Here is a 72,089-nt window from a genome sequence, read left to right on the forward strand (position 1 = left end):
GATTCTGGGTCTTGATGGAAATGAATCCTGTGGTAATTTACCTAAACTTCCACTGAGATATTGGAAGAGATTCCCTCATGTGAAGGACAAATGAAGCGGTTCATTGTTCACCAGAAACTTGTGCTGCCACTCTGTTTGGTGCCGGCATGTAATTTTGCCCAGAGCTCATTTTCAGCTAATCTGTTAACTACCCATTTTTGTCTCCTCAGCTGCACCTTTTGCTTTCTTAGCAGTGCTAGTTGGGTTTTGTCGGTTGAGTTATATCAGAGGTGTCTCAATGTGCAATGAATTGAGTTTTTAAATGCTTAATTTCCTTTTTGTCAGTTTCTGACATGTGCTTCATACTGTTGTGTATCTGTGGGACCATTGGTCGGAATAAAGTGGCATAAGCTGCCATTTCTGTGGCAAAATTGTCCCATTTCTCAATTTCGCTTGATCCAACCTGTGACTCAAAACAAAGTAGGATGCGGTCCGTTGCTTGTGTGAACTGAATTCTTCTAAATTTAATTGTAAGCTCTGATCCTTTAAGGGTCAGAGACCAATCGAACATAGACATGTTTGTTCTGAGCATGATTTCTTGAGGGCGATGGTCGCTATCAGCTTTGTGTCCCAGCTGAAATGAAGAGATTTGATGAAATAGAATTAGAGAGATGAAAGTGTAGTCTAGTATTTTGTTTACTGTTGACGAGCAGTGAATGATTGCAGGAGGGGTTGTCACCAGCAGATCTGCCATTGATTGGTCTGAGGATGAGTTGTTCAAGGTCCTCAAGTAGCCACTTTCCGGTTTTCGGTGATTGGGCCAGTGGAAGTTTCCCTTGCGGTGGAGTGTTCCAGATTGAATTTTGAAGGGACACTCTGTTGTTTATTGAGGCACCCATTAGGTTGAGGTTAAGATCCCCAGCGAGAATAAGGTCTGCTGTTGCTTCTTCGCTTATACATGCCTCCAGAAAGTCACACAATTCCTTTGCTGCCTTCGTTTTCCTTTTTGGGCGAACATAAGCACTGATTATCATAATGTTGGTCCCCCTTTTTTCTGGTCGTGAAGATGGAGTTAGAAGGTTTTTTGCCAAAGTTGCTGAAGAAGCTGGGCCGATTGCATAGGCTGTAAATATACTTGTGTTGGAGACATAAGTTGCAAGTCCACCCTGAAGATGATTGTATTTTGCCTCCCTGAGGGCTGGGGTGAAAAAAACGCAAATATCCCTGAAGGTGCGGAAGATCTATCAGCTAGTTTCTTGTTTTGCAACAATGACAAATGACCTTAAGTGGGTGACAAAATCTTGTCTGTCATTTTATTGGCTAGATATTCGTAGGAGTCCGTTTGCGCCAGTTGTTCATGGTTGACTGGTGTATTGTCAGTTTTTTTGATTGTTTATTGTCCTTGCAATCCATCTAAGATCTGTTTGCCAGGTTGGTGGCGTTCTGAGATTCTGACGGCTACTGCAATTTTCTTGAGAAATCTATTTGTTTGTTCGAAAGTGCCCCACTGCTCCTGTGAGCACTGATGTTGTGGTTTTTTTTTATTTGCTTGTGCAAGAATTGTATTTTCTGGGATTAGCAGATCATGCTCTCTGGGCTTGGTGTACGGAGTAATGATTATCCCCACCTTCAAAAGGTGCAGCTTTCTAAAAGTGTTTTTTGTGCAGTTGATGACAATCCCCATGTTGGGTTTGGGTTTTCATTTCCTTCCAAGTAGTCCTTGCGTTGGATAAATTCTAGTGAGACCAAATCTGACGTTGTCACCTCTGTCAGAGTTGGTATTTGAGACAATAGGCAATGAATGTTTCCTCTATTCAAGATGTCATGTGTACCTTTAGATCTCAGGTGTGAACCCAAAGGTATTGATTTCTCTGCTGGAGATCTCAGGCGGGAAGGTTTTGTGATTTTTTGGGGGGCTGGATGATGGTCTTGGTACCTAATGCTGTTGGTGAGGCGGAGTGCCTGTGGATCACCGTACTTCCTTCGCTGTTTTGAGTTTTTGGGTTGTGTACAGTTCCAGACGGTTGTCCTATGTTTCCCTGCCAGAAAATTTCCAAGCTATTCCGATTTTGCTTTGGGGATACCTGAACTTCCGGCCTCCCTTGAAAGCATGATTGTGCGGTGGAGTCAATTTGTGTTCTACTTATGCTTTTAGGATAGATTTTGCTTGTCATTGTGCAATTTGGCTCCCTGGAGTCTGAGTGTTGGTCATTGTAATTTTTCAGACTTACCATGGTTGCCTGAACACCCTTATCGGCCCGGTAATCTGTGAATGTTGTTAATAGATTGCTGGTTTGCGAGTGCGCTGGATTTGTTAGACCTGACATCCTTAGTGGGATATTCCCCTAAACGTTTTGCCTTCACTCCTCCTGTTTTGTTGAATTGGTATTTGTTGATATATGGAATCTTTGAATACTACCACTACTAACCAGTGCTAAAGTGCTGTGCTCTCTCTCTTAAACATGGTACCATTGGGCTACACCTAATTGGCACATTTATTGTACTTGTAAGTCCCTAGTAAATAGCACTACACATTGCCAGGGCGTGTAAAGTAAATGGTATAAGTGATCCTGAAGTACTCATTGTGTCACCCAGTAAAGTAGTCTTTTAAAAACTTTCCTGCGCCTGCCAATGCAGCCTATAGTGCAGTTTTGAACTGCCAGATAGACCTGGCAAAATAAACCATTTGCCATGCCTAAACTTTCCTTTTCAATACATATGAGCCTCTCCAAAGGTAGGCTCGAAAGCTTCATAGGGCAAGGTGCAGTGTATTTAAAAAGTAGGCTATATATAATTAAGTTTTGCAGCTTACAAGTGAAAAACTTCTAAAGTTGTTTTTCACTGTTGTAAGGCCTATTGCTCCTATAGACTCACACTATGTTATCTTATTACATTAGATTTAATAAGTCACAACTTGGGATAGGGAGCTGATAGGAATATGCTGTTTGTACTCAAATGAATGGTAATCTAAAATTCCCTTTATTTGCCCTAATAATGGCTCTGCCCTGTGTCACATGACTGTGAAAGACTCTGTTCTTGGGGTTTGTGTATTGCTTCCATAGTGTAACACAAAGGTGGCTTAGTGTGGACAGGATGAGCCATCCTGGCAGAAACTCTGTGAGGGGCTGTACCCAGCCCCACTTAATGAAATGCGTCCTAGCGCTCCGGACAGGCATGCATATGAACAGCTGGTTGTTAGTCTGATTTATTAAAGAGCAGGGTTTTTAGCTGTTTGCGGAAGGAAAGGAGGTTGGGCTCTATTCGCAGATGGAGGGGAAGAGAGTTCCAAAGTCTGGCCGAGTTGAAGGAGAACGAGCGGCCCCACATCTGGCTCTTCATATCCTAGGAACTCCAACAAGATAAGAAGTGGAAAATCTGAGCTGTCTGTTCGGGAAGTAGTGGGTGATCAGTGAATAGTTGATGCTGGCGCCAGTTTTTCAGAAGCCTCGATGAGCGATGCACATTCTTTTAAACTGGATTCTTTCCCTGACGGGATGCTAGTGAATATTCTTTAGACCTGTTTTGACAGGGAGTTGACGGGGATCTGGAGCAAGTTTTGTGCTGCACTATTTTGGATTACCAGGAGCTTACTCAGGGTGGTCTGTGGGGACCCTAGGTAGAGGGTGTTTCCAAAGTCCAGACGCAATAGAATTAGACCCTGGATCATGATCTGCCTGGCATGAAAGGGTAATGGGGGAGAATTTTCCGGGTGAGCCTGAGTCGACCGAAACAGATGGCTGAAAGTTTGGTTGCTTGGCAGTTAAAGTTGAGGGCCTTGTCCAACTGGATGCCTTGGCTCTTGATTGAGTCTTTGGGTTGGGGGGCGGGTCCTAGGCAGGAAGGCCAGAGGGAATTGATGTTGGGAGAGAGGGTATTGCCTAAGAGCATCACGTCTGTCTTGTCTCCGTTCATTTTGAGACAGGAGAAAATCATCCATGCGTTAAATGCTTCCAAGCAGTCTCTCAGATGGCTGGGCATGATGTGAGATTGGTTGAGGGCTACCAATAGTTGAGTATCATCCGCATAAGTAACGATTTTTAGCCCCAAGGGGCGAACGATCTCAGCTAGGGGGCGCATGTATATATTAAAGAGCGTCGGGCTCAGAGAGGACCCCTGCGCAACCAAGAGGCTTACTGGGGGGAGGTGGTTTCACCCTCGAAGACCTGGAAAGAGCGGTCTGATAGAAAGGACTACAACCACACCAAAGCATTTCCTGAGACTCCTAGGCCGGCCAATCGATGCAGTAAAATGTTGTGGTTGACCGTATCGAAGGTGGCGCAAAAAGGATGATAGCTGCCGAGCCTCCTTGATCCGTGATTTTCCTTGCCTCCTGTGTTACTTCAACAAGGGCAGTTTCGGTCCCGTGCATAGGGCGGAATCCTGCCTGGGAGGAGTTCAACAGGTGATTAGTCTCTAGGACCTCAGTCAGTACTTTATTAACGTGTTTTTCAAGAGTTTTGCTTAACCAGGCCAGCAAGGAGATTGGTCGATAGTTTCCCGGGTTCGCTGGATCTAAATTGGGCTTTTTAAGGAGGGCTTTGACCATGGCCTGCTTCCACGGGTAAGGGACAATCCCTGTGAATAGAGGTGCATTAAGCAGGTCGAGAATGATGGGTAGAATGTCCCTGGTGACTGTCAACATACAACGCGGGGGCCGGGTCATTGGGGGAACCGGAATTCACCTGGGTCATGATGGTTTGTAGCATGATAGGGTCAAGAAGTGGGAGGTTCCCGAGTGCTACTGGCAGCTGAGGCCCTGGTGTATATGGTTCAGTGGCTAGGGTGGGGCCTGAGTCGGGGGGAAGGAGGTGTAGATGGTTTGTATCTTTTGGAAGAAATACCCTGCCAGGTTATTACAACGGATTATTGCATTAGAGTGGTTTTGTGGTTTTTCTGGGAGCTTGGGGAGGGTTTTTGTTTGCTATTTGCTATATTTCCTTGGGCCTAGAGGCAGCTGCATTGATCTTATTTAGAAAGAAAGTTGCCTGTGTGGTGCGGATTTAATTTTTATAGGCTGTTATCGCTGTTCTGTATGCGATTTTATCAACAGGAGAGTAGTCCATTCACCACTTCCTCTCCAGTTTCTTGCAAAGATGTTTCTTATCCCCTAAGCCAGGGGAGTACCAAGGGGCACTCTTGGTGCTGCGCTTGGGTTCACTGTGTCTTAGGGGAAGTACATGGTCCAGAGAATCTGATATCCATTTGTTAAAGTTTTCGTTGGCTAGTGTGGGGTCAGCACTGTTGGAAGGTCTGGTGGTATCAAGCCTTGCTGCCCATTTGACTTGGGGTAGTTTTGACCAGTCACGTTTCCTCAGTGTGACAGTGATAGTGGGAGTGATTCCGCAAGGGGACCCAGGAGAGGGGAATAAGGAAGTGGTCCGAACAAGGAAGAGGGGATGGATTTCCCACTGCAGTTACTGAAGATGGGGTCAAGAAGATGGCCTTTGGAGTGAGTGGATTTTTGAACTAGCTGTTTGAGCTGTAGTGCAGAGATGCTGGCGGACATTTCTAGGGCGCTTCGGTCCGTGATATCGTCAAAATGGATGTTTAAGTCCCCTAGGAGGGTGAAGTTTGATGGGCTGCAAGCTTGGTCGGCTGTCACGGAGGACAGGCAGTTGAGGAACTGAATGAAAATAGATAAACGGTGGCCACTGGCACTCCTTGTTTATTACTTCATAAACTTCTTTTATTGGATCTTTATTCTGATTTTTCTGCTTTTGCGTGCTGTTCGGTGTCGTAGGGCTGCCTGTCCATAGGTGCGTAATAATCTTTTGGCTGGTGGTTAGTGATAAGATATCACAACCAAACCGAGCGCTCCCCTGAAGAAGGGACAATGGTCCTAAAATGCATCAGGCTAACCAACTCAGCAATCGCCGCAAATTTCAAATGATATTTGTATAAATTGAAATACAATACATTATCAAATCTAAAATAAAGTGAAGATGAGAAGAGACTCTAATGCACAAATTAAATAAACAATAAATCAATGTTTAACTAAACTCTAGTGTTGGAGTAATTGCATATTGAAACTAGAACAGTAGTAAATCAATCTTATCGCTGTGCGCTCGGTTTGGTTGTGATATCTTATCACTAACCACCTGCCATAAGAAAAAAGTTGAGGAACTGACCCAAGTTCCCTGGAGGATGATATAGAAGCATCCCCGTAAACGTGCGAACGGGGAACATTTTATTGAGAAAGAGAGACTTTTGCAGTTCGGAATGGAGGTGGAAGAGGTGCGGCACTCGTAGCAATCTTTATAAATGACCGCTAAGTCACCTCATCTACCCCTAAGGCAATCTTTGTGCAGGATTTGGTATCCCTGTGGTAGAGCCTGCATGAGATCATGTTCTGACTCAGAATGGAGCCAGGTCTCTGTAAAGAATAGAATATCAGGTTTTAAGTCCTCTAGGAGTAGAGAGATCTCTGTGGAGTGCTTTGGAAGTGATCTGCAGTTTAGGAGGAAGATGTTGTGCTGTGGGTTTATGGGTGGAACGTCAGGGAGAGGCTGAAAGTGAAACCAACAATGAGGACAAGATGTGTATTTGTCTGCTGGGTCCCAGGTTGAGAGGCAAGAGGCAGGGACCTTTCCCCTAAATTGAAGTAAGGAAGTAGAGCTATAGGACCTGATGTGGCCAGGGACACGGGCAGGGGTCGTGACCCCAGGCCCCGGCCGCCCGCGGACGGCGCAGATGGGCTTGCCTTTGGCGTGCCTTTAAAATACTTTGCCTCCTTCCATAGTGAAACACAAAGGGGGCTTAGTGTGGACAGGATGAGCCATCCTGTCAGAAACTCTGGGAGGGGCTGTACCCAGCCCAACTTACACTTTAAAGAGTTTTGCCTCCTGAAAACACAAAGGAATCTACAACAAGGCATGCCCTGTCTTTTGTCTTCCCAGACAGTTTGGAGACTTGACAGGGGAAGAGCAAGAGCTTTCAACAATGAAATGGGAGACTAGGGCAGGGGGTCTCCCCACTGAAAGGCTGGCAACAGGTATAAATATTGGACCTCAAGAGTCACTCTTCACGATATTCCTGGACCTGTGGAAGTTAACTTGCTGCTTGGAGCATTGCCTTGCAGTGTGTGAAGGAAGGCTGAACCTGCTTACCTTCATCTCAAGCAAACCAAATAAACTCCACATGTCAGTTTGCTGACCTCCTGTGTGAGCAAAAGGGATAAAACGAGTTTCAGACCCCTTCCTGCAACTGGCCCTGGCTGAGCCCTGTTGGCCTCTGCTGGAGTGAGCCCCTGATCCCAAAGTGATGCCTCCCAGGTCCTGGGCACCTCACGAATGGCCCCATTCACAAGAAAACTGTGCCACCCATTATGACTGTCAAAGCCAAGTTCTAGTGAGGCCTGTTCTTTAATCAACAGCAGCTGCCAGAGATGACCGGCAAAGCATGAGCCGCACTTTGTCCTAAACAGCATTGACAGTTGGCAGTGGCTGCCAACTTGAAGTTACATCAATGCCTGTCTGGGACACCTAACCAGCTGCTCATGCTACTGTGGTATTGGGTTCTCCAGGCCTACATACTCCACAGAATACCCTTTTCACCATAAGAACTGTTGGCACGGAAACTAGAAAATGCAAAAGACAAGTTTATTAAGACCCCATGGGGTGGTGGTACATTCCTACAGCACCCTTCGGCAATGCAAGAAGTATCACACCGAACATCGGTGCAAGTTCTTCTTTTATACAGTTTTACAGACAGTAAAAGGTAGGCGGTACACAGTTACAGAGTTTTAAGTACATATATGGTCATTTTTGGAGCACAGCCAGCTCATGGGAGGGGCTACAACACCACTGGTCAGTTTGGCAGAACATTCCTAAGTGATGACTGGTCAGTCTAAACTGCGCATGTGCGGGCTTGACCGTTACTAAAAATAGCCTGTTGCTGGGCAAACTCGAGTGGTCAGTGGTACAGAGGAAGGACCAAAGGGCATGCTGACCACGAGGCAACGCATTCTCTAAAATGGCCGCCGTTACATACAAAATGGCGTTTGACAACTATAGTCAAGATAAGGGAGTAATGTGTAGCAAAGCTCAACGCTAACCTGATCATTGTCAAATTACGACAGACGACCCTTTTAGCGTTTAGCTGAAGCTACCTCATAGTGGACATAATCGGGATACTCATCTTCTATATCGATAGACATGATCTGTGCCACTTCTTTATGAATCATTTGCTCATGTTTTGCAAAAGCTCGTTTGGATGGAATACAAGCAGAGAGGCACATAGAACATAATACAGGGCCACACTGAATACAAAGGTATAAGAAGAATAATATCCCAATTATTATGCATAGAATCGTCAGTAACTTCCAACCTCAGGTACTAAGCATTGACCAAAACCACCCCGAAAAGGTCCATGTACCATTATCAGGATGTATCTCAGCAGCAATTTTATCTAATTTGGATATAGCATCATACACAGAAGGAAAATTATCTGGCGCGTAAACACAGCAACTACTTCCGATAATGCGGCATGCCCCTCCCCGATCAGTTAGTACTACATCTAGCACCATCCGGTTCTGGAGCATTACAATTCTAGATATCTGAAGCTCCTCAGTTAAATTTCCTAATGCAAAAGCAGTATCATTGGCAACAGCTTCTACAACACGAGTTAACCTTCGTATTTTCCGGCTATTTAAAGCAGCTCCAACAAAAGAAAACAAGCCTAAATTAAAATCGACATATTGTTGTAGCGTAGTGTCCGTTTGGTCTATATCATCAAGAACTACTGCTCTCTTCACTCTATTAAATATAAAATCATGGTAAAGAATATAATCGTTATGGTACATAGGCGGGGCGATAAACACAGGGCGTAATACAAAAGATATATAGCATGTTCCTAACCATCCTATAGGGAGACGATGATAGCCTTTATTACCACATATGAAATACGTATTTCGGGAGGCCACAAATGAAATGCCATTTGGGGTATCAAAGGTGAGAGTAGTATTACATTCACTTCTGCCAACTGGGATTGTACCTTTATGACGAACACATAAGTCAGCTTTCGTATCAATGACATTAATGACATGAGAATTGGACATATTAACACTCCGTTGGTTGTTGTAAACTCGCGGTGCTGACATGTTATCTGGACGGTACTCCTCCCATTCGAACTTAGTTCCTTCAGCTTGCGGATAGCCGCCTCGATCATTAAAACATACTTTATTTAGACGAAAGAGCAACCCCCCTTTTGTTGGCCATCGCAGAGTGAATAGGAGGGTGTACCAGGCATTGCAAGAACCATTATGAGAAAACGGGAGTGGGATAAGCGGTGTACCTCCTTTCTTCTGATGCCCAGTCAACATCCCGCATACCCAACAGTTCGAAGTGTTCGTCATATTATGGGTGTGATGCAGAATCTGAATGAAACTATTGTTCAAATATGTTTGTCGGTGTAGCTCTTCATGATAAGGCAGAGTGAAATGGAAATGTTCAGGTGGTGCCGGGGTAGTTGGTAACAAATGTTCTCGCACTGGTACCACAAGTTCTACTACCCAGGCTATCACAGCTATCACAACAATTGTCAATACAAATAATACAGCACCAAGAATTCTTTTATCTCGTACTGCGGAAGACGCCATAGTTCAAAGTTCAAAGTGTCTCAAAAACACAACTAAAAAATAAAAATGTGAGTGCTGAGCTCCGAGGTAGCCGTTGGTTTTTTCTCTGAGATTCAAGACGGGTGTCGCTACACTTGTCAGAACAGATCCCCCCCTCTTGATATTCCTGGCTTCCGTTTCACAAACCCCAGAGCGGTAACTCAACCAGTCTCGCACCAAAAAAAAACACAGCTTATCGTGGTCGCAGATTGTATCTTTCTCGCCCAGAAACAGTAGGGTCCGGGAAGGCTCCCTCCGATTTGGCAGACGTCACAGCTGGGCTCTTCTCTTCGTCCAAGATATCTCGATAGTCAGATAACACAGTTGGGCTCACCAGATCCGGAGAGACACGGCGGCAGTGAGTAGAGTGCACCCACCGCTTCCTGTTAGTGACTCGCACAGCCGTTCGAGTCGCCAGCAATACTTGTTCAGGACCACGCCACCTCGGTTCCAGGCTGCTTCTTCTCTCAAACGAGCGGATCATGACATGATCCCCAGGACGAAGATTGTGAGCCTCTCCAATGGAATTGCCGGGGAGCGCTTCTCGAACTCTCTCGACCATCGTCGTCCGATTCCACGTCCGGAGCCGTAGGCAAAACGTACGGAGGCGGGCATCGATCTAATAATGAAAAATCATCAACTTCATTAGTAAGGACAGGATAAAGCGGACGTCGAATAGGAAATTGACCGCTCGTTTGCAGATTCCCGTGCCTCCCTCTCTTTCTTTTCCTGCAACTCCTTCTCCTCCAGCTGTAAAGCCTTATCTCGAGCAGCCTTGCGCTGCTCTTTTTCCACCAAGGCAATCTCACGCTTCATTCGTTCACGCACCGCTTTCTCCCACATTCGTACACAATCAAACATATTTTGTCTAGACCTGCACTGAAACAAACATTGCTCCACAAACTGAACCTTTCGTAAATCAAACGACCCCCTCTCCATGACCAGGCAAGTCAACAGCGTCTCCTCGGCGTGCTTCAACATCCTACGCATGCTACGGAAGATCTTCTGGTGGATCCCCTCAGAGACCAGGAAGACCGTCACCCAGGCCCTCGTCACCAGCCGACTGGACTACGGCAACGCCCTCTACGCCGGGACCACCGCCAAGCTCCAGAAGAGACTCCAGCGGATCCAAAACGCCTCAGCCAGACTCATCCTCGACATCCCACGATCCAGCCACATCTCCGGACATCTGAGAGACCTTCACTGGCTCCCCATCAACAAGAGAATAACCTTCCGCCTCCTCACCCACGCACACAAAGCCCTACACGACCAAGGCCCGAGCTACCTCAACAGCCGAGTCAACTTCTACGCGCCCAAACGCCACCTCCGATCAGCCAACCACGCCCTCGCCGCCGTCCCCCGCATCCGAAGAGCGACTACAGGAGGAAGGTCCTTCTCCTACCTGGCCGCCAAGACCTGGAACTCCCTCCCGTCCGACCTGCGCCTGACCCAAGACCACCTCTCCTTCAGGAAGAAGCTGAAGACCTGGCTGTTCGAGCAGTAGCGGCACCCCCCCTCCCCAGCGCCTTGAGACCCTACGGGTATGTAGCGCGCTTTATAAGTGTCACTGATTGATGTAGTGGCCATTGCAACTCGGGATCAGACTTGGTATATTTATTCCATAATTTACTATACAATATAGGGGGAAGACCAAATTTGATATACATTTCACGATTGGGTGTCCCCTCTGGGGGAGCCGGCTGAGATTCGTTTAGTCGGTAAGTGGTACCATTCCCAAGACTGCACATTCCTCGGAGTGTGCTTAAAACAGGCATGTTTTCGAAAAGTACCACAAAAACGTGATACCGCAAAATTGGCCCTTACTATACTTCACACAAAATGTGCCGCTCAAAAACACAAACAAAGTTAGAGAAACATCTCTACATGCCTGCCTATGTGAAGTGCACTGCACATATGGTTTAAATCATAGATCCAAACGTTAGCTAACTCAAAACATATTCATAGAACCACAGTAAGCATCCGCAGACTACCTTACCAATCACAAGCTTACCAAAATCTCAAATATCCAGGTTCCAACTGCCAAGGTCTCTAATCGAATCAGCCAAACCTGCACTGTACGACAACTCAGACGAGCAGGATCTCAGTCGGGGACCGGCACCACCTGGAAGGTCAGATCAGAAGGAAAGGAAGAAAACACCGTGGGTGCCAAGACTCGGGTCACTCAGAGGCAGCGTACGCGTCCATGGCGAGTTTCCAATCCTTCGTCACGACCTCTCCTTCGGGCATCCGAGTCGCTGATGAGTCCCGTCGTGGTCGCCAATTTGTGGTATTGGGTTCTCCAGGCCTACATACTCCGCAGAATACCCTTTCACCATAAGAACTGTTGGCACGGAAACTAGAAAATGCAAAAGACAAGTTTATTAAGACCCCATGGGGTGGTGGTACATTCCTACAGCACCGTTCGGCAATGCAAGAAGTATCACACCGAACATTGGTGCAAGTCCTTCTTTTATACAGTTTTACAGACATTAAAAGGTAGGCGGTACACAGTTACAGAGTTTTAAGTACATATATGGTCATTTTTGGAGCACAGCCAACTCATGGGAGGGGCTACAACACCTCTGGTCAGTTTGGCAGAACATTCCTAAGTGATGACTGGTCAGTCTAAACTGCGCATGTGCGGGCTTGACCGTTACTAAAAATAGCCTGTTGCTGGGCAAACTCGAGTGGTCAGTGGTACAGAGGAAGGACAAAAGGGCATGCTGACCACAAGACAACGCATTCTCTAAAATGGCCGCCGTTACATACAAAATGGCGTTTGACAACTATAGTAAAGATAAGGGAGTAATGTGTAGCAAAGCTCAACGCTAACCTGATCATTGTCAAATTACGACACTACAACGTTGACAGTAGGCGAAACCTGGCATGCTCTTTGCACTACAGCTCTACCTATTCTTTGTGACATCCTCCACCATGCACAGAAATCTTCATGCTGGACTTAGCAGGGCTAATCTGGTCTCTGTATCTGACACATGCTTCATTGCGGTTAGCTTGAAATTGTGAATGTTCCCTGATTTAGTAAAACCTAATGACCGTGAGTGGCACTTTGTGCTTTTAGATGCTATTTTCACTAAAAACATCAAAAACAAATATCTCCAGTTCTGCTGATTAGATTCTTGTAGGTCTGGTATCATTTTTATTTATTAAAATGTACTTTATTTCTCTAAATTGGTTTGGGATTTTTGTTTTGTTCTGTTTTCATTTTATTGGTGTTTGTGTGCTGCATGAATACTTTACACATTGCCTCAAAGTTAAGCCTGCTGCTTTAGTGCCAAGGTAACAGAGAGTTGTTGTTGGTAAATTCTGAATGTGCCCATACATTTGCATTTCACCCAATTTTACAACTATTCTGGAAAGCCATTTATTTTTAGTATTTCTGCAATAATGCATACCAGTGTCATCACTGAAGATACACTAATTATCCTTGAGATCAATTCAAAACTACATAGCAACTTTATATTAATCATAGTCTTAATTGCACACTTTCAGTTAGTGCACAAATGGTGGGATGTTAGACAGCCAAGCATATCCTCATTGAATTAAGATGCACACAAAAGCTTTCGACTTGAAGCAAGGATGAATGTAATCAACTAAAGTCAATCAATTTTTACAATGAATTAGTATTATTAATCCAGATTAGTTTGATAAATCTATAATAAACTTAAAGTCTACTTAACATTGAGAGTTTTTTCGTCTTTGGCTATCATTTTAATAAAAGTTGATTTGTTTGCTGTCATGAACTTTGTATCACTTATTAATGAAAGGAATGATACAGGTTAACCCAGTTCTGCTCAATAAAAAGAATAGGTTATAGATGTTGGAAATTTCTGCTTCCAGCAGGATCATCCTAGATTGTTGCCTGCTGTGCTCGTTTTTGTTGACCATCGGACTCCTGCTAAGCAGTGGAAAATTGTGTTTGCTCAACATTTAAACTTGGTAAAAGTGTAATGTTCCCAATTGGAACTTTTTAAGTCCATAGTATATTGTACTATAGGTACCCATGACCCGATAATTGGATGCTACTGGTGCGCCACCCACTAAAGTAGCACTAGAAAAGCCTGCCTCCAGACCTTCTCTTTTAGCCTGGACATGCAGTTCTAAGCTGCCATTTCAGCCCCCAAAATAATCCTCCTGCTAGTCCTAAACTTTCTGTTTACTTCCTGTAAGTCACACCTAAGATAGGCCCTAGTTTGCCCATAATGCAGCGTGCATGGTTATTAAAAAATAAAATATATATTTAATGATTCACATCTCCTGGCAGTGAAAACGCTTCAAAATCCTTTTTCACTGTATGAAGTCTGGCTCTCCGATAGAGAAATATTGGGCTACACAATAACAATTTACAATGCTTGATTTCAGTTTGGGAGCTGCTAGGAAAATGGTGTAAGGGATCATTTTAATAGTATTTAAATCCAATTTAACCGTCAAGTTGGATTTTTATAATATTAAGTTAGAAATAATGTTTTTAGAAAGTTGTCATTTCCATGTCTACATTAATGGGCCTTTCTGCCAGAGTCTATACTCACCTGACTTCTGTTGCCCCCTCCTGTGGTGGGATACGGATTGCTCCCAGACAGTGGACAGAGGGCTTGGGTGTGGAGATGTGTTTTTCTTCACTGAGCAGGATGGCTTGGGGGTCTGTGCCCAGACCCTTCATAAACTTCACAGGATTCTTACCCTGCCACTGGCAGATATACCTCACAACTAGGCCCACCTCCCTTTTGTCTTGCTGGCCAGTTTGGCTCAAACCTAAGTAGGGGAGAAAGCGGCCCAGAACTGGTTTGTAGTGACCACAAGGGAGGATTTGCCCAATTCCATAGCCACACCTAAGGCTGGGGACAGTGAGCTCTGAACTGAGGAAGAAGGGCTCTGCCACATTGGGTTTAGGGAAAAAGGGGTACTGTAGTATAGCGTATAGTAAAACACAAAGGGAGTGCTGCAGATCTGGTTATTGTCATCCTTGCAAACATTTACTCTATTGGTTTGGGAATGGCCAGGAGTTTATCTGTTACAGGCTGCACTGGCCATAAATGAGGCACCTTCAGGACCTCTCTGGGAACACTCCTGGACCTGTGAATAGCAGAAGAAGGGCTTCCCTGTTTTCTGAGACCTGAAGAAAGACTGGACCAACTTGTTTTGAACCCAGGGCCCCAGACGTTGCTCCACAGTACATTTGACTGATCTCATGTTGGAGCGGCGGGGACATTACAAGCTTCCAGAGGTCTTTATCCCCTGTAATTGCCCAGCTGACCAGTAAGAAATGGATCTGCCCTGGACTCTGCTGCTGGCCTTTGTTGGAGTGAGTCCTCCAGGCCCTGGACTCTTGACTAGTGTTAGAGTCTATGACCCCTGTCCCCAGTCCGCAAGAAGTGGGACTTAAGAACTTTTCTAATCCTTTATTCCTGAAGAACCATTGAAGAGCAGGACCTTCGATGAAACTGAAGCTGTCAATGTGAAATTGCCTTTGGTCTCAGCTTGCTGGTTACCCCGCTGATGGAGATCCGACTTCTAGAAAGTTTCTAATTGTAAAGTAGAGGTCTTCATGGGAACTTGATTGAAAGAAGGTGAATTCATTTTGCAAGCCACGCTCATTTCCTCTGACAGGCACCTTTCCACCCGTTTTAAAGCTCATGGGGCATTATCTCCTTAGGGAACAAATACGTAGACAACCTCATTACCAATTTTACTTGTCTCTCATGGCACAACACCCATTTATATAATACTATTTGTTTCTAAGGCTCCACTAAACATCATTTGGACTCGCTAATACCGCTCCTTTGATATAGAGTGTGTGTTTTTTGTTCAATGTATGTTTGTCTTTATTTTGTCACTTTTTCTACCAGCAGGACACAGCACCAGCTTTGGCATCACTATTACGGATAAGGAAAATATATCACCACAAATCACCTTCCTTACAGCTCACAACAGATTATGATGGATGATGGTTATGTCTTGCTTTTTAATACTGTGCTTTTCTTCCAGATTACAAAGTAGTATACTTATTTAGGTATTGTTTACTGTGCATGGTTATTTGGCATGCTCTAAAGGTATGTGTGTAACCTGCACACCATCTATTTTGGAAACCTATGTTTAGTTTAATATCGGATCAATTGGTGCAAACCTGCTTTTCCCTGACTAACCCCTGTCGGGTTTCTGAAATAACTGCAATTACAGACACAACTGTGTCATATGCAGGAATGCACTGTTCAAACTTGCTCAGGTGCAACACTTTTTTTTTAACTTTCATTCAAAAATAATCGAAAAGAGTATATACATGTGCAATTGTGTTCTCTCGAATTACACTTCCTCAAATGTCTTTATATCAACAAAACTGCAACTGAAATCGCTTTGCAAATCATTTTTTACTTCAATTTGTAAAATACATCATTATTCTGAGACACACGTATTTCAAACTTGTTAGCAATTTGTTCTCATTGCCAATGTGATTCGAATGCTCCCGACGAGTTTCCAATTAATACATAGAGAAAAAAGCACTTTCATCTGTACTTGTGTTGGTTCCCAATGCATTTCGATGCATCTGCATCTTCGTCAGGGGAATAACTGTATAAATAAATAATAATGATATCAACCATGATTACCATTTATCCTAGCACAATCACATGCAAGCAATTAATCATGAAACAAAAGTACATTATTTCTTCAAAAGTACTAATAAATCCAAACATGCCAGCTATCCAAGCAATAAAATTGTTTCTACTGTGGTATTCCCTATACATGCCATTGAGTCCAACCAAGTGTAATCAACGTTTATAATATGAGTACTCAAAATCCTGCACTGCAAAAAATAAAATGAAGAAAGGGACATACCCTCAAATCGGGCACGAATACTTCTTTCCAATGTTGTGACTTGAACGGCTTGTCCTATAAACCCAAACCAAAACTAACGTAAGTGCACACTATCTCCAGCCATCTTCCGTTATCATGTTTTTAATGGCGTTTCACTTACTTCTAGCTTTCCTGGTATTTATTTGTTACTCCCTAGCACACGTATGGTATTTTAAACAGTTAAATACAGGTGTTTTCACATTTCACTTCATACAGCAATCAAAATAAATTTCTAGATCCTTTTGTTCAGGGTTTTGTCGTTGTTTAATGAAGGAGACGTCACAGCCAACACGTGTTTCGTCGTACTGGGGAATGTAACCCCCGACTTTTTCAAGGCTATTCTTCGTTGCTGTAGTTCGTTGTTGATTGAGGTGATACTTCCAACCCTCAATGGGGTTCTGGTATGGCTATCGTTGAAAAAGTCGGGGGTTACATTCCCCAGTACGACGAAACACGTGTTGGCTGTGACGTCTCCTTCATTAAACAACGACAAAACCCTGAACAAAAGGATCTAGAAATTTATTTTGATTGCTGTATGAAGTGAAATGTGAAAACACCTGTATTTAACTGTTTAAAATACCATACGTGTGCTAGGGAGTAACAAACGTTTGTGGCATAGCCTAACCAGAAGAGGGAAGTGGTTCTCTTCTCCATTTAGCACCGTTAAAATCATTACCCAATTACTTACATACAAGAAAAGTGTAACTCTCCCAGTGGCGCCGTTAACCTAGTACAATCTACCACTATTCTAGAATTAAAACGTTTCCTGGTATTTAACTTGAGCCTCTTGTTTACACTGTTCTGATTTCTGAAAACACAAACGGAAACCCGCTGTTAGAAAAAAATGTCTGCTACTCTCTACAACCTTAACATCGTAAGTGCTCAATAGTCCGGTGTGTTGTAACACTTACCGTCTACCTTCCTTCAGCTCCACACACCCTGGTCACCTCGCTCACTCCAACAACACTAGCCCAGGGCCCAGCGGCAATGCCTGCATGCATATACAGTGTCTTATAATAGTATGTGGTGGAGTTCTGTGCAAGGCGGACATCAGTAGTGTAACATGCGGGGCAGTGTGCCGGGGTAGAAGAAGTGAATTGTGTATGCGTCAGTAGGCAGAGTTCCTTATCTCTAAGTGTTGTCAGTTTATCTGATCGCTAACATGTACTCCCTCCGGAACATTGCTATCATCTGCCTGGGCCAGCAGATAGCCGACCAGCGGGCCCCAAATATCCTTTGGTCGGTTAGGGATCGGTAACAATTCAGTAAATGTGATGTGTTGCTCCTGACAGTAAGTCATGTCTGCCAACCAGTCCTTAAATTTAGGTGCTCTGCCTCGACCCCAACGACACGCCACTTGACGCTTTGCCAAGAGCAGCGCAGTATCTATGAATTTTCTGCAGGATTTTGAGATGTGTGGAGTGTGCCCGAGTAATGTAAGGAGCGGTTCCACAGCGATGGTTTCCTTGGTCATCGCTGTAGGAGCGTCGGTCACTTGCTGCCAGTATAGATGAACAGGAGGGCACTCCCAGGCTAAGTGCAGAAAGCCCGCGTGCTCAGCATGGCAGCGCTTGCACCTGTCGCTGTCAGCTAGACGAAATCTGTGTTTTTTCACTGGTGTATAATACAGCTGTTGCAAGAATTTGTAGTGTATTATCTTAAGTCTACTACTGGCTGATATTCGAGCCGTAAGGGCGCAACAGTATTGCAATTGTTCGTCGGTGAGCTCGGTGGCCAGGTCAGCACTCCAATGCGCCCAAGCTCCCCCCTCAGGCAGCTTGGCAACCGATCTGAGTTGACGATACAGGCCAGAGACCAAGTGTGTCCCTTCTTGTGAGCATAACAAGAAATGAAGTGGGAGAAGGAGTTCGGGTTCTTCTGGGAACTCAGGTAGGATGTCCTTCATCCCCTGGCGTAGGCGTAGGTAGTAAAATACATCAATCGGGGTGCCATCCTGGGAGGCAAAGAACAACTCTGCGGATTTGAATTTCCCGTTCGCGAATAGATCGCCCCAGGAGGTGATCTGCAGTCGTTCGCAAAGCACACGAAAGCCTTGTTGCTGTAATAGAGCAAGGTTAGGATGAAACGTCAGGGGCAGTTTAGGAGAGTATGGGAGACAGCAGGAAAGCCTCTTGGCTATGCGGCGCCACGCATCCAAAGTGCAGGAAACTGAAGTATTCGGCGTTTGAATTAATGATTCTGGGCAATGGAGTAGGCCTTTAGGCGGAACGGGGTGCACGATCCAGTCTTCCACCTCAAGCTGAGGCATGAAGGGCGTGGGGACCAGCCAGTGATATGCATAATGCGCCTGTGCACATAGGTAATAAGCCTCGAGGTCAGGTACATCGAAGCCTCCAGAATCATAAGGCTGGGTCAGCGTGGACCATTTCAACCGTGGACTTTTGCCTCCCCAGAATAGCCGACAAAGTTCTGATTTTAAGGTTTTGAAGAAGAAAGCACCCAGGTAGTATGGGATATTGAAAAAGAGGTACAGGAATCGGGGCAGAACCACCATTTTAATAAGGGACGCTCTACCAGCCATGGAAAGCAGCAGGGTGATCCAGCGATCCACTGCAGCCATGAGTTTTGTGATTGCCACCCCATAATTGGAGCGGAGCGTTTCATCTCTATCGCACGAGATCTGTATGCCGAGGTATCGGAGATCCGTCCGACACCACTCAAGTGGGTAGTCGAGGGGGAAGTCAGTATCCGCATCGGTAAGAGGGAAGAACTGCGATTTGGACCAATTTATGTGTATCCCCGACATCCTGCCAAATACTACGAATTCTCTTAATAGGGGGTTAAGGTGCAGGTCAGGCTGTTTGACATAAAGCGTAATGTCATCGGCGTATAGTGACACATCAATTTGACGCTGGAGGCATTGCACCGCGCCCTCCCGATGCAGCTGACGAAGCCTTCAGGCTAGTGGTTCAACCGCAATCGCGAACAGAAGGAGGGATAGAGGGCACCCCTGACGTGTACCCCTGGTGATGGCAATGGAGTGTGATAAGCGACCGTTGATGAGGACCTTCGCCGTGGGTTGTGTGTAGAAGAGCTGAACCCAGGAGATGAAAAGTCTTGGGAATCCCATGCTCGCCAGAACTGAAAACAAGTAGGGCCACTCAACCGAGTCAAATGCCTTAGTGGCGTCTAAGAAAACAGCTGTAACTGGAAGGTCAGGGTAAATCGTGTGAAGCAGAGAGAACAAGGTGCAGAGGTTATGAGAGGTGGACTGACCCGAGACAAACCCAGATTGATCAGGCAATACAATTCTGGTCATGAGTAGGGAAAGTCTAGTGGCCCGGACCTTCGTGAGGATCTTAATGTCACAATTTAAGAGGTAAAGTGGGCGATATGAACTACATGAGCTAGGATCCTTGCCAGGTTTTAAGAGCGAGGTAATGACTACCTCCCGCATGGAGCTAGGGAGGATGCCATCAGCGAGCGACTCCTCGTAGACCTCTCGGAGGACCGGGGCCATGATGTCTATGTAGGTTTTATAGAATTCGGCGGGAATGCCATCTAATCCAGGCGCCTTGCCATTCTTGAGTGACATGATGGCCTCGCGGATTTCGTCCAACTCAAAGGAGGCCGCTAGGAAGGCTCTATATCCATCGCTAAGCCAGCAGAGTGCCACATCACCCAGGAAGTCTGCATAAGGTATATCAGCTGTTGTATCAGTGGTGTAGAGTGTATGGTTGTGAGAAGTAAAGGCATCGAGCAGTGCATCTGAGTCCCTGATCATGTGCCCTTGGTAGTCAGTGAGCTCCAGGATGGTGTTGTAGTCACGTGGGGCTCGCGTTAATATTGCTAATGACCTCCCCGGCCTATCTCCCTCGCAATATCTTCTGGCTTGCCAGTGTTTCCCCTAAATTTCGCTTCCCTGTTAGCCTCCTCCTCATATTTTGACAATGTGTCCCGGAACTCTGCATGTATATCAGGACTATCATCCTCCACCATTCGAAGCTCCAATGCCCTCAGTTCCCTGTGCAGTGTGCGAATAGTGGTCTGTATGTCTTGCAGGACCCCAAAACTTTTAGATATGCAATATCCTCTGATGGTGACTTTGAAGGCCTCCCAGATGTGTTCGACCGAGTCCACTGACCCTTTGTTCCTGGGAAAGAAGGCGGCGATTTCCTCTGCCAGCTCGGCACGAAACAAGCTATCTAATAGTGCCGCTGGTTGTAATCTCCATTGTGGCCTAGGGCTATCCCACCCGGGAATGCGTGTATGCATCAGGACAGGGCTGTGGTCAGAATATGTTCTCCGCAAGTGTGTAACCCCCAGAACCTCCAAAGGGATCTCTTTGGTGATGATGAAGTAGTCTAATCGTGCCCATGTGCCCGTCTGCAGTGTAAAATGTGTGCCCTCCCTCCTGGTCGGGTGTAGGTATCGCCATATGTCCACCAGTGCGCTTTCAGCGACGACGCCCTCCAATGCCTCTCTAGCCCTAGGTTTGTAGTGACTCACTCTGTCCGCTCTATCTAGGTGAGGCATGGATGCCAAATAAAAGTCTCCCCCCCAAATGACATGGCGGGATCCCACATCCATGATTTTGCCCCAGAGTGTAGTAAAGAAAGCGGGCATGTCTATGTTAGGAGCATAACAATTAATGAATGTAACTGTGTCGTGACCAATTCGCCCCCATAGTAAGGCGTAGCATCCCTCACTATCTGTCAAGTCTCCGCACTGCTGGAACGGCACTGTGCGTCTAAGAAGGATGGTAACCCCTCTCGCGTATGTGGAATATGAGGAGAATGTACGGATTCCAGCCCATTTGCTTGCAAAGGTGGCCCGCACATGTGGTGACAAATGAGTTTCCTGTAGCATGGCAATATGAACATTGTGTCTGTTGAGATAAGCAATCACATTACGACATTTTTTGGCATTGTTAAGCCCTCTAACATTCCATGACATGCTATTTAGTTGTGCACCAGACCCTAAAACCGCCATAGATAATTGAGCATCGATTTATCCCACCCTGGCAGTAGTAAAGCTGCAATGACTGTTCCATCCAGACGATACAGTGTAATATAGCATTTTGTGACTCGATCAACCATTCCATGTGTAAATCTTCCCTCCCTGAAACGGCCCAACCCCCCTCCCACTACAGTATCCCAATCATGCCATCTATTCCCACCCTCATCTCCTCCCCCCTCCCCCCTCCCCTCAACTTCAACAACTTAACATTTTGCATGGGGAACACCCGATATGGAAACAACATCAAGGGCGCACAGCCACTTCGCCCGCCGATGGCCTCTGATACTGTACCGCCCTTGGTGGAGGCCAGGGCCGGGAAAGTGGTCCTTGGAGTACATTACCACTGGAGAGATCAGGCAGTGCAGTTCCGCAGTGTGTATTCAACGTCCCCCGCACTCCTGAGGCAAGGACCAGAGAATAGTAGTTCAAAGCAATAAGGAGTCTGGTCTATTTAAGTGCATGTGATCAATGTTCATCCGCTGCCGAGGATGGGTCGTCGCCCTCCAGGTCTGCCTCAGCATTACGGTAACCCCTTCAAGCCTTGCATATCGTTTTCAGAAAATCTTCAGCTTTTTGGGGATTTGTGAAAAAGCATTGTTTTCCCTGGTGTGTGACTCGTAGCTTTGCCGGGTAGAGCAGGGTATAGTCCAGTTGGGCTTCTCGTAATTTCTTCTTCACAGGGATGAACTTTTGTCTCTCCTCCTGCACTAGTGGGGTGAAGTCAGGATATATGGAGAAAGCAATACCATTGTATTGCAGGATTCGTTGAGTCCGGGCTGCTCTCAGCGCAACGTCACGGTCGCGATAATTCAATAGTTTAGCAATGATCTGTCTAGGCAGCAATCCGGGCTTGGGGACAGGTGCTAATGATCGGTGCGCCCTCTCGACAATGAATTGAGGCGAAAACGCGTCCTCCCCTACCGAGCCTTTGAGGAGCTTCTCAACATAGAGTTCCATTCTGCCCGTGTCTGTGGATTCCGGAATGCCCGTGACGCGTAAGTTGTTGCGTCGGCTACGGGCTTCCAAGTCCTCATTCTTGGCTGCTATGACTCTGAGCAGGTTGTCCATGCGAGCCAATTGCGTGGTGTGGGATGAGGTGATATCGTCATTATCAGAGATTCGCTGTCCCGTGGACGTTATCCGTTCCTCGTGACGGTCTACCTTATAAATCAGGGCGTCAAGCCTAGAAGTCATGCCGTCCACTTTTTCCACTACAGTGGCGAACCCCTGCCTCATCTCCTCTCTTGGAACAGACGGTGTAGATCAAGTTCCTTGGTAGGAGAAGCAATGGCCGTCGAGTTGGTATCACTGGGTCCAGGGTCAGCAGGCACCGATTTCGTACCTTTTTTAGCGCTGTTGAAGCTTATTTTCGTTTGGCGGTTCTCGGGTCGCGCCATCCTGGTCTCTGATCGTGGTCTCACCGCTACCTCGTGTCCCACCACTGCGGTCCTGCTGGGTTCCAAATGAGGAATGGTATAGCGTTAACAGCGGGCATCCGCCCGCCTGTGCACTCAGCGTTATCTGATGTTGGATGCAATTCCTCCAGCGACCGGGAGCTGCACCACGGGGGGGCACAGGCCAACAGCCGTCGTTTGCGTTGCTAAGATATTTGCAGAAGATGGGCACCGGCGGACGTTAGCAGTGGTGTTATGCCCATAGACGCGCTGTGTGCAAGTAGTTCTGATGCCAGCAACACCGCGTGAGGGTGCATCCTACGAGTCCATGGCAAAGAAGCAGGTTAGCGGTAGGCTCTGCAGCCGAAGCGGCACAAAAACATTGCGGTCCATGTGTGAGTCAGACCCAAGTCCAAAAGGCCGCAGCAGGAGGCCTCGGCAGCAGTCACAGTTTAGGGTAATCGGTGGAACCCCAGGGGTCCTGGGGCCACTGGAGATATGGAGGGTCAGAAGGTATGCAGGCCCGGGACCGCGATGAAGGCACCCACAGCTAGAATTTCGGGGATCGCGTCTCCACGCAGCCCCCAACCGCCTGCCAGTTATCGTGAAAGAAGTGGTCGTCGCTAGACTCAAGCACCTCTCACCTTTTACAGTGCTGTGGTAGAGGCCGCATATATCCGACAACCCCCGGTGTCGGCACGAGCCGCGGCGGCAGTCTCAGCACCTCTCCAAAGGCCGTCTCGCCCTCCGGGCGAGCGGGGGTGAATGCAGTGCCTCACAAGCGTTGGGGCCGCCAAAAGTGGGCCGAGCATGCAGGGCAAACCCGCGTGAAAGAGCAAGCAGCTATCAATGATGTCCACAGCACACGCCGGCCATAGGGACCTGGGCCAGACGCTTCACGGATACCGAGATCACAGGCGCGGGCCGGGCCTACCGCCTCGTGGCAAGCCCCGGTCTCGCGTAGTCCCTTGCGGCCGACCTTCTCAACTCGCAGTCTCCGAGGGCATCGCCGGCCGATGTTCAGACGTTGCTTACGCCGGCTCCGATGTCGCCAGCGGCCCAAGCTTCAGATCGAGGGCAGAGGACGACCCACCGCAGCAGATGGTAGGTGAAACTTCTGTTTTATTTGCCTGTGGCAAAGGATAATCGCAGGATAATGGGTCAAGGAGCGGGAGCTACTCAGTTAGGCAGCCATTCCGCGTGCGTGCCCTCTAGCGCCCCCAACTACAGGAGGACTACTACAAACAGGATACCCAGGGACGGTTCTTCAACAGTGGAAAATGTAGATTTAGGATTTACAAAAGATTCACAACTTTTTCTGATTCATCAGGTTTGAAAAGCTCAGGGAGTGCCAGTGAACAACCATGAACAAGATCAGGTTACTTCAAACAAGACAACAGATACCAAGCACAACCACAAGGGTTATTTTTTAGGGGATGGCCAGTGGTGACCAACAATTGGAACCGAGGTCGGCAGAGAGGACAACAGCAAAGAGGCCAAGATTGGTGTGCAGGTAGAACAGGCTGGTAGAAACAGGTCCATTTCCCATTGGAAAGCCACAGGCGAAATTCAGCCCAGGAGACAGTACTAAAAGTGGTAACTAGGAGGGAGAGTGCTATCATCAACTTGTCTAACTATACGCTTTCTCAAAATGAATCCAAGCTACTAAACAAAAGACTCTCCTTCATTCCGACTTCCCATCCGAACCTATTCAACAACACAACGGATTTTTTTTTACAAAATCAGAGTGAGATTTTTTCAATAAGTCACTGTCTTATCCATCAACCTCCCACACAGGATTGAGAGTACCATCCACCTTTACACCACCAGCAGCACACTCTATGTCCCACAAGATACTCACATATGAAAGTATGGTCCTGAAGGATATCATGAAGACATGTTCCAAAAAAAGATAAACCTACTACAATATTTCAAAGACAGAGCATGAAGTGCTGGTATCTCTCAAAGAAAATCTCAACATTGTAATTAAATCAGCCGAAAAAGGCGGGCCATTGACATTCAGAAGACCGCCAATTACAAGTCTCAGATATACTCTCAACTAAATTGAACACCAACACCAAATTTAATTCGGATCCCTCCAAAGAGATAAGTATATTGGTCTTGAAAATCGCAGATGTGGGTCGCAGCCAGGACTTATTGACGGATCATGAATACGCGTACCTCAACAAAAAGCAACCCCGTCTGCCCACAATCTACACCCTTCCAAAGGTACACAAGAACTTGGAACACCGCCAGGTCGCCAAATAGTGTCAGGCTGTGGATTATTCCTCGAACCATTATGTAAATATGTGGATTTCTTTTTGAAACCTCATGCTGAGGCAACCAAATCGTACCTGAGAGACACAATGGAGAATTTCAAACTTGTGGATAATCTGCCCTTCAACTCTACTTGCCAGCTTCTAGTGACCATGGACATTGTATCCCTGCACATCAGTATCCCTCAACTGCCTGCTCTGGCGGTCATCAGGATGGTAAGATATTAAAAAAAAAACAGTCCAGGTTCGTACTGATTTCATTACCAAATTACTGGGGATAGACATGATGAATTTCTTCTTTTTTCAGGGGGAGTATTTTCTTCAAACAAAGGGTGTTGCCATGGGTGCAAGCTTGGTACCCCATTTAGCCGTTTTTTACATGGATGATTTTGAGAATTCCTTCATCTACCATGAAACTGATCAGTACCTCAACCGGATAACGTTCTGGAAGAGTTACATTGACGATGTCCTACTCATTTGGACGGGCGATGACGCAGAACGTTTCATGCATGGCTAAATGACAGATTCACTGACATTAAATTGACCATACATTGCAATCCATATACGGTTGATTTCTTGGACATCTCAATTTAGACTGATAATAAACTTCTGCTCAGCGCCCTGTTCAGAAAAAGCACAGAGAGGAACACACTTTTGAGATACAGCAGCCATCACCCAAGAGGACCAAGGGATAATTTGCCATTTGGGCAGTTTCTTAGAATAAGAAAGAACTGCTCACACAAAGATGACTACTTCAATGAATCTAAGGGACTTCTCCTTCGGCTTATAGAGAGAGGATATACAAGGAAACTTGTAAAACGTGCATGAAAGAGGGCTTGGTTCAACCCTAGAGAGTCTTTACCAACACCTAAACAAAGCATTAATGATCAATTGAACAAAATGATATGTGCCGCTTGTAGCCGTTTCCTGCCTCCAGTTTGTCTCTTTGCCAGGAGGGAATTCCAGAGACCAAAAGCCCTGCAATTTCGCGTACCTGGGTGCAGCCACGCCCACAACCACTGCGCTTCGCATGTGCCGCTCGTAGCCGTTTTTCTGCCTCCAGTTTGTCTCTTTGCCAGGATGAACTCCAGAGACCAGAAGCCCTGCAATTTCACGCACCTGGGCGCAGCCACGCCCACAACCACCACGCTACATCACGGCTCGTGGCCCCCACTTTGCGGGAGCCGCTGGTGGCCGTTTCCTGCCTCCAGTTTGTCTCTTTGCCAGGAGGGAACTCCAGAGACCAGAAGCCCTGCAATTTCGCGCACCTGGGCGCAGCCACGCCCACGCCCACACCCAACCGTGCTATATCACCACTTGTTGCCCCCACTTCACGGGACGCGTTTTGGGGGGCGAAACCCGGGCCAAGGGCGGGCCCGTTTGAGCCCGTTTTAGCCCGTTGGAGCGTCTTCGATCCTAGGCCATGAAATTGTACAGACAGAAAAGAGACTGTCCTTGGATATTGCTTTAGAAATACGTTCTTCATTGGGTAACCTGGCGCAGGCTCGGTCGCCGTTACAATTTCATGTTCCAGAGTCCACCAAGGCAGGCTGCAACGATGCAGGACAAGGGAATTGCGTATTGCATCAGGTAGAAGGCCAGTCTTGCCTCCCTGTAACTGAGGATGTAATTGTGAGTTCCAGAAATGTATCTAATCCACCCCCTAGTATTTTCCCTGGATCACTGGCCCTACGTGTTAAGACCCAGTCTGCATGTAGCTTTAAGCATGGTCTGACCCCACCAATGACAAGCCAAACTTCTAAAAGGAAACGTGGGGGTGTAAATGCTAAAGGAAGGAAAGCCAAAATCGAGAAAGTCAACACAGTTGATAAGAACGCTATACCGTCAGTGCTCCACAGTCTGGATCCAGGCCAACTTCCTAGTGAAGCGATAACCTTGTCCTCGACTCCTGGCGACGAGTTACCTGCCGAGCTGAGGTTGGATTTCTGGACTAAATTCTAATCCATCTTCAATAAAACATGTCTCCCTATCTTTGACAGACTTGACATCATTGAAAATAGACTAGTATGCCTTGAACTGTCATTTGCTTCAGCTCAGGCACGGATTGAATCCCGGGCCAAAGGACTTACTGTCAATCAATCAACTTTTACTGAGCACCCACATGAACTTGGCAACCCTAATGGCTAGTTGATTGTGAGTAAAACTGTTGAACTTACTGATCCTGTTGTGCCACTGCATATCCCCCTCTACCTCCCTTGGGAAACCAAGTTGTTCCTAGTCAATCGGTGTTGAGCGGAGGGGTTGTGATGGGGGAAGTCAACAGGGTGGTACCACATACCACTCAAGTGAATCTGGATACCCCCTGTGTGCCACTAGTAAAATGATCACCGTGTATAGACCTTCCTCCCGAATCTATCCCCTATGTGGTGGTACTTGTGGGGGTCCCTCCTTTAAGTCAGGATAAAAGGGAGGAGTACAGGGACCTTAAGACTAAGTGTATCCATTGGCTTAACTTCAACCGCCCATTGCTTGTGAAGGTATCGGCTGAAATTCTGTTCGCAAGGCGTGTAGATTGGGTGGGATCTCGGAAAAAATCTATTGAGGGAGATTGTATAATTGTTAACTTTAGGGACAGAAGGGCTGCGGAACACATCTGTGAATGGCCCTTGCCAAGCACAGCTACCTCAATACGTTCCTTACCCCTTACCTACTTTTATCCAGCATCACACCTGTCCCCCGGATATACGTTGCCAGCTAGGGGGATAGAGTCTTGAGGTAATGAAGGAGGAATAAGGTTGTTTAATAGATTTGATAGGTTGTCTGGGTTGGAGGATTGCGATTGAGGGTCCCCCCTGTCCAGGTATGGGGTATATCCCTTAGAGCCTAGCCAGGGAAGACCAAGCACGAGAATAGACTCAACTGTGGGGAGTGTAAGTGGCCATGTTGAATCATTAGCCCCTCAACCCAATGGTATTGAATCAGAAGTAGGGAATACCAATCTGGTCCACCTGTGTGATGAGATACTGTTATATCCACCTACGGGAGAAATAACTTTTGTTCTACCTTCTGTTCCTGGTAATGTAAATAGGCAATGTGATTCTTTAGGCAGGGTGGATCCCGGTGGTGGTTTGTCTCGTAAGAATGGGGCTATTTCTATGTGATCTTGGAACTTAGCGTGCCTGGGTCCTAAATTAGTTTCACCTGAGTGGTCCGATTTTATTGAAAAATTTGACATCTGTCTCTTTCAGGAGACATGGTCAGTGGATCCTGTTTTCCGCTTGGGCTATCTTAATTTTTATGTCCCAGTGGTAAAGAAAGATAGGGGCCGCCGGGCTGGTGGCCTAGTTATATGGGTTAGACAGGACCTAAACTGTAACATTCAGCAACTTCCTGTATGTAATAACGATATCCTTGTATTGAGATTCAGTATTCCTTCAGGTATTAGCCTAGATATATTTAATGTTTATGCACGAGGCCACCCAGGGGAAAAAAATCTGAGGTTTCAACCGCCTTGGAAGAGCTGCTAGTGATTATGCTCTCCAACATTTTGCCTCTTGTAGCGGGGGACTTCAATACAACTTTTGAGCCATTAGGGCATGACGACCAATGCCTCACAGAGGAGGAAGATTTTAGGTGGGATATCCCCTGTGTTGAGTTGGTACCTATAAAAAAATGGACTGAGGCGGCCATTCAATTAAAGGGGCTGTGTATGGGTAATCACTTGAGGGCAGCTTATGGGTGCACACTATCAGATAGGCTGGGAAGTAACACTTACGATAATGGCCACAGGTCGAGTCATATAGACTATTTGCTCGTTCACTTAAGACTGTGGCATTATCTTATGGATATGATTGTGGTAACTGGTCGTATAGAAAGCAACCATAACCAACTTACTTCTATTTTTAATTTGTCTCTAGTTGAGGGTGCAGCAGCCCCGCAAGATGCTATAGCGCCAGATCTTATTTTAGCCAATGACATGCGCCATCTAAAATGGAGTAAAATCGTTGACCACCCTGAAACTCTGGCTGCAATTAAAAATGATATAACTAATGTATTAGTCGTGCTGGGGTCTAGCGACATTAGTGTGGATTCTCGCTCTTTTGTAATCGATGTCCACACTAAACTTTTTGACAGCTTAAAATCTTACTTTTGTAAGCCTAGCACAGGTAGTATTAAAAAGGGTAAGAAACCTGTTGGGTGGTATAACGAGGCCTGCCGACAAGCTCGGGCCAGCCTTAGCAGGGCCTTAAGAATAAACGACGCATGTAAAGTAAGGGCAGCTCGGTGTTGTTACTAAGCATAGGGGTAAAATTCGTTCCGCTAGTGGATTTTGCGGATTTTCCAGCAATTTCGCAATCCGCGAAATCGCGGCAAAATCCGCGAATCCGCGAGCAGGACGAATTTTGTTCAGGAAGCACTTACAGGGTTAAAGCAGGTGCTCAAGTTGAAGCTAATTTCTTTGTAACCATTTACAAAATGGTTACAAAGAAATTAACTTCAACTTGGGCACCTGCTGTAACCCTGTAAGTGCTTCCTGAGCGGCGCCTCGTTGCCTACTTGCAACTATTCTCTGACCCTGCTCTGACCCTCGAAGCAGGGTCAGAGAATAGTTACAATTAGGCAATGAGGCTCCTGTCACTAAAATGAAACCTCAGCAGGAAGCACTTACAGATAACAGGTGCCCAAGTTGAAGCTCAAATTCAGTAACGCATTATAATGCAACAGCCCCAAATGTATACAAGTAAAGCAGACAATGTATGTGTAGTCTCTGTTTGCACTTCCAGAGCCGCTTTGGGTCCAGGTTTCTTTCTTTTGTCCTTCTCAAGCTGTTTCACAGACTCTGACTTTTATAATGTCACTTTTAGGCAGGGCCACTGGAATTAAGCTGCAGGGGAGGACCAAATTATGCAGCAGGTTGACTAAATTTTGTGGCAAGAAAAGCCAAACTGTGTGTTTTAATGTGGCTCATTTAGTGTTAGTAGTACTTCATTCTTTTTTACAAATGTCAGCATACTCTGGGCAAAGGATTCATTTCAGTAGACACCTGAATATTGAAATAAATAAGCAACAGAAAAGTGGCAGGTCAACCTCTGCGTGGGTCTTTCACCGCACAGCAGCACGTGTAAATTTAAATAGCTGATTATGTGGCAGATGATGTAGCAAATGCAGCAAATCCATATTTGTACGTACAATGCTGCAGCCGTATAATCAAATAATGCCAGTGACCCTGCTTATAATTAAACTACTCATCTTTTTTGGTAGCTAGCAATCTATATTTCTATATTTTGTACCGATTGCACATTCTTTCTGCTCGATATGGTTTTACTGGAATTAAGACAAATTCCTTTGGTTGAAAAGTGGGAGGCCTTCATTACAACTCGGTTCAGTGTTTCAGCATCTGACAATATTACGAATGGTCTCCTTGTGGTCTGCCTGCCTTGTTTCATACGTGCCAAATTCACAGTAACATTTATGATAAAATGCTGAGCCGGCATAACAGCTTGAATTCGACGTTCTGTAGATGCCAGAAACGAGTGAGGTTGTTTCGAATCACTGCACAGTTCACATTGCCTCTCTGACGCTGGAAGGGTTCAGGAGCTTGGCCGCCACTAGATGTCACCGTGGGACAGTTTATAGCAAGAGACGTGACAGATCAGGGAGGGATGCTGAAAGGGAGGTGGTGTGTGCAGAGAAGCAGCCTGCATTCCTTAGCTCTCAGCTGCAGGAGTCCTGTTTCAGTCAAGCTCTGCTAGCGGTTCGTCTGTTCCAAAGCTCTCCCAATTTTGGTAAATTAGATACCTGACACAGAGATGTAACCTGATTTTTTTTAAGATCACACCATTTGATGAAGCGGAGAAGCCGGGATTAGGACTTCAAGGCTATATTATAGAAACGGCGCTTTCCGTAATTTTGCTGGTTAGTTATATGGTATGGGACAAAATAGTATTTCTCCGGTCCATATTAAGGAAATCATTTTTTCATAAAATGGGGAAAAGCAGAGGAAACGTGTTGTAAAACCTTATGGTTCACAAGGGCTACATAGAATTGATTTTACATTAGTAATTGCGAGTTTTACAAAAAATCTTCATCCATAATTAACCTCTTTAGGAAAATGTTTATGCTACTTTTGAAACAGAGTGATTATTCTTTAAAAAAAACAGCACAATCTTTGACTTAACATGTACCGAGTTCACTTTTTAATATTTAGTCTCAGAGTAAATCCCATGCTTGGTGCCATGTTCACACTGATCTGAGTCCTGTTTACCTCATCCCTGCTACATGAGCAACACAATGGTGCACTGGATTTCCGTTGTTTTGTGTGCACCGGTCAAATTTTTATTTAATCTGGCTCAAGACTACTGTATCCAAAGTTGTCAATAGCTGATGGCTTTCGAATTCTATCTTCACTTTCAACATTTGCTTGATGTTGGCTATAAGGTGTGTCTCCAAGGATCAAGCACAGTTCTGGTGTTGTTCTGAATAGAGTGAACTTCAGGGGCAGTACATTACTCACTGTGTTACTCATTTCACAGTGCAAAGGGTTCTCTGGCTTTTCCACGTGAGATATCAGTAGTTATTTTGCCCTAGGTTTATCCTTTAATTTATGTTGTTTGCTGTTATTTTTTTTTAAATTGTCATCAGTAATGCAGGACTACAAGTCCCAGAATGCAAAGGAACAATGGGCTTAGTGACCTACTCAGCACTGAACAGCTCAAGGGGCTATCAGACAGAATCCGGGGAGTTATTGGGCAATTGATCGGGCCTGCCTTGAAGCTCCTTTAACAAACCAGCCACCTCTAGGTGCTATTCATATTCTCGAGGCACAGCCAGGAAAAGCAGTTAGAGCTAATAATAATTCCAGATTTGTGAACCTAGATGTATCACCCTTAAGGTTAGCCAATCGCTGGGGCCCGTGGGGGTGATTAAGTGCGGCTATTGTCCAGAGTCAAATGATGACTGAGCTGGCACAGGGGACTGAACCGCAAGACCCGCGCTTTGGAGTCAGCTGCTCTGGCCGCTGCACCACATCTCTACCCCCTGTAGAGCTACACATTCTTCACAGTTCCATTAAAGATGCAAATTGATTACCATTGGCGAAATTCTCAGTAAGATGGTTTCAAAACCAATAGCCCGGACTAGAGCAATATTTCTGTTTTATGACATGCCAGACTTAGTATGCAGCTAGCAAAGATTCATGTGCCGATCTAAACAACCAGGCCAGATGCTACTGCTTCATTGTATGCTGGAAGTGTGCCGAGGGTCAGGGCAGACCTGGGACACAGCCAGTCAATACATAAAAGCAACCAGTCTCAGTGACGCTTTCATCCTATGGGCAAGGTGGCAAAGTTACAGACAAACGGGGTCACTGGAGACAACTCTTCTGGGCCTTTACGCAGCTGTAGTGTAGGAAAAGCATGATACATTTACCCACTTACTGATTAGCCAGTAGAAAGTACTCCAGTTAAGTATGGTGCAAATCGCAAAAAAATCTGCGATTTAGCTGGAAAATCTGAGAATTCGCTGATTTTTTGGCGATTTCGCATGAATTCGCGGACCTCTGATTCGCAATATTCGCCCATATTTAGTTGTTACAGGAAAACCCAGTTGGAAGCAAAAAAGCTTTGGCATGAGGACAAATGGAAGGAACTTAAAGATGCCTGTGCGGCTAAGAATCCCAAATTGTTCTGGGGCATATGTAAATGGGACAGGGGAGGTTGCCCGGATTGCCTTCAGAACAATGTGGCCCAGCATCTATGGGTCGAATATTTTGAGCCACAGTATGCCAGGAATAGCGATGAAGAGCTCTGTCGATCATTTTCATATATCTATTATGATGGGGTGGCTAAATGAGAAGCAAACCTTGCGATTATATATTGCCCATATTGCAAATGCAATTGCTCAAGGAGCTGATGTCCCCCCCTCATGGAAGGGGGCGGAAATCGTTCCGGTGTTCAAAAAGGGAGATAAGTTGTTTGCAGGCAATTATAGGCCAATTATCCTAATCGACGCAGTGTAGAAAATTATGGGCAGATTAGTTTTGTGTAAGGTGCAGGCCTGGATAGATGATAACGATATCTTGAGTCCTATGCAAGCTGGTTTCCGCCGCCTAACCTGTACGATCGACCAAGTTTTTTGCTTTATCACTCTGTACTGGAGGACGGTGGTATTGGGAAAGGGGGCCCTGCATGCTGTGTTCGTTGATTTGTGGGCAGCTTTTGACCTAGTTCCGCGTAGCAAACTCTGGCAAGTCTTGGGAGAGATGGGGATGGCCCCGGAGTTGTTGTCCCTTATCATCCAGCTACATGAGGATAATTTTGCCCGGGTCCGGTGGGGGGCACAGGGTGAAGTAACGGAAACCTTCCCCGTTGGCAGTGGAGTATGACAGGGATGCGTCATGGTGCCTACCCTGTTCTCGCTCTTCGTCAATGGGGTGCTGACTATCTTTCCCTGGCCCCCATGGATGCCCCGGTGTTGGCAGGCACCCGTATTCCAATACTCGTGTTTGCGGATAATACTCTGATTATCTCAAAGACACTGAGAGGTCTCCAGAAAGCCCTTCAGAGATTTGAAGAATTTTGCCATCTGCGCGGCCTATAAATAAACACTGCTAAGACTAAATTTATGTCTTTTAATGAACACAAATCCTTTAGAGGTAGAGTGTACATGAAATAATCCCCCCTGGAACAGGTTGAAGCTTTTTCATATTTGGGTGTTACTCTACAGAAGGATATGCGTTGGAACAGCCAACTTGATTTGGCTGTTTTGACGCACAAACACCAAGTGGGTATCCTTCTAACCAACTTTAAAACTTCCCTAACCAAACTGATTAGTCCAGTTTTAGATATCTATGGAATGAAGGTTCTGATCTCGGCTCTATACTGAGCCAAGCTGTGGGGGCTCGAAAACCTAAAGTGTCTGACTTTGTTGGAGAATGCGTTTTTACGCAAAGTTACTAGTCTCCCTCAAAATACCCCCCTAAGACCATTATTATTGGATCTTGGTAAGAAACCTGTGGAAGATCTAGCCAAGCTTCGGCCCTTATTATATTGGCATAGGGTATGGTGTACAGAGGAACTCTCACACTATGCCAAGGGGCTCATGGACGTGATAATAACTGACTCCTTCCACAAAATGAAATGGCTGAAGGAGATCCGATCCCTCTTAGTGAAGCTGAGGATGTCAGAACTATGGGATGATCCTTTAAATGCAGTCTTTCCCTCTAAAAAAACTTTGAAAGAAAGGTACTGGGAATCAGTATTTACATCAGTGCGTTCTCAAGGTCTCTCTACCTATCTTACTGGTCGTTTTCTTGAATTTAAGTCTTGTCCAGTGTTTGAGAAGTACTGCGACCTGATTGAGAAACCATATGATCGCAAATTGTATTTTCAACTTAGGGTGGGTGCTCTCCCAACTCGGGAATTCCCTTGTAAATGAGGGGGAATACCAATGACAGATGCTGCAAGTGTTTGGAACAACGGGGAACAGTAGGCCATATGCTGTTCTTCTGCCCACTATATGCTGCACCACGTAGGATGTGGATAAAGCCTATATGTGAGGCGATGGGCATTAGAAGATATGTTGTGGCCTTGCGAATCTTGTGTTCAGACTCTACCCCTCCTATAACTATAGCTGTGGCAAAGTTCTTGAGTTGGGCATGGTCAATCCGTTTGAAAATGTTGTCCCAAGTAGCCAGTGATTGACTGCCTATGACATCCCAAGTATTATGATGACTTTGCGTTATAACCGGCCTTTCTATCTGATCAATGTGATGAGTTTTCCTTGGCAGCGCCAGATTTCGGCACCCTTTTTGGAGTTATACCTCTATTTGTATAGTGAATTATTGACTGTTTTTATCACTCTCAATGAAATAGAGTAATCATCTTTTAAAATGTATTCGACAGTTATCCAAAGATTTAATTGTATCTTAAATATTTATTCAACTGGTTTTATAAAATCAATTTTAATATTGTACTTTTATGACTTAACTCTCGAATAACGTTTATGAAATTTAATTGATATGTGTCACCACATACTCTACCTGCAGCAATAACATCAGGTGTATTGTGAATCATTATTGGAAATTGATAGTAGAGGATCTTGAACACAATGAACAACCAATGCATTCCTTCAAAAAGGGCAAGAGCAGCAGAGACAACGTGGTCCGATCTCTACTAGAGACCCCAACACAACCATCAATTTGCACACTATGGCACCTACCTGAGATTATAGGCCACTTCAAATGCAGTCACTGTAAGGCGTGCAACATTACAATTGAGACTATACAGTTGAATTACAAACAGCAGAACCTACAACTAAAAAACTTACACAAATTGTAATAGCACAGATGTAATCTCCGATATCATCTGTTCGTGTGATTTGATGTACATCGGAAAAACACGCCAGAAAGTTAAGGTGCACATTTTTCAACACTGTAGCAGGGTGAGATGAAATATCCCAGGTGCCCCATTAGTGGAATATTTCCAAACACTTAACCACCCACCAGAAAGTCTTACATGGATTGTACTTGAAAGAGTTACACTGGTACCCAGGGGCGGAAACATTAATGCAATCCTGAATATCCCTGAGTGTAAGTGGATGCACTCCCTGGACACTATACACAATGGGTTAAACGAACTAGATGAAACAAATAGACAAATGCCTTGCCTCAATAATGAATGATAACAGTTCTATGTTATATGCAGATGTATTTTAATGATATTGGGTGTTTTACGCTATTCAAATAATGTAATATCATGTTATACATGCATGTTGTTTTTTCATACAATTTGATGTAATATCTTATACCCCTTTTTTACTGTATCATTGCCTTCATTGCCTTACAGAATATAAATGGTCTCATGGAGTACAATGACAAAACAGTTTTCTTGCTATGGTATTCACCAATAGGGATAAACATAACAGATGAAGACCTTTACAATTAATGTTTCTCAGTGTACATTCAGTACCGATGTATTTGGATAAAACACCACACATTTCTATGTTGCAACAGAATGTACTTACTTCTATATTATTTTACCAACACTGTTTAATATGAGGCCTTCCTTTCATTAAATACATCCATTAACACGTTAGATATGCCTTTTAGAGGTTTTAATCTAGTTTGTAGTTGGGTATAATGCAAAACTGGGCCCCTTTAAATAAAATAGACCAATCTATGAATTCCAATCACGTACTCTGGCGACAGTGGCCATTGATTTTTTTTCAAAATGGTGTAACATAATGTACTTACTTCTATATGAATTTACCGAACACTGCTCAATAGGATGCCTTCCTTGCCTTAAATACGTCGATTAACAAGTTAGAGATGCCTTTCAGGTTTCGACCTAGTTTGCATTTGGATACATTGCACAACTGGGCCCACTCTAATAAAATGGACCCCCCTATGTCTTATGGCACCATGAGTTCCAATCACTTACTTTGGCCACAGTGGCCATGGGAATTCTTTTGAAATATCTCTTCACGCAATATGCATAACCTTTAATTGTTATTACGATTATACAAGGTTTCTGTTTCCAATTTCTATTTTCATTCTAATTATACACTTCAGCATACATTTACTTAAGTTATTTCTCAGTGTCGACCCTTGACACTCATGGCTCACCTCCAGTTCTAGCACTCAGCGACTGTGCTCCCGACCTGACACAGCTACGTGCACACTGACCCGACCTGAAGCTATTTTAGACGTGAGACTGCTGGGCTGTCAGGATTCCTCTCTGCCTTCAGATATTTTCGCTGGCAACATTGTTACTCCAATATTTGGAGACACTTTGGGAAACACTCTGTACATGCCTTTTTGAGCCATGTAGCGGCTGCTGAAATCTTCCTTGCCCTCCCCGTTTTTTAGATTATTCTGTATTAATTCGACCAATGATGTGTGCGGCTATTTGACATACAGATACATAAAACCGTTGCCTAAATTCTTGAATGTTAAATTACTTACGAAGTGAGTATATCCTTTTGTCGGGTTTCTTTAGATTGCAAATTATCCCTGGCCCAGATCATTAAGAAATCTTTCTTTGTTTTAAACACCTTCGAAGTCTACCTAATTAATTGACCTAATTAATTGGGCTGATATCAACCATCTCTCTGCCATTGGAGTCTACAGGCCCATTGTTGTCACTTTTCTCCACCTACCTCTTAGCGGTAGACATAAAGTGAATATTCATTGTCCTTACATTATCATATTACAGTATATCATAAGCAAACCGTTAAGAGGGGGGTCAAAGGATTCAAAGTTTAAAGACCCATACCTGGTTAATATCCCCAGCTACACAACATATACAACACAAGAACACAGGGGGTTTAACAGCCAAATAGTCTAGCTGGGCCGCCAATCCGAACTAACAGAGTCTCGGGGTGCCTACATCACCAAAGGACAGCCTTTAGTACAAAGGTGAACAGTATATGAATGAAAAAAACAGACATTCTACAGGTCATTTTAAAGATTGGTTGGCAAAATCCATACCATTAAGCAATTGGTTACCATCAAAATGACTTGATGATCAGTCCAATCATCTGGCCATACCCAGGTGTGAGTTTGGCTGGTCCCCTGATCATTGGGACATAAACGCCACACCATTCGTTGCTGGTCTTAGATTTGGTCCTACTAACATAAATGAGCCGCCATCTAATAGCTAATCTTTGATGGTTAATAAATTCTAGTGCAACACAAAAAATAGTGAATTAAAATAGGATGATGTGTCCTCCATACATACATTTTATTCTTCATCCAAACAACACCTCCTCATTAAAAACTAGAATAGTGCAAAGGAGACAGTCAACAAATATCTGTCTAATAACGGGCCAACATGTTTCTGCCTATCGGGCAACCTGTCCCATGACTTTCATCAGGGCCTCTGCTCTTTAAATAGTTGCACTTGTTTTTGAATGAACAGTGATTAAATCAAGAAAACATACCAAAAAGTAAATTAATTATAGAAAAGGTTGGAAACGATACAACCTGTGCCAACCAAGAACATTAAACCTCCAAATCACTTGGAAAATAGGATTCTATGGAGGAAATATATAGTAGTTCGTTCCTGAACAGATCGTTTTGCGGTTTTTCGGCAGGACGAAGGCTTTGTGGATGGGTGCAGGCTGTTTTATCACGATCGGCCTACTGGTACGCAGTGCCCACATCCTCGTCCAAGTGGCACACAGGATATTACATCCACTGGAAATTTGAAATTGATTACAGAATACTTGGATGACTTATAGACTCATCTTCATTGTGTGACAGAGCCGATACATATCCATATGAATTCCGCATTACCTCCATCCTTGACTTTCTATAGATACACAATTTTCAATTGAATTCGGTCTAGAGGACTCAACCCAGGCCCACTTCAAGTCTTAACAAAGAAACTGACATTGAGAAAGGCGCCATTTAGAACTCTGATTTGGAAAGTCGCCCTGGAAGCATTGCTTTATAGTTAAACAGCCCTGAAGAAGTCCCTCATTGGGACGAAACACGTCGGCTGTACGGTGCTAAAACGAATGAAAATAAAGATTTTTTGAAGAAAAACATCCTCTCTCTGCTAATCATCAATAATATTGTCATTTGAAATATTTTCCTTTTTTGTGTGGTGCACCTTTGCGGTTGTTTATCTGTACTTTGATTCCTTAGGGAATAGGCACAGTAACGGTGGGTGCTAGACAGTGTGCACACAACCCCCTATTGCAATTTGAGGGGAATACATATTAGATTGGGGAGAAAGGAAGTCAGGTGCTGCTAGTAGGAAGGGTCCATCGTTATGCTTTTGTTCTCAGTAGTTAGTGTAATTTAACAATGTCTGCTATTCCAAAACATATATATGTCACTTTAAATATTCACAAATAAAATAAACAATTTTTGCTCACCCTTCGTGATAGGGGAAAGGACCTCACCTCACCTGGACCTTGCTCAGGTTCTACGAGGCCCACACTATACAGATAAAGGAAGTAAAACAGAAAATGGAAACACCATGAAGCTATTGAATCAGCAATTCAAATAGTGTCTCATAGTTCCCTCTGTTATGCATACCAACTTTTATCTATATATCAACAACAAAAAAAGAGACTCTAGTCACCTAACAGAAATGCAAACCAAGTCTCAAAGTGTCCCCTTCTTATCATATTCATTATGTCATATAGCTCTCTTAACACTACTCTGAAAAACCTACCAGTATTCAAAGAAAACACTGGAGGGAGATCATTATTTCTGAGCCAGTACAGTATCTTAGTGCAAATATAGATGACTATAGAGTTTCAAAACTGTCATGCAAACTCACCTCTCAGTCGGTACCTCAAGCTCGCATCTGAGTCTTGGGGGAGGTACCGAACAGGAGAGGCCAGGCCATGTATGCTCCATTTCGATCAGGCACTACTCGCGCCCACGAGTGTATCCATGCGCGTGACTCCGCATTTCGCGCCTACCCAGAAACGGATTGATCTTTATAAGATTCAAGCGCACTTCTGTGATGGACAAATATAATTTTGCACTTACCGTATGTTTGTCTGCTACTGTACCAGTGCACTCATTTCCATTCGAAAAACGCTATGAACTAACGCGATAGCTCTCGCGAGATGAACTACAAAATGACGTCATCACGCGAACATTAGTAGTTCCACTGCAGAAGCATATTATTTTGTCTCTGTCAAAGTATGTAAAGTACTACTCCGACCCAAATCATTGGACATTCTGGAACAAAGAGCCCCAAAACTCTCTAATTTGTCAGAAAGCAACTGACATCCCTCTACTCGGCAAGGAATAACCAATGTATTATAGAACTGCAAAATGACGTAATGGCGTCCATCTTAGTAGTTTCATTGTAGTTTTATCGATTCCTTACGTTTTTTGGGGGGGTTTTGTCTAAAAACTTTAACTGCTGTTACAAACTCACGTGAAAAGTACCCATAATGTAGTTTCATTATTGTTTATTCTCCTCCCATATAGTCTACAGCCCAAAGCTGAATAAATTCCCCTATTAGCCCAAATATAGCCTGGAGTATATATGTATATTGGGAACAAAATTCATGTGTTGAGACAGATGACTTTGTCTCATTATTCAAAATAAAACCTATAGTCAGGTACCTAGAAATTATCTGACTGATGTATCCTGCCTGTGTATACTTATCAGTGAAATCAATGTTGTGTGTTGGATCAGTGGCTCCATCTCACTTAATTAATTAAATGATTAGTGTCTGTTTGCCAAATGACCAAAGCTAAGTGTTTGTCATCCTGTCCACTAGTTTCTAAATGTTAAATCCATAACTGCAGAAATGGGCTAATCGAACAATACATGACCAACCTCATATTACAGTATATACATCGGTCACTCAAAGTAATTAGATATTCCTTTCACTTTGTAAATCTTCATAAGTGGCTCCTCCATATCCTGATGATGACCCTGGTTTAAGGATTTAATGTACCTCCGTTTATCTATGGGGTTGAAACGTCAACTGTTAATTTGTACCTGTACTGAACCTTGTTTCACAGCATAGATAACAGCAATTACTTCACTGTATCTTTATACTGTGTATTTTTATATGTTTCTAGCCTATCAGGCGGCTGGACAGGTCTGCTTTTAAGACACATTGTTAATACTGTATAAACACCCCTGTTTCACACCTCCAAACCCTCACAAGAGCACTTCCTTGAGCACACTTTCCTCTTGGAGCACCCATTGACAAATGCACAGTTTACTTGCAGACTTAAATGCTGATATAAATACACATGAACTCGCAAAAATTGTTTGAATAATGTTTTCTTTGGGTAATGAGATGAATATGATTGTCCATCCACTGTGACCACCTTGTTCTCAACTGTTGAGCAACGTATCAGCAGCAACAGTCACACTTGCATCCATTGTAATCGTTAGCAGTTCACAGAAGGCCAAAAAAAGGTTGGGGACTCAGCGCTAGAATGCATGTGAAGATTAAATGGATAAAACCATGGCAGTAGAGTGAATCCACAGACATGTGAAAGGCCGATGGCACTCCGTATTTTACCACTAGTTGAAGCAGCTGTGTAGTGTTAGAAACTGTGCCATCTTAAAAACAAGCAGGATTCATCAATAATCTCCTGAGACATGGGCTGGTGTTCACCGCGATTTGACTCCAGGGACAATGCAGGGCAGATGTAAGGGATAAACCAATCACACCCCTATGAGCATGACGCCTCTTTTAGGAGGTGGAGAAGCACCGTGGGACTATCCCATGGACAGATCCAAAGTTAAAATGACACTTTCTTCGAATAGTGGTTGAAGGGACTGATCTATATAATCCAATTGTTGAAGGAATGTGATCCATAGTGCCTGGCCTTTTATTGCTTTGCTTGTCATAATAGGAAGACGTCTATAGCCAGCCCTCTAATTTAAAAGCTGCGTGACAATTAAAAGCCAGATTTTCTTAACTGGCTGAAATGCATGTATTAGTTTGACTAATTTGTTTTTTTTAAAGAGGTTTTGCGTAAAATCTACTACCTCCTAACATTGTTTCCATTTCCTCTTGGGGGGGTTGAAACCTATTAAATTTGAGGAGAGTAAGGTTTACTAGGCACAAAATGAAATGACTGATTTTTGTCATTACTGCCTCTTCATAACGCTACTTTTTAGCCAGTTGATTTGAAAATTGTATTGTAAAACGCATCCCTAGGCCCTGGCTTATTGATAGTTTTTTCTGTGTGGTAAATGACTGAATTTTTCATTACTGCCTCTGTGACTGGGTGTAAATGTCTGAACAGATTCAGCGCTTCGTCCATCATCTTCTTGTGTTTGCTTTGTTTGCCCTAATTTGGCACGATATGCCCAGACATGGGTCCCTTGCTCACTTTGCCACTGGATTCCAGCTAGCCTGGCTGATGAAGGGTGTTACCTAGAAACTGGTCCCAGGATGCTTGTTTCCGGTTCAGGAAAGACCTGGCTTGGCAGTTCAGGCTGGCCTTTTACTATGAGGCATAGGGTCAAGACTGATTTTCATATAGCTGGGTCTTAACAGAGGTGGCAAAGTTAGCTAAAGTATGATGATGGATTCAACCCACATGAGTGACTGGGGGTGAGTGCCTGAAAAGTTTCAGCGCTCCGTCCATAATCTCCTTGTGTTTGCTTTGTTTAGCCTAAGTTGGCAGGGTATGCCCAGATGTGGGTCCCTTGCTCACTTTGCCACTAGATTCAAGCTAACATAGTTGATGAAGGGTTTTACCAAGATGCAGGTCTCAGGATGCTTGATTCTGGTTTAGGAAAGACCTGGCTCAGCAATTTTGGCTGGACTGTTCCCATGAGGGAAAGGGGCAAGGCTGATTTGCATATAGCTGGTTCTAAACTGAGGTGGCAAAGTGAGCTAAAGAATGATGATGGATTCAACCCAGATCTGTGACTGGGGGTGAGTGTCGGAAAAGTTTCAGCGCTCCGTCCATTATCTCCTTGTGTTTGCTTTGTTCACCCTCAGTTGGCATGGTATGCCCAAACGTGGGTCTCTTGCTCACTTTGACTCTGGATTCAAGCTAGCCTGGTGGATGAATGGTGTTACCCCAAAACTGGTCCCAGGATGCTTGTTTCTGGTCCCGGGAAGAAATTACTTGACAGTTCGGGCTGGACTGTTCCCATGAGGCACAGGGTCAAGATTGATTTGCATTCAGCTGTGTCCCAACTGGGGCGGTGAAGTGAGCTAAAGAATTATGATGGATTCAACCCAGATCTGTGACTGGAGGTGAGTGTCTGAAAACTTTCAGCCCTCCGTCCATCATCTCCTTGTGTTTGCTTTGTTTGCCCTAAGTTGGCAGGGTATTCCCAGGCGTGGGACCCTTGCTCACTTTGCCACTGAATTCACGCTAGCCTGGCTGATGAGGGGTGTTATCCAGTAATTGGACCAGGATGATTGTTTCTGGTTCAAGGAAGACCTGGCTTGGCTTGGCAATTCGGGCTCGACTGTTCCCATGAGGCACAGGGTCAAGACTGATTTGTATATAGCTGGGTCTGAATTGAGGTGGTGAAGTGAGCTAAACAATGATGATGGATTCAACCCAGTTCTGTGACTGGGGTGAGTGTCTGGAAAGTTCCAGTGCTCCGCCAATCATCTCCTTGTTTTTGCATTGTAAATGCATCACCGGGCTCTGCCTTATTGATAGTTTTCTCTGCGAAGCCAGTTAATGCAGAAATTGTGTTTTAAAATGAATTAATAGGCCAAACCGTATTGATAGGTTTCTCTTTTTGGCTGAAACCCCCAAACTCCCACACGGAAATCGGGTTTGACCAACTTGCATGCTCATTTTGTTTATTTTAATTCAGGTATTTACACCCCCCACTTTCAAAGTTCATCGACCGCCACTGTTCTAGATAGCCATCTTGAAGCATCATAAAATACCACTCCAAGATAGCAAGGCATCCCTTTTCTCTTATCAATATTTGAGCTATTTTACAATCACTGGCAGGGCCAGTAGCTGCAACGAAAAGGACTGGCGAAGTGAGACTGATTGGGATTATGCTTTTTGAGATCTGTTGTGTCATGACATTGTCATAACTATTTCTGTATTTTAAGTAGCCTGCCACCACCTTCCCAAATCTGTACATTTTTTGCCTTTAAATGAAGACTGGTCTCATTCATTTCAGTGCATATTGCAATCTTGCAGCGGTATTGAAACCTGCGCTTCCAAGGCAGTCAGAGAGATATTGGAGTCATTCATATTTCTTATCCATCAGGTAAATCCTAGGCAAAAACATCCTTGCACAAGTAACATTAGCCCTGGATGCTCACACGGTTTTTCACTTGCGATAGAGATAGAAGTAAAAATAATGCACCAAATGGACTTTGAGCCAGTATGGTGCACGTTATTGTTTTTCAAGAGCAAGTACCACAAGCCAGGACCTGATGGTAGATGTCTGAGCAGATACTGGGGAGACCACAGACGCCCATTTGCACTGATGGTAAAATGGGTGTTGGTGTGTTTGAGACCGTTTTAGATGGTCGGTATGGTTTTAAGTGACCTGTTATACATTTTTGGGCGAAGTGAATATGTGTTTTGAAGGTGAATTATGAGTAGGTCAAGTTTTCTTTTTCAGAGGCAGTTATTGTCATAGACGCTCCCAGATATTCCTTTTCTACAGTAGTGTGAATTTGAGTAAGGGATTCTTTGTGAGTGAGTAAGGTCTGCATTAATTTCAGACACGACCTGCTTCTTTAAAGGAGAATCTATTTGTTGTCTGCACATTTAATGCCTATAAATGGACAGTGGGTTATCCAGCCTTTCATGAATATATTAAAGTCATATCAGAGATCGTATTATCTACTAAAACAGCATGCGTGAATCAAAGATAAAAAATAGATTTTCATTATTTACAAGAATATTTAGACAGAGACAGCTCATCAAGGTTAACGCCCTCACTTCGATCTGCCTAGAATATTTAGAGGTCATTTACTAATGTTTGCATGGGCACCAGCGTAATAGTAAAATTGTACAACACATTTTTTGCACATCAGAGGCGTTACATGGTAGTGAGGTATGGGGCTATGTAGTGGTGAACACTCTCCAAACTACAGAAAATAAATACCTCAGAAGAATTCTGAAAGTGCCCCAGGGTACTGCTGCATATATAGCACATGGAGAGTTAGTAATGAAGTACCTAACAGATTGGGCGGCGTTTAAAACTTTGATGGGTTGGGTGAAGATATGGACAAGCCAGGAGGCGGTTTTTAACCAGCTACTGATTGAGGATTGTCTTTCTCTTGAACATGGTTTAAAAATTCCATGGCTAAGATAGGTCAAAGAAACCCTAACAGCCCTAGGTAGAGCAAGTGTCTTCACACAACGTGATACAGTGAAATCTGATAAGCACACAGTTAAAGAACTATTCTTGAAGCATGCCATGGCCTCAAGGGAGGAAATGGAGCTTAGAAGACCCTTGGTAAGAAGGCATCTCCTAGTAAAATCAGTGTTGGGAATGGAGAATTATCTATTGATTTTAACAAATGCAAATGAAGACGCATGTAGAAGAGAGAGGTCATTGTGGCTGCAACAATAGGTCTCCACAAGATACCTTACACTTCATATTTGTTATGTAAATATTTTACGTACCCAAGGAGGCTGTTTCCTATACCTCTTTCAAAAGAAATTAACTTTAGGCATGCTCGTGTCGCCTTACTGTATCTCCAGCTCCTGTCTAGTGCCCACAAGCTTTTTTGTGTTGTCAACTTTTTAAGAGCTGCTCTGCAGCCTAGATATTCTAGAGGTGACTAAATATGTAGAGAGATTGTTTCTGTACATTTTAAGCTACAAGCTGACACTGAACAATTTGTTCAGGAATTTAACAGGGTCTATCTTTGTTTTCATTGTGTGTCAACAACTAAAGTTGTTGAGGATTTTATATTGTATTGGGTTATTTAACTGATAGGGGAAGTGATTAACTTTTACATCGACAATTTGTGAATTTTGCGCATGGTGCTTTGCTGTCAATAAGTGATCCTGTTGTTGATGTTTTATTTCATTTTAATGTTGTCTCTTCTATGGCTGTGACCAATGCCAAATAAAGATTATTACTATTATTAATATTATTATTATTATTATTATTATTATTATTATTATTATTATGATACTAAGCACCACAAAAAGCTACTGCAATTAACTGACAATTGTAAAAGCCCAACCGTGCAGTACACAGAAATGTGCAGCCCTAAGAATAGCTAAGCATTTGTGTTAATACCAGAATCAGTAATAGAGTGTTCTTATCTGGAAATGTCAATATTACCAGAAATGTATAGTGAAACAGGGAATTACATGTGCATTAGTGCTACTCTATACACATTTATTACGGTGAACTTATTATCAGTTATTTACTGCTATAATGCACGGGTTTCCCATAGTGTGAGAATATTTTCCCGTATTCAAAATGTGATACCAAAAAAGAATTACCCGTGTGATAATCGAGCTATGGAAAATTTGAAGATTTGACACTGCTTTTGCGGGATCTGACACAAAAAGGTTCATTCAGAGATTTACAAGTATATTTTGCATGCACAAGTTTGGAACAAAGGTAATTTTCCAGAGTGTACAAAGTAGAGTGCTTTCAGTGTGTACTTTGTCGAGTCATATTTAAGCTCAGTATATTTCTAAACGTTTGCAAAAATGATGTATCAAAAATTCATAAAGCAGAAAATATTAAAAATTAATGAGAACATTTGAGAGAGTTTCTACTTATCCTTCTTCAGCCCCCATGGCTCTTTGAGAAATTCTCTCGAGTTGGCAGTCTGACCATCTTGGTGCAATTTTCAATTGTGCAAACTAGAAATTTGTGCCATCTTGCAAATATAAGACTGCTAACAGAACCTGCTAAACCGCAGAAGATTAATGCGGACATCAGAGTACATGGAGATCTACTTTAGGAAAATGCTCCCGCTGTACATTCTTAGAGCCCTGACAGAGTTTATGTTTGGAACAGACTGCGCACAGCAATTATGTGCCGCACGGGGACACATTGTCAAGTTACCTTGCTGCTTCCTGTCACTGTTAAAAGCGCATTCTTTATTTTTTTCATTAAACTGCTGCACTCGTCAAACGTACTTCAGAGCAGGCTCATCCGGGACCCTCTCCGCTCCATTAAAAAGTGTACGGTAAAGTAGCCCCAAAGGCGAAACTAATTGCTGTGCTTGACCTTCAGTTGCACTTAATGTTATCTTGCACTGTATAAAGCAGCCATTCTGTACACAGATGTATGTTTACAAATTGTAGCCTTTCAAAATTCGTACTGTTAGAAAATATCTTGGAATGATCTGTTACGAATTATGCCACACATGCAATTAATTTAATTTATGTCGGCTTCGAGACCATTCAATCTGGATTTATTAAGGACGTTACAACGCAATTGTTTATTGGGCATGAAATATAAACATGCCTATTTTAACATAAAATGTGTGCTGAATCTTTGATTTGAAATTGCTATAATTTCCTCCTCTAAGCTTTTCTACATCGTTATAATGTCTAAAGGCTATCAATACATACTCTGACTGGGAAGTGTGAGGTGAAAAGGTTCAATTCTTCGACACCAGCGAATTCTCACCAATTTGGTTACATGGCAGAGTTTGAGACTGTACGGGAGTGAGTGTAAGTGGATGCTTTGGGTGCGTTTGCAAACGTAACTGGGTGCATTTGCAAAAGTAACATTCACGGGGAACACCCATATTCAACTGGCTAATGCAAAGAATGTGTTTGCATCAGTTACTGCAGAAAAAAGCAATTTTTTCCCCAACTTAATGAGAGCAAATTGAGTGCACACAATGTTTTATGATTTAAATATGCTACATATCTGTTACAAATGCATGTATAACACTATAGGAGCCAATATTAAATTAGAGATTTATATATGACTGTAGGTATCAGAACATACGGCTCATTGTCTCGGATTGATACAAGTCTTAGGGCCTGATTTCGATTTTGGCAGATGGGTTACTCCCTCACAACGGTGATGGATAGCCAGCCTACTGAAATATCAATCCCATAATATTCTATGTGATTAGTATTTCAGCGCACAGGATATCCGTCACTGTTGTGAGGGAGTCACTCATCCGCCATAATCTAAATCAGGCCCAAAGATTGATGTCAACTCTTTACACCAGGCCTATTAGCTCTTTTTTGGTACACCCACTAGGAGTGCAATTTTACCAAAATGTTGGAGGTAGCAGAACTTACATCACATTAACACCAAATGTCACAACATGAAGTGACCTTATTTTTTCTTTGACCCACTTTTAGGATTTCCCGTTCAAAAGGATCTTTATTGAAAACATAATGTTGCAGTATATTGATAAACTGTGATTGATAAAAGCTGCAACCAGCTATTGAGCAAATGGAAGATGAATCTCAACATAGATATTTACTTCAAATACTCCAATGTTAGACCTTCCCTGTTAGAACTGGGCGTTTCTAGTTGGCAATGGTATACACCTTTAACCAAATAGGGACCCTTGCTTCTAAGTCAGTGAAAGGGGATTACACTACTGGATAACCCCCTGCTCACCCCCTTGGTAGCTTGCCACGAGCAGACAGGCTTATCTCAGAGGCAGTGTGTTAAGCATTTGTGAACACACACAGTAACACAGTGAAAACACTACGGATGGACAGAACACAGGTTTTATAAACAAAAGGCCTTTTGTCTTGATCTCTAACTCCCTCAACATTCTCTCATGCTCCATTCTCATTCTCTCTCTCTCTCCAAGGACACCCTGTTATTCTCTATTTCCCATCTCCAGCTCCTATTTCTCTCCCTGTATTCCAGCTCTCTGGGGGACAAGTCTTTGGAAGAGACGCTACTGCCAGGCCGGGACTGTACCCCTTTCCTAGCTGGAAACACTGGCCTATCCATCTGCACAACTGCATCCCCCACTGGCTCCACCACCTGTTTAGGGGCATTTCTTGCTTCTACCCAGGCCCTCAGCGCCTTTTGGTAGTCATCCTTTTTGGAATTGCCTATGGTAGCAACTTTCAATTTTCTGCAGAGATGCTTAAGCTGTTTCAAATTATAGGTTTCCAACCTCTCTCCCTCAAAATCTAGGTCCATAGATGGACCAGGTGATGTTCTATTCATGGCAGTAAGAATTGGCAGTTCCTAGGGAAAATAACAGACCAAGGAAAAAAATTCTACCAAAAAGTATGTAGTCGCATTTGGTCTGCACTCACTAGTAGTGTACACCAATCACTGTATATGAGTCACAAATGCAAGTCAAAATCCCACTGATGCCACCAATGTTAGAACTGGGGGTCTCTAGTTGGCAATGGTATACACCTTTGAACAAATAGGCGCCCTTGCTTCTAAGTCAGGGAAAGGGGATTACACTACTGGATAACCCCTGCTCACCCCCTTGGTAGCTTGCTACGAGCAGACAGGCTTATCTCAGAGGCAGTGCGTTATGTATTTGTGAACACAAACAGTAATACAGTGAAAACACTACAGATGGACACAACACAGGTTTTATAAAAATAAGTATTCTTTATATAGACTTAACACAAGACCACAAACCATAAAAATCCACAATACGGTACTCAAACAGACTTAAAGATGGTAGAAGTCACTTAGTTCAAGTTGATGATAAATGCAACAGAGTTCTCACAAAAGTATCTGGATGCTTTATGCAAAACAAACAAGTCGGTTCCTTGCTTCGGGGGAGATGATGCATCGCTCTTCAATGCTTGTGCAGAGTAGGGGATGCGTCTTGGTCCTTATCGAAGAGGAGGTGAAGTGTAGATTCTCGTACTGTGGCCTGGTTACGATGCGGCAAGATGGCGCCTCAATGCGATGAAGCGAAGACTATGTGTGCACGCCCGGCGGGCGTGCAACGAACTCTGTAACTTTGGAGCTGCGACAGGCTCAGCAACACGCTTCCCCGGTGATGCAACGTCGACCTCTGCGGCTGCGACACGCTTCTCTGGTGATGCGTTGGGTAACATCTTTGACAAAGGCATGGTTCTCTGGTGATGCGGCGGTGACACGCTTCTCCGGCAATGCGAAGGCAACTGCTGCGACTGGACATGCTTTTTCTCATTGAGTCACTCTTCCAGCTCCCAGCGACACACAGGCTTCTGCAGACAGAATTCCCAGCAATTAAATTCAGAGGCGAGCTTTTGGTGAAGTCTTTTGTCCCCGAGACTTTAGCAGGAGGAAAGCACAAGTTCAAGCCCTTGGAGTAATATTCTGCAAGATGATGAAAGTTCTTTGAAAGTTCCTTCTCCTCTCCTTGGCACTGAAGACACCACAGTAGGTCTTGAAAGTTGTGTATTTTAAAAATTGGACAGAAACTGTAAGTGCTTAAAACTGAATTGCTAGTGGCACACTGTTGAAAAATACCGCATACTCACACGCATTGAGGGACCAGCTCCTACGGTAGCTCGACCTGTGCCTGCACGCCCGGTCCGACCCTCCATCCAATCACGGGTGCGGAAGGCGGGGCAGAGCCAGGAACATTCAGGGAGGCGAGCGGTTAGCGCTCTAGCTCTCCCCTACTCGAGGGCTATAAAGCAACTCGTCGGCCACAACGCGCAGTGTTGACGCGCAGTGTGGCACCTACTCCTGCGCCTAAGACGAGCCGAAGACTAGCCCGTCTGCGCCCGTCCGCGACAGGACGGGACCAGGGGCAGGGGGCTATGGCGGACTGTATCGATCGTCAGGAGATATCCTCCTGTAGCAGACTTACAAATACCAGCCAGACACTACTGGATATTGGTAGGTACGCTCCTATACTGTGCAACCACAGGGAAGAAAACAACCTGGAGGGGCCTTTTTCTTGCTGGGGATGTCACAAGCAATTTTCCATCAGCTCTGAAACCGGACCAAGTCTGTCAAGGTCTCGGTTGTTGGCCCCTATTATACATCATTCAGGGCTGACTGATACCCCTCCTAAGGGCCCAACCTTAAACTGCAAGAACTTATTGTGCAATATCCGCTCCTTAGTTACACATGCAACCCAGGTATGGGATCTCATAACATCTGAGAGACCACATCTCTGTTTTCTCACTGATACATGGCTGAAGCCACATACTGTCTCAGCCATAACACTGGGGGTACCGTTAGGGTACAAAATGGTGAGGATAGACCGCCAATTAAAACAGGAGGGGGGATAGCCATTGTGTTTAAACAGGAGATGGATGTTATTATTACTGAGACAGTGTGTACTCCCCAGATGGAGCTCCTGATCTTTACAATTAACCCTAGCTCAAGGGAAACTAGGAAGGGAGCTTTAGTCTACCGCCCCCCAGGTCCGAGTGGGAATTTTTCTATTCAACTTGTTGAAGCTCTGGCACCCCATGTGCAGGAGAATTCAGACTTCATCCTGGTAGGGGATTTAAACGTCCACAGTGAAATTGCTACCTGTGCTGAGGCTCAGATTCTATTAACCGACCTGGGCACACTGGGGCTTAAAAAGATAAATCAGGGGCCCACACACTCAGCAGATCACACATTGGACCTAGTATTGTCCAATTCAACTGCCATAAAATGTTTGCCTCCCACCCAAGTGGAATGGACTGACCATTCCATCATTGGATTTTACACCCGCACCAACTATAAACCAAAGGCCACTCAGAGGGTCATGGCAGACATCAGGAGGCCCTGGAATAAATTAACACCAGAGGGTTTTAGAGGGAAATACACTGAACCCAATTGGGATGAATGTGGGGACAATGTCACCACTGCACTGTGTAAACTTAATGAAGCAGTGACAGTGGCTATAAACCATGTTGTACCTTTCAGAACATTTAAACCCCAACCTGCTCCCAAACAAGAAGTTTGGTTTACTGATGACCTCAGACAGCTAAAGCTAACTGCGAGAAAGTTAGAAAAACTATGGAGGGTTACACGCAAGGCTGAGGATAAGGAGAACCACAGGATTTCTCTAAAAAGCTATCATAAAGCCATTCGGGCTGCTCGGAAACATCATATAGCAGCCCAATTATCAGCAGCCGGAAAAAATGCGAAAGTTCTATATCAAGTCTTACAAACCTTCATTAAGCCCGCTGCCTGTGAGACTGTGGAGATAGAATCCCAGGAACTTTGTGATAATATCTCCCAGTTCTTCATTAGAAAGATCGAAGCCATATATGATAAGATATTAGCCTCCAAGGACAATAGTAACAACAGGGTCACAGTTGACCGTATGGCTCAGTCACCCATTGGAGTAGTAAAGAACTGTGTCAGTAAGCTTGTAGAATTTCCTCCCACATCAATGGAGGAGACAATTGCCTTAACCACTCAAATAAAGAGCGGGTGCCCCTCAGATATCATCCCGGCACGCATCATGCCATTATTGACTAATGATCTGGGTGCTGGAATTTGGCACGTAGTTAATCTGTCCCTGAGTACAGGGGAAGTTCCCCCGGATTGGAAGCGTGCTCTGGTGAGACCACTGAGAAAAAACAACACCATCCCTTGGACCGAATTGACAAACTTGAGACCTATCTCACTCCTCCCTTTATTAGGGAAGCTTACTGAGAAGTTTGTCAATCGGCACCTGTCAAATTATATCGAAGGTGCTGGGGGGCTAGACCCCTCCCAGTCTGGGTTTAGGCCTAGGCACAGCACTGAGACCGCCTTGCTGTCCATCGCTGACGATCTTCATATGCTACAGGATAGAGGTTTTTCCGTTATCCTGGTGCTTTTAGATCTGTCAGAGGCGTTTGACACGGTATCACATGACATCATGACCTCCAGATTAATTGACATCGGGCTGGGAGGCAAGGCGCTGGCCTGGGTAAGGAGTTTTCTCACAAAGCGTACCCAAAGGGTCATCTTGGGCCCATATCGGTCGGAGGAGGTGGAGATCTCAAAGGGGGTGCCACAGGGCTCCTGTTTGAGCCCCACGTTATTTAACATCTATGTCGCCCCCCTGGCTAACATCATGAGATCCCACGGTTTCATCCCGGTATCGTATTTGGACGATACTCAACTCCTCTTTCCGTTTAAAACGCTGACACCTGAAGTACGTAACTCCTTTGCCCGAGGGATGAAAGAGGTGGCCCACTGGATGGCATCAAACTTCCTGCAGTGCAACGTCTCGAAGACAGGGGTGATGCTCTTTGGGGAAGCTAAACGCCTGTGGACTCCTGACTGGTGGCCTCAAGATCTGGGCCCAGTCCCTGAGCCCAAATTGGTTGTGAAAGATCTGGGAGTAAAACTGGATCAGGAGCTTGCAAATCAAGTGGTCGGCTCCTGTTTCCATGTTATTGGGCTTCTTCGGAAGGTGTTCCCCTTGCTCCCTGATTCCACCAGAAGAACCTTGGTACAGTCGCTCATGCTGAGTAGACTGGATTATTGCAATGGATTGCTGCTAGCCGCTAACGAGGAGATTATTGCAAGACTACAGGTTGTGCAAAACACTGCTGCACGCCTTGTTCTTAACGTCCCTGGTCGTACTCCATCGAAACCCCTGTTAACTAAACTTCACTGGCTTTCAGTGAAACAGAGGGTGATGTTTAAAACATGCTGTATCATCCACAAGTGCCTCACAGGGAAAGGCCCCGATTACTTGACAAAGAAATTCAATTTATATGTTCCCTCCAGATCTCTTGGATCAGGAGATCAAGAATTGTTATGTGTCCCCAGGTTTAAGAAGACGAGACAAGGGGGAAGGGCCTTGTCAGTAGCCGGCCCGCAGTTGTGGAATGATCTCCCTATGGAAATCAGACTATGCAGAGAACATCTTCCTTTTAGGAAAAAATTAAAAACTTTTCTCTTCCACTACTAGGCTATCTATCTAGGAAGGAAGGAAATATGACTGGGTCCTCTTTGCTCTAAGATGATGCCAGAGGCGCGGAGATACTCCTACGGGAGTTGATTCCTAGCGCGGTATAAGCTTGCAAATAAATAAAATAAATAAATAGGCCAACCCAGCAACACGGCACAGTGGCAGGGGGGCAATCCAACTTCTACCGCTTCCTTGGTGCTTCTCCTTGGCAGAGGTTTGTCTTGTTGTTCCAGAACTGATTTAAAGTCTTGGGGTCTGGGACCCCATATTTATACTGCACAATTATTATTCCTCTGAAGGCAGAGGGGCCTGTACCTAGTCCAAACCAGTGCTGTACAGTCCTGGAGCACTTTGTTTTCAGGACTCCTTCTTTCATTTGACAGTGTGGGCCAGGGTCATCAGACACATCACAGGAGACAGAGCCAGCAGCGTGGAAGGCAGGCACAGCCCTATTCAGGCCCAGGTGCAACTTCTCCCACCAATTTACATGCAGATAGGTCTATTCAGCCCTGTGCTGACTTACCCTGTCTCCTGGAGCCACCCCAGCCCCTGTCACTCACACCAGACACACAATACACAGGCTAGCAGAGGCAGGCTGGGTGGATTGAATGAATGAATAAACTTTATTTTTTGTTACTCAAAACCATTAAATAAGGCGTCAAACTTTAAATGAACATTATTATCATGTCAGAGATAAAAAAAGAACTTAAAAGTAAATAAAAACTTGATTAAAAACTAAGTTCATTAGTCCATTGCTCATTGATTTGACGGTTGTCGGCCAGTGGCCTAGCTGTGTGGGGCCATCAGCTTCCGGCGTGCCTGTTGAATGAATTTGCTGAACACAGCCATATCTTTCACTGTTTCCATTGTGAATAGATAGTGGACAGCCTCCTTTATCGTTCTAATTCCTTGTCTGAGTAAAATTGGCTTTAGATAGCAGTTACGCTAAGTAGACAACCCCGGGCAGCAAAACAGGACATGAGCAAAACTCTTTTGTTTATACTTGCATAAGCGGCACTCAGAGTGCATTATCTCAAATCTCCTTGTGGAGTAAAGCTCTTTAAGGAGCAGAGGGTGTAATCAGAGCACTAAAATCCTGTTAACTGCTTCCCTGCCCACTGCTTGGGTAAGGTGGGGTTTCGAGGTCTGTGCCAGCTGCGGGAGTTTTAGAGACTCATGGAAGCCTCTTAGTTCCAATGCTTCCAGATCAGTAATGCGTGAGCAAAGCTGGACTTGTTGTTTTGTTGCGCTTTTAATGGCGGCATAGTTGATTAACTCAGGGTCCCTATTATCCACAGCAAGGTTCAAAATTTCTTTAGCAGAAGAAAGAATATTTGACCACGGATTCATTTCTTCCAAGAAAATGTTCTTTACACTAAATTTCAGCGAGTTTTCTGGGGCCGCGGTTGTAAGATAAAAGTATTTACTAATTGCGGCCAGTGTCTCAAGTTTTTGTTGTGTCAGGCCGAATTCGAGCCGCACTAGGGCATTTCTGGTGCTGGAGGGTAGAAGGAATAGTTTTTTGTAGGCCGAACAGTGGATTTTTTCCAGGGTGCTTGATATTTTACCTGGCAAGGCCTGCTGAGCATACTTTAATGATGGTATTAGCTTCTCCCTTAATACTCTTTGAATTGCTGTTGTTGTAGGGCTATGTAAAGTTGCATGCTGCTTCCCAAGGGCATACAAGATACTTTTCCCTTTTGCCTGTATTTTGTCTAGATGTACTCCTGGGCACCCTGTCTCACATAGCCAAACTCCCAAGTAGTTGTATTGTTGTGTACAATCCAAAGATAACTGTCCTATCCTCCATTTTATCGTTTTTTTTCTCGGAAAAGGCCCAAATATTATTATTTTTGATTTGGCTGCGTTCACGATCAGTTTATTCTTTGCATTGTAAATACCCAGAGACGTTAAGGCTTTTTGAAGCGCAATTTTAGTATGATCTAATAATACCAAATCATTGGCGTACTGCAGTAATTGAATCTTAGTGTGCTCAAGTCGGGGAGTTGCTAGTGATGCTCCCGTCAAGGCTTTGCCCATGTCTGCGGTGTATAAGTTAAATAACATCGGGGCTAATATGCATCCTTGCTTCAAGCCGCGATTGGTGTCAATTTTCTCTGTAGCTGCTGTATTTGACATTTTAATTCTAACCCACGTGCTTGAATATAGGGATATGATTGCTTTTAATAAAGGTGGGTCGATGTTCCAACTTGCCAGTTTCTGCCAAAGACTGGACCGGTCGACACCATCAAAGACCGCAGTGTAATCAATGAAACAGGCAAAGATAGGAAGAGATTTTCGTGCCACTGCCTTGTATGTTAGGTATCAGAGAGCTATGATTTTATCCACTGTCGAGGCTCCTGGTCTGAACCCTGTTTGGTAAAATGGCAGAAGGCCTTCCTTACTGACCCAATTTGAAAGCTCCGTTAATAAGGTGCTTGCGTAGGCCTTTCCCTCGATGTCAATTTTGTGGGTTTGATTTCGCCCCTTTCTTATAAATGGGATGCAGAAGCGACCCTCGCCAAGAGTCCAGTACGTTCCTTGCCAATCGACATTCGGCATATAGCATGGACAACTTTTCAGTCCAAAAGTCTGTATTTTGCCTTAAAAGGGAGCCTGACAGGCCATTGAGTCCTGGCGCTCCATTGGGTCTGATTTTTTTTAATATTGTGTTGACTAACTTTTTTTTCTACTGAGCTCTGCTGTTTCACAATATTTAAATTTTTAGGGTTAGTCAGTTGTGTTGCGTTGTCCAGGTCTGTATTTGATTGAATTAGGATGCCTTCCTCTATATATAGAGATGTCACATGGGCTATCCAGGTGTCAGAGTCAATTGAGTTCTCTCTCTCCGTACTCCCTTGATTTAGGGTGTTAAGGTATTGCCAGAACTCTTGCGTTTTGCTGGGGTCCAACAATCCAAAGATCTTTAGCCACTTTGCTTCAGTTTGTTTCCGTTTTTCGGCCCAAACTAGCTTTGAGTGTAATTTTTCTGTTTCCTGCAGGAGTTTCTTATCCTTAGTTAAGCCAGTTTTCAGGTAGATCCTTCGATTAGTGCGCACTTGTTTCGCGCTTTCTCGGATTGCAAGGATATCACCAAGTTTATGACTAGGGTAAGAGTTAGTTTTACTTGTTTTTCCTCCTTCTAGGTATATTAATAGATTGTAGGCAAGTTGATCCCATTCTTTAATTATGCCCATATTTGTATCCTTTAATGTGCCATCTGCCCATGCTTTTTTCCATTTCTCAAACTATTGGACCTGCGCCCCATTTAATCCTCCTTACCAATATATACTGTTCAATGCAGGTTGTTGATCCCAGTTGTTTAAATGTGTAGTGGTTATCTGCTGTCAAGTTTAAAGTTGTTATTAGAGCCGCATGGTCACTTTCCTTCTGCTGTGCAACTTTGTACCCTATCAATAGGCTCTGTAGCCGAGTACTTAATAGGATATAGTCAATTGTGGTAAGATTGTTATACGTTGGCGGACAGAGGGTTCCTGGAGAATCCTTTAAGAGTAAGGAGTGGGCTGATGCCAGCTGGTAGGCATGCAAAAGAGCATTGAATGCTTCAGTCGCTGGAAAATTGTTGCTTTCTGCTGACTTTTCCCTAATGTTGTGTGTATTGAAATCCCCAAGAATTATTGAATCTATGTGGGCAAATTGTAAGAGGAGATTTTCAATGTCTTCTAATAACTCGGAGAGCTTTTCCTTTGTTCCCCATCCTTTAGGGTTATAGTAAACATTGATCAACAATATAGTCAATGTGCCCTTACTTGATGAAAGCGGTACAAAAGGGGGTGGTGATGGACAGAGCATCGTAACCAATCAAACACTCACACCCAGTCAAAAGATCTGGGTTTGATCCATCACCATTCTTTAGCCCACTCTGCCACCCCAGTTCAGACATGGCTATATGCAAATCAGTCTGACCCTGTGCCTCATGGGAACAGTCCAGCCCGAGCTGCCAAGCCATGCCTTCCCTGGACCGGAAACAAGCTTCCGAGGCCCGGTTTCTGGCATTCCAGCGTGAGAAAAGAAACACTGTCGATATCAGATGACTTTATATTTTCCAGGCCTGGAATGTTCGCAAAGAGTTTCAGTAGGTTGCTGCGGTTGAGTATATCCCATTTACCCTGTGAGACATATTCTGGATGGAGGCATAGTTTCAGATCATCCTGTGTGTAGGGGGTCTGGTTCTTGTGTATCCCTTTTGTGGATGAGTCTTGACTAATTAAATCCTGTCGGATTTGCCGTGCCAGAGCATTGACTACATCCTTTACATGGTTTACGGTGCCGTTTTTATTGTCGAGGGTAAAACTTCACTTGCTTCATGTGCTACTATCTTGATGGAGTCTTGGGGGTCCTTCCGGCATATTCTCCGGTTGACTTCCTTTGTTGAGATTCTGATTTTACTATGCAAGGCTTTATCCGTCGCGTTGATCAGCGGGGTGCTATCTGCATATAGTGCCTGGAAATCTGACAGAGCGTGACTGCCTGCCCAAGTTATTTGTTCCTCGTGTAGATTAGGGTGCCCACTGAATGTTGCGGTGCTTCCATCCCAAGTTTTGGACCGTTGGCCTGTACCTTCGTGTATATTACCAGGAATTGAGTCAAGGTTAATTTTACCTGGGTTATTCGGCCAAATAACTTTTCCGTCTGGGGTTGATGGCTTTTGATGGGTGATAGACACAAAGTTGTTCTTACTGTGCGTAGGAATTTCTTTGGTTTCCGGTAATAACCACTGCCTAATTGAATCATTTTGCTTGTGATTGCTTTTTCTTTGTTTGTTTAGCTTTTTTAGTTTTTTCTTATTTTCCCGAGATAAGTGACCAGTTTTAAGGCTTGTCACCTGCAAGCTGTTTGAGTTTACTTGCTCTTTGGCAGTGGTGCTGCATTCGTCTATAGTTGCTTGTGGTATCCTGATTGGTTCAGCTACCGACGTCTTTGTGATGTCCTGCTGGGGTTCATTGCCATTGGAGTCGGCAGTCGGCTGTATCCCAGGTGGGGTGTAATCAATATTTGTCAGCTTCAAAGTTGCGTTGCTCCTATGCCCTATGGATTCTGGCTTTAGGTCTTCGATAAGTGTGTTCATTATCACTGGCAGTTTTTCCAAGCAGAGAAGCACCGGGCTACATCCGCAGTCCTGTGGCTTGGATGTGACTATGGTATTTGCCTGAGAGCGTTGAATTAAGGAGTTCAAGTCTTCTAGTTTGGAATCTATGCCTGATATCAGACCGGCGACTGTATGTAGAAGGCTTATCTGGACATCTAGCTTGTCGGCGTGCATTATGGCTGCGTTTACCATTGAAGACAGGACGTCGTTGATCAGTACAAGATGTTGGTCCAGTTTAACCGGCTGCCTCTCCGTTGTATGGTCCGCCCCCTGGCCTTTTTGATTATATCTAATGCCATTATGATCAAGTTCAGGGCTAACTAAGGTTGAGTAGGGTGTTGCTGAAAATTGAAATGGCTCGGCGTGTGCACTGAGTGCTGAAGTGCTGATTTCACCAACCCCCTTGGTGTGGGTCAGCCCTGTTGCATGGTGTGCTTTGATCTCGCCGTCGGCTGGAATAACCCTTTGGGTGTCCCAGGTTTGTTGAGTTGCTAAAGCATGGGAATTAGCTAGGCCGGCGTTGTTATTAGGCAAAGTCGGTGTCGTTTTTATTTGAGCTGGTAGGCCACCCAGCGCTATAATTATTTTTGGCGATAGCGGGGTTGCTGGGCTCAAAAAGATGTTGTTTCCTGATGGGTTAGCTGCTGTGTTCAAATTAATTATGACATTCTCTTGGTCTACATACTAGTGTGTGCAATTAGGCATTTTATGAGGGAAAAAATCCCGTATATCTCTGTTACTGACAATATTGATGGATGTTTTTCTGTGACTACTTAAAAGTGAGTCCTTGTCTGGTGCTGCCGTTGGCCCGAATGGGGGTGTAATCTGACCTTGTTGGGAGTTGTTTGCTCGGGAAGGTGTTATCGGCCCATGTGAAGGTGAAGTCAGTCCTTGTTGGGGCTTGTTTACCCGGCTTGATGCCGTTAAAATATCTCCATTGTGATTCACCTCTACCTCCGCCTCCTCCTCAGCTAATTCTTCTCTATAATTCGGCCCCATGTTGGAGGCCCCTCCACTGGGGGGGTAAAGCATTTTTTCCTTAAGGCGCTTTGCTGTCTTATGAGGGCGGGGTTTGTCTTGGCGCTGTAGAAGAGTAGAATTTCTTGTTCTCATCTTTGTATTTCCACCCAGAGAGAGGGTTCCGGGTAGGGTCCGAGTTGCACCTTCTTGCACCTAGCCCAAGGTGCAAGCCCTGCTTAATGAGTGTGGCGGTCGCTTCAGCTCCCTTGGCACGCTGTTTTGCTGGTTTCCGCTGTTATCCACTATGTATGCCGCTGCGCTCGCAGTGTTTGCTGTATTGCACTAGCGGCGCCCTCAGGGCACCTCCCGAGCTCTGTTTGGTGTTCTGCGGCGCGGTGAGGCGAGGCGAGGCAAAGCTCTCCCTCACCCTCCCTCAGTCGTGGGGGGGAGCCTTACGCTGCGCGTTGTTAATTTTGTTACTGTTCGTCTTATGCCATACGTGAGAGGAGTGTCCAATATCAAGGTGCGGAGTGCAGATGAAAAATATTTTTAAGTATTGGATATTTTTTCGGGGGGGGTTTAGTGCGCCGCAGTTTGATATGCCTCACACCTCGTGGCACCTCCCCTCACCTCACTAAGTCGCCTTATGCCACTGCTGCGCTGCGGTCACGGTTCACTTTAGACTCCGTATTCAGGGCTCCGTCTTCGGGGCCTCGCTGCCGGTAACTCACGGTCGGCTGAATCCTGTATCCACCGCTACTGAGTACGGAGGTGACTGCTCCTGTAACCACAGGCACTTGGGCTCGCCTGAGCGTGGCGGTGATGGTGATGGAAGTACGGAGAACTGGGAGATGTTGTCTTTGGCAGCTATGGCGCTATGGCTATGGCGTCCTCCTCAGCCACTTCAGCTTTCGGGGTTTTTGGCTCCCAGTGCTCCCAGTGCTCAGCACTCGCCCTTGCTGCTCGCGGCTCGCTCCCCTCAGCTGTGGCTACTGAGGCTTTGCACGTCTGTTCTCTGCTGCTCTCTGATGGGCAATCTCACCAAAGCAGGCTAGATGGTTAGGCAAGACAATATCTATTTTCTAAAAGTGCTATTTTCAAACACAGAATGTTAAAACCAACTTCACTAAAATATGAATTTTATCATTCTGAGTTCAGGCATACTAAATTCGAAATACTACCATGTTCCCCACGGTCAGTTAGGAATATAAAATGGTGTAATCCAACTGCCCATGCTGGCCTATGGGGAACAGGTAGCCTTGCAATAGTGAAAAACAGAAATGGTTGTAATTCACTATTAGGACACGCCACACACACCAGGGCATGTCCTACCTTTTACCTACAATGCACCCTGCCCTGGGGCCTACCTTAGGGGTGACTAATATGTAGAAAAAAGAAGGTAAGGGACTGGCAAGTGGGTGCACTTGCCAAGTCAAACATTGCAGTACTAGACTGCACACTGGCTCTGCAATAGCAGGCCTGAGACACACTTTACAAGCTGCTTCTGTGGGTGGCACAACCAGTGCTGCAAGCCCACCAGCAGTATTTGATTTGTAAGCCCTGGGCACAGATGGTGCACTATACTAGGGTCTGAGAAGTAAATCAAATAACCCAATCATGGAGTCATTAATCAATACATCAATTTAACATAGGGAGCACTTGCACTGTGGCACTGAATAGAAGTGGCACAGTTCCCAAAGCATCTAAACCAGCAAAACATGTCAAAAACAGAGGAGGCAACTAGAAAAATGGAAGGGAGACCCACGCCAATGATACCAGGTCTAACATTCCCCTGCAACATGAATTTACAAGGACCGACTAGCAATATCAAATATGGGTCTGCATGTATTCCCTTTTGAGCTAGATGATGGGTCCTTGATGTAAAATGGAAGCTTGGCCTCAAAAACCTCCTTGACCCTCTTCAGGAGCTTAGAAAAACAGTGAAAGCTTATCCATAAGGATCTGATAAAAAGGATGAGACAATGAATTCATGATTTCAACCCAGGACACTCGTATCTATAAGGGCTGTGATCCTATCTTTTAGGTTAAAAGATCAATATTATTGGGTTTGGGATAGCTTACTGATCTCCAGTCCAAAATTACTATTTCCCTAATACTATCTCCAACTGAGACAGAGGTTATAAGTCACTGTGCACAGTGCATTCTCTCTCAAAGGAAAAAAATGTACTTATGTTACCCTATGTAAGATGATCAGAATGCACATTCCGTACACAAAGATGATGACATTTATACACTGTTCACAGTCACTCGTTGGGCATTGCCATTGCTGAACTCAAATACTGTTGATCATCCTTGAAAAATATTAACCATACATCTAAACATTCATAATTCTGGTACCTACATCACAGTCTTTTTTATCTATAGAATTTTAGGGTGTTCTTAAAGCAATATTACCAGGCACAATTGATGGACCTGAAGACTCTAAAATGCCAAGTCATGGTTCTGAGTTCAGCAATGACAGATTTTGCCAATGGAAGTAGTCAGACTGCAGTCTGACCTTTATTGGATATATGTTTGTGAGTCTATAAGGTAAAGGGTACCGCAATGAACCAAACAAGACCTTTGAGTTCTGAGTATCACTCACCATCACACCCAACAGGGGGTGGAACTCTCACCAGTCAAACAAATCCAGGAGGTTTTAGGCCTAAATTAGAGTGTGGCAGATGGGTCCTCTGTCACAAACGTGATGGATTTCCAATCCACCGTATTACAGTAGCATAAGGAAATAATTCACTTTGAATAAGGTGGATGGGATATCCATCACATTTGTGATGGAGTTCCTGTCTACCAATCTCTAAATCAGGCACTATTCACCTGATTTGAGTTTGACGGAAGGTATACTCCATCACAGATGTGGCAGATGGCCCATCCGCTGATATCTGCCTTTTTTGGACAGAGTAAATCATCTGCCAAACTCTAAATATGTCCCTTATTTCCATGTGAGGCTTGCGATTTTTTCATGACGCATAACTAAAGCAACGGATTCCCTCATGCACTCGTTAACCTGGGTGAAATGTAGTAGGCTTCCTGTACGGGCATGGTGAAAGTGCCCAACAAATATTAAACACAAATGCTGATACCTGTGAATACCTCGAAAGGAAGCAGAATCTCTGTCAGGCATTTACTGTGGCCCCATTGGTCCATCTCAATGATCACGCCTTTCACAGTAGCATCCCCTATTTGCATGATATATTCATTGATTGGCCTGTACTGCTCAAACAGACATTCAAGCATGCAATAAGTTGAGTTCCAATGTGTTGGCACCTCCTGGATGAGTGTTTTAAGTGGCATTTTATTATCACGTTGAATAATCCTCAGCTGCTTTGAGGCTTTAAAAGAATGGCGGAAATGTGGGCAGATTCTTCTGTAGGTGGTCAGTAAGTTGCTGACTCAGTCTTCTTTTTTCAGAAAGTCTTGAACAATGATGGTAATGCAGTGTACCAAACACAGGACCCTAAGATAGCCACCATCGGCCATGGCCTTAACTGTATTACAGTCATTGTCCATGGTAACAAAACCAATGTTAAGCCCTCTTGGCCTCAGCCATTCAACGACCTTGGTGTTAAAGTCTTCCAAAATGTTTGCAGCAGTATAGGATTTCTCCATGTAGAACATGGCTACTTTTTCTTTAAACAACGTTTTATTGATTTTATTAGATTTCGTGTGCCATAGAGTAGTGTAATATTACAGAGTAGTTACTACAGACATTATATATTTTTGCATATAGTAGCTGATGGTGATTCAATCCGCTTTTACACAGTGTTACGCGTGGCATGTCACAGTACGATGTACATTGCGGTACATGTACCGCTCAACTATCAACAGCTCCAGTCGCCACGTAGACATGCCGATACTACGGAGGATTAGTGGTACACCATACCACGCACAGCTTCTTCATTATTCAGTCGAAGTATTTCACAAGACTACGTGAAAAGTAACCCCCTGATGAAGGGCTGCAAGAGAGCCCGAAATGCATTGGGACACATGAGAACTTGATCTTATATGCATTTGACAATTCAAGCAATGAATAATATGTTTGAGATAGCAACAACCATGAAATTAATGGATTGAAAAAATACACAACAAACCACTGGTGTATACATTCTTATTAAAAAGCATCTAAGTGAATAAGACTCGTTTAGTCTTCTCTGCAGTGCTTGGAGGAGTCTTCCCCCAGGACGGGGCAGCTTTGTATTGGCCTTCTTGAAGCTGTCAGTTAACATCCAGTGGCACTTGTCTTAGATTCACAAGTTGAAGAGATGTCTAAGGTCACACGTCAGGTGACGTCTTGCACGGGGCGCAGGCCTTCTGTTTCGAAGTACAATGGGTGATGTTGTCTCTTCCTCTCTTGTGCACCTAAAAGCAAAGAAGCAAGAAGAATATCAGTGAAACGTGGCATTGTTGTAGTTCAATTAATAGTACGCACAAATATTACATAATTTAGTGTGTGGTCACAGAAAAAATAACAATACAGTGTAACCATTTGTGAGACTTTGACAACAACAAGGGCTTTCATGGTTTACTGTAGTGTACAGTACCCTCAGGAAGGATAGGATAGAAGAACAATAACAAAAACTACAAATGTAACGGTTTGGCAATTGGCATTGTGTATCACATGGGATGCAGCACTCAAGGAGCTGGAGCTGACAAATGACAACAGAACAATCCCTTGACAATGAATACTGTTTTGCAATGTGTGCGTCATATAGCAGACAGGGGGTTAATGTGGGTATAATTAATGCCAAACCATGTTTACTTTGAAACTGAAAAAAAATTGGAAACATATAAAAAATAAACAATTTGAAAAAAATAAACACATTACAATGAAAATCCCAATTTAAAATAAACAAAAACAAAACAAATTAAATTAATTAAATTAATAATAATACACAGAAAAATAAAAATTAGTGTCACGCGTCCAATTATTAATTTATTAAGCTGCTAATATGCCACATGATCATCATCAACAACAATAACAAGTGAAGAGAGAAGAAGGCATTTGAGAACAAAGAGAAGATTAAGACATGCAGGCCTATGGCAAAAGCACACTGACTGCCTCCACAAAATGCCCACCAGCCACATGGTCACTCACACAACATCAAGTGGAAGGCCTTGAAAACAATGAACACAAGCTAGTCTATGGACCCAGACTTTACATAATGGCCCCTGGCCACATGGGGAGCCAAGGCAAATGCTGGGGCCTACTATTACAAACACACAGGCCAGACAAAGGAGGTATGCTAAGCAACACATCTCCTGAAAGAAAGTGAAATACTACACTTTTTTTTATTATTTCAATCCAATGCCATCCATGCCCTAAATGATGTTTTAATTCAACAGACACCACAGAAACAGTTGTTGATTCATGCACCCATGAGTAGATCTGGGCCTACAGGCTGAGAAAGGCCTATTGGGTTTGCAGACTACTGGGCTACATAGTGCATTAAATCAATATTGCAAATTTATTTCAAAAGCAAAACATGGAGAAACTGTAGTGACTGGGCAACATGTTTCATTTATGAAAGAAGAAAAATTACTTACCAAGAAACAACTAGGCCCCTACTGAAACTACAGGCCACCCACCACAATACATTCTAAAACATCAGTGAAAAGTACAAATAAATCTAGGTGCATGGCCCCAATCAAACTATCAACAACAGTTTTCCAACTTACTTGTGAAATCTCTAATTCAAAGTCCTCAAATCCAATGATATTATGCAGCAGACACAATGAGTGATCCTTCCAGCTCCAAATCCAAATGCAGTGACCAGGAGATAGAAAAAGCACTGCGAGGAGAATGCTGGACAGAAACAGGAAGTTGCAGAATATAGTGTACTTCCTTCCTCTTGATAAAAAAAGTAAAAAAGAAAAAGGACTCCTTGCACAAAAAGGTATAACCAAATGTTAATTTGATGAGTTTTGCTGCTCGGGGAGAGAACCTTTTCCAGATTGCAGTCGCAGTAGATTTGGCGCGCTCAGGATCACGTTCTTCACAAAACCTCCACCGGAAGTCCGATGGTGCGGTCAAGTGATGTGTTCGCGACTGCAAACTCTTGTGGGACCTTGCGGCCGCCTAGAAAATCTTGTGGCACTCGCAAACGGCTCGCAAACCTCGTTGGCGATTGTGGGCACCCGGTAAGTTGCTCCTGCATGCACGAAAACGCATTTAGGGCAGGCCAACACAAAAAAACTCTGCTCTGTTGCTGAGTGCAGAGTATCTAGGCAATTCCACGTTCTACCTGGAATGTGGAGTTGCCAAAACTCCGCAAACTCTAGGAGCAGAGCAGAGTTTTATGCCCAGGGTTACTTAGTTCAGGGAGGAAAGGCGTAGGAGCCCCGTGATTAATAAGTTTACATTTAGTTATGTTCAAAATTATGATTTACATCCAAAATAGGTTCTAAATCTGAGCTACAAGAAGAAGTTACGTTGTACTTTTTTGACCAGAATATAATGTAAATATTAAGCCTAAACAAACACTTGTGGTATCCAGATACTGCTTCAAAGTGGTTGCAACATTTTCTAACAGACAGGCAACAGATGATCATACTGGGGCCTTACTACTCAGACGAAATGCATGTGGACCAGCGTGTGCCCCAGGGGTCCTGTTTAAGTCCGAAGCTCTTCAATATATATATATATATGGCCCCACTACCAAAGATGGCTGAGTGATGTGGCTTCGAGATAATTTCATACACTGATGACACTCAGCTTATGTTCACTGTCGGCCCCAACCTAGAACTAGAGAAAATGCACTTTGTAGCGGCAATGCTGGCAATATAAAATAGGATGACTGAGAATTGCCTCCAGCTAAACCCGGGAAACAAGGAGATCATGCTAATGGAGAAAGCCCCTACCCTTTGGTTGGAGAAATGGTGGCCTCACCTACTTGGTACAGCTCCCGTGCCCAATCAAAGTGTCACAAACTTGGGGATAAAACTTGACCAGACCCTAACCATGAAAGATCATATTGCCTCCATTACCAGTTATGCTACTATATTTTTCGCCTTCTACATAGAATTTTTCCCTTTTTGCCCAGGAATTCCCACAGGACTCTCGTGCAGGCCATGGTGATTAGTAGATTGGACTATGGGAATGCCCTGCTGGCCGAAATGGGTGGGACATTGATCTCCAAGTTACAGGTGGCCCAGAACACCGCGGCCAGGCTCATCCTGAACCGTACAGCAGGTACTCCCTCTGTCCCATTTGTTGAAGGAACTGCACTGGCTACTGGTGAAGAAACGGTCCTTTTCTAAATAATGTGTTGCCTCTCATATAATGCCCTGAGAGGCAAAGGTCAACTTTACCTTAAAAAACCTTAAAGTTTACAGACCATCCCGAATCCTCAGATCTAGCTCACAGGCTGTCCTGTGTGTGCCTCACATACGTCAAACGCGCACCGGGGGCAAGGCTTTCTCTTACCCGGCCCCAGGTTATTGGAATAAATTACCCATCACTCTTCGTGAGATCTCTAATTATAATATTTTTAGGAAACAACTGAAAGCTTATCTGTATTAATTACTCTGGTGATCCCCAGCTCAGATGCTCCTCTACAGAGCTGAGATTCCTCCGGGTGATTTATGCGCTATAATAAGTGGCAATAACATAACATAACATAACTCTGGTAAGCAAAGGATAGCCTGATGTATTTATCATCATTGTGAACCATCCGATTACACTTTAGAATGTGCACCTTTCATGTACCAGGCAGTAAATAGACTTTGTATTAGAACATGAGTGAAGAAAGGTGTTAGGCCCAAATAAAAATAGTGTAAAGTGCATTTGCAGAATTACACCTCTGCATTGACATACATTTAGATTTTTTGCACTTCACAAACACTCCCAGCAGTATGCCTCGAACCTGGTTCGGGAACACTGGTAGCATGTCATGTGACATTTTTCTGAATTACAATTTCCCCAATGATTTGTACATAGTGTACAATGACATACTTTTAAACAGAAACTTAAACTGCAAATACACGTATTCCTTTTTTACATTTTTAGGTATTCATGAGAAAAACATTTTCCCAGTGGAAAAATTCCTTCACCTACAACCCTACCAACTTTGATGGTGATCCAGTCCCCTTCCTATCTGGTTAGGAAAGTTACTCATGCCCTGAGCTAAAGCAAAACTCTGGCTAAATCTTGGGTAGAAAATTATTAGACACGAATCAGCAAATGCGCACACTCATTTCTTGTAGGCTTTCACAAACTGACAAATCAAACTATGCCTTGTTCCTTCCACTTCTCACCCCTTGTGTGAGGTTTACTACTGTGTAATTTTAGTCACTCAGGCAGGGAATTGCACATTAATACCTTTGGGTCATACCTATTTGGTATCCTTTGTGAGTAACTGTATGATGTAAATTTAGCCATGTGTGGACTTATATAGTGAAACCTTGTGAACAAGCCTCTTGTGTGTTTAAGGACAAATTCGGAATTTACCTCTCTTTAAGGCACGTTTTAATAATTTGCTCTAGATAGGTGACATAAAAATATCTGTCAATACAGCCTAAGCTATTAATTATGCCAGGCTGGGAAGTATCTGAGTGCAACAGATGGTATCTTCAGAAACAGTGGTGGAATAAGCTTTGAAACGTTTTCCAATTATCCAACAATATTTGAGGACATTACACCTATTTGTGGGCAATACTTCACAATGTAACAATACTTGAATCTTGGAAGCGCCATGTTTTGCTTGTATGTATTCTGTTCATGAACAAAGTAGAAACCTACCACTGTACAATTTCTGCTCTTATCCCATAATTTCCTACTTCAGTCGCTGAACAGACAGCAGCTCATGAGAAAACATATTCTTCTCTGCTGCAGGACTGCAGTTATGTAAGAGGCCCTCTTTGACCATCAGCTCAATGAAGCCTGTAGTCAAGCACCTCACAAGAAGATTAAAAAGGAAAGCACGTTTTCTGAATCATCTCCTACCATGGAATTCTTTAGTGAAATTACCTTATCAGAAACAAACTATAAAATCCATGCATTTAATCAGTCGATATCGACATCTTTCTCGGCTACAGTTTGTGCCTCTATTCTTGATTTATTTTTTTGTGAAATTTCAGATTGTTACCTTGCTAGACAAAGATTTTCTTGGACAACGGACCCCTAAATAAACTATGCTTTTTTTGTGATCTAGTACACCTCACAATTCCCCCTTTATCCTCAAAGCACCAATAAATCTACTGTAGAATTGAAAGTATGAAGAGTGCACAGTCCTTCCAATGTAATGTTAAAGAAGCCGTTTTTACTGTCACACAGACTATCAATGAGTCAGCTACTGACCTTCCAGTAAAAATGTCCCAATTTTCCAATTCTAAATTGTCTGAATGGATCGACTTACTGTGGCTTTGTGTGATCATGACAGCGATCAAAGTGACTGTATGTTACCTAAAAGTGAACTCTGGACATTTGAACGCTTTATGAACATTTACAAGAATAAGAACGGGCAGCAAAAATAGTTCAGGAAAAGGATTAGATGAACACAAATGTGTAAACACCATAGGCTCATGCCACTCAGAACTGCACTGTACCCCTAGCTTTGATCTCTCTAAAAGGAAGGAAAACATTTGTATGACACTCATGTCGCTCCCCATTGTTTTTGAGCAAATAGTGCCTGACAAGTCTTCAGGCCCAAAGACATTGCTGCAAAAGACTGTTGTCTTATCAGAATGTAACTTCTTATCAATGTGAGAGGCTTCAAAATTATCTACCAGATATCAGACATCATTGAATGGAATGTTCCTCTCCATGCTCTACCGAAAAAAATATTTTGAAACAGAAATCACAGTCACACTTCTGAGTCTTGGAGCCTCAATTTATAGGCATTTTTAGGTCGAGCTTTCAAGACCTCTTGCATGAACATTAGTATATACTTTAGTATCAGCCGTTGCCCGGGGAGGGATTACCTGCGGGCGGTGACGTGGGGAGGGGTAGGGGCAGGGTGGGGGGTAGTAATGTATGGATTACAGAGTTTAACAGGTAAGTAAAGATATAAATAAATAAAACTAAATTTGATGCGCGCACTCCATTGCATTTGGTGATGCAGTGCACGCAACAAAATTCGTTTCATTCATATATATGTTAACTTACCTGTTAAACTCCGTAATCCATACATTACTACCTCCCACCCTGCCCCTCCCCCTCCCCACGTCACTGCCTGCAGGTACTCCCACCACCAGCCACGGCTGTTTAGTATTTATACTTTAGTATATACTTATATGTGAACGTACTTTGTGGGCTCTAGAGATCAGCCCTAGGTCTTGTCTGCTTCCGCTTAGGGACTTTTTTCTGTTCAACTGCCTCTATTTAACTGTCTTGATAAAAACCGACCAGCAGAGGTCAGTAAATTACCAGAATTGTTTTCTGCTGAGGGACTTTCTTTTTTTATTTTTTTCTGGCAACTGCCTCTATTTACTTTCTTGATAGAAAACGACCAGCAGAGGTCAGTAAAATACCAGAATCACTTTAGCATTCTCTAGATTCCAGTCCAAAGAAAGTGTCTTCCACAAGCACCTGTAGACAATATTTTTTCAAATCTTGTATTTTCAGTGATAAGACCACCAAAGGCCCTGCTTTTATATTAAAAACAGAGCTTTGGACTATGCCATTTCCCGCTGAAAGGCAATATTTCTCTCCATGTGTTCCCATACCTGGCGTGTCACACAGTTTGGTGCTTACTGAACAGTAGATGTTTCAGCACTCAGGCTAATGTGCTGCCTAGCTAAATACATATAAGGTCCCAAAGGCGAGAGTGATTGCATTGCAAATGTTTGTTATTTTTGTAGGGCCAAAAGACAATTCTTCCTTAGCAAAAAAAGTATCTGCACATTAAGACTTTCTAGGTCTAGACCTATTTTAGAGTGAGTCTCTAAGATTCTCTTTTTAAGTTTTGACTCTTTCTGCAGCAGGGGAGAGGTAGTGCCAATAATCTCTCTGCTATGTTAAGGTGCAAGGAGAGGCAGAATACAATGTAGCATCACTTTTTTGGTCCATCTAGACCATTGCTGTTTTATTCACCCGCATCGCTTATAAGCATGGGCGTCAAATCCGTTCCGTTTGCGGAATTTGCGGATTTTCTGCAATTTCGCGGTCCGCGAATCTCGCGAAATTGCCAAAAAATCCGGGAAATCGCGTTTTTTTATGGCACAATGCTCCAGGCTGTCACAAAAAGTAAACCACAACAGGATGCACTTACAGATAAGGAAGCAGGTGCCGGACTTGAAGCTCAAATTCAGTAACACATTAACCAGCCTCCGGTTGAGCCTGGGCAGGTGTGCTTTCTCCCCATAATCTACAGTGGTGAACCAGAGGGTGCTGTGATGAACCAGAGGGTGGCAGTGGTGAACCAGAGAGTGGCAGTGGTGAACCAGAGGGTGCTGTGAGGAACCAGAAGGTGCAGTTTTGAACCAGAGGGTGCTGTGATGAATCAGAGGGTGGTAATGGTGAACCAGAGGGTGGCAGTGATGAACCAGAGGGTGGCAGGGGTGAACCAGAGGGTGGTAGTGGTGAACCAGAGTGTGGCAGTGGTGAACCAGAGGGTAGCACTGATGAACCAAAGGGTGGCAGTGATGAACCAGACGGTGACAGTGGTGAACCAGAGGGTGACAGTGGTGAACAAGAGGGTGCTGTGATGAACCAGATGGTGGCAGGGGTGAACCAGAGGGTGGCATTGGTGAACCAGAGGGTGGCAGTGGTGAACCAGAGAGTGCTGTGATGAACCAGAGGGTGGCAGTGGTGAACCAGAGGGTGGTCGTGGTGAACCAGAGGGTAGCAGTGATGAACCAGATGTTGGCAGTGATGAACCAGAGGGTGGCAGGGGTGAACAAGAGGGTGCTGTGATGAACCAGAGAGTGGTAGTAATGATCCAGTGGGTGGCAGTGGTGAACCAGAGGGTGGCAGTGATGAACTAGAGGGTGGCGGTGATGAACCAGAGGGTGGCAGTGGTGAACCAGAGGGAGCTGTGATGAACCAGAGGGTGGCAGTGATGAACCATCGGGTGGCAGTGTTGAACCAGAGGGTGCTGTGAAGAACCAGAGGATGGCAGTAATCAACCAGAGGGTGGCAGTGATGAACCAGAAGGTGGCAGCGGTGAACCAGAGGGAGGCAGTGATGAACCAAAGGGTGACAGTGATGAACCAGAGGGTGGCAGTGATGAACCAGAGGGTGGCAGCGGTGAACCAGAGGGTGACAGTGATGAACCGGAGGGTGGCAGTGGTGAACCAGAGGGTGGCAGTGATGGTAGTGATGAACCAGTTGGTGGCAGTAGTGAACCAGAGGGTGTCAGTGGTGAACCAGAGGGTGTCAGTGGTGATCAGAGGGTGCTGTGATGAACCAGAGGGTGGCAGTGGTGAACCAGAGGGTGACAGTGATGAAACAGAGGGTGGCAGTGGTGAAATAGAGGGTGGCAGTGATTAACCAGAGGGTGGCAGTGGTGAACCAGAGGGTGACAGTGATGAACCAGAGGGTGGCAGTGTTAAACCAGAGGGAGACAGTGATGAACTAGAGGGTGACAGTGGTGAACCAGAGGGTGGCAGTGGCGAACCAGAGGGTTCTCTGATGAACCAGAGGGTGGCAGTGATGCACCAGAGGGTGACAGTGATGAAACAGAGGGTGGCAGTGGTGAAATAGAGGGTGGCAGTGATTAACCATAGGCTGGCAATGGTGAACCAGAGGGTGACAGTGATGAAACAGAGGGTGG

This window comes from Lissotriton vulgaris, chromosome 5, assembly GCF_964263255.1.
Source record: "Lissotriton vulgaris chromosome 5, aLisVul1.2, whole genome shotgun sequence".
NCBI classification, from domain to species: domain Eukaryota; kingdom Metazoa; phylum Chordata; class Amphibia; order Caudata; family Salamandridae; genus Lissotriton; species Lissotriton vulgaris.